The sequence below is a fragment of the Pipistrellus kuhlii genome, unplaced genomic scaffold (genome assembly GCF_014108245.1).
Source record: "Pipistrellus kuhlii isolate mPipKuh1 unplaced genomic scaffold, mPipKuh1.p scaffold_m20_p_6, whole genome shotgun sequence".
Lineage (NCBI taxonomy): Eukaryota > Metazoa > Chordata > Mammalia > Chiroptera > Vespertilionidae > Pipistrellus > Pipistrellus kuhlii.
The window spans coordinates 22,277,987-22,331,649 of NW_023425562.1; the positions used below are offsets into that span (position 1 = coordinate 22,277,987).

The 53,663-nt window shown below is 43.8% G+C and overlaps 2 protein-coding genes across 5 annotated transcripts in view; one reads left to right on the forward strand and one right to left on the reverse strand.

The window, feature by feature from the left end:
* Positions 1-202: 202 nt before the first annotated feature.
* Positions 203-30,400, reverse strand: NCOA5 (nuclear receptor coactivator 5). 3 transcript variants are annotated; one of them, XM_036418543.2, is made up of 8 exons: positions 30,236-30,400; positions 19,735-19,801; positions 10,303-10,624; positions 7,976-8,117; positions 6,344-6,470; positions 4,357-4,556; positions 2,544-2,864; positions 203-2,082 (listed from the first exon to the last, which is right to left on the reverse strand). In XM_036418543.2, the coding sequence occupies exons 2-8, from the start codon at positions 19,770-19,772 to the stop codon at positions 1,496-1,498; spliced, it is 1,737 nt and encodes a 578-aa protein (XP_036274436.1). In that variant the 5' UTR covers positions 19,773-19,801; positions 30,236-30,400; the 3' UTR covers positions 203-1,495. The 3 variants fall into 3 exon arrangements, with proteins under 3 accessions (XP_036274436.1, XP_036274437.1, XP_036274438.1); XM_036418545.2 differs by having other exon boundaries at positions 1,899-2,082; positions 2,521-2,864; positions 7,976-8,112; positions 10,304-10,624; positions 30,236-30,397; XM_036418544.2 differs by lacking the exon at positions 19,735-19,801.
* Positions 30,401-47,639: 17,239 nt separating this feature from the next.
* CD40 (CD40 molecule) overlaps positions 47,640-53,663 on the forward strand; it is a 10,885-nt gene continuing 4,861 nt past the window's right edge. Inside the window, exons 1-5 of one of the 2 annotated variants that reach the window (XM_045574514.1) lie at positions 47,640-47,789; positions 50,894-50,972; positions 51,303-51,428; positions 51,944-52,084; positions 52,416-52,509. In XM_045574514.1, the coding sequence (XP_045430470.1) occupies positions 47,739-47,789; positions 50,894-50,972; positions 51,303-51,428; positions 51,944-52,084; positions 52,416-52,509 (491 nt within the window). In that variant the 5' untranslated portion in view covers positions 47,640-47,738. Of the gene's footprint in view, positions 47,790-50,893; positions 50,973-51,302; positions 51,429-51,937; positions 52,085-52,415; positions 52,510-53,663 lie in introns of both variants that reach the window. The other variant, XM_045574513.1, reaches the window with a different exon arrangement.

The window sequence follows — 53,663 nt, forward strand, 5'->3', positions numbered from 1 at the left end:
AAAGCTGCTAGCTAGGTGGGCTGAAGAGAAGCAAGGGTTAAAGAGGTTTCGAGGCCTAAGCATAGGTTGAGGACAAGAGGGGGCAGGCCTCACAGCAGACTGAAACTAGTCAGTGCTTCCAGGGACCCTCCGTTCCAACCCTCAGAGGGAATACCCCCAAAAAGAGGTCCTGCAGATAGTCACACTTCAAGGAGACGACACATTTCCTTTTTCATTTTAATTAAAAAGTAATCATCTTATCGACAACACAAGTTCCAAAGAGGGAAAAACACTATAGAACACAAACAGATCAGAACATAAAATGCTGCCATCTGGGGACCTTGAGTCTTTTAAACCATTGTTTGCTTAGCCACTGGCAGGGACTCAGCTGAAGTCACGTTCTCCCTCGTCCCTGCCAGAGGCCCCTTGAGACTAAGATCCACGGGGCTCTAACGAGCTCCAACCCAAGGGAGAGGGCAGCCTCCTGTGGCTCCTTCCAGAGCAGCGGCCAGAAGTCCTCCCTCTAATAATTTCATTCTGGCTCAAAAGTTAGGAACAGCCACCTGTATCAAGAACATGTCCAGCTACCCAAAGTCTGACATCAAAATGATCCCTCCCTCCTGCTACTCAGAAAACAAGAGGTTGATTTTTAAGCCCAAAACTCAAACAGTCACTGAAAAAATGGGTGTTCAATGCCAGAGTCTAGAGTTGCCTTCTCAGAATGGATTCCATCAAACTACCACTGGAGAAGGAGAGGCTGATGGAAATGTTAAGGGGGTAAAAATGGTTGGGGCCCAGATTCACAGTTTATGTTAAAACTGCTGGTGACTGGAATTGTTCAGTCTACTGGAGATCCTCCAATGAAATGAGAGCAAAAGAAGAGAAAAACAAGAAAACCCCAAACCAACAATACTGTGTCAGGCAGAAGAGTATCTTGTCTGTGTGGCTGCCATGGACACTCCTAAACTCCAGAGTAGCCAAATTATACATCCTTGAGCAGACCCAACACAGGGGTGGGCACAATGACACCTGCTGAGCCTAGTCTGCTATGCAACTCTGGGCAGGAGCTGCAGATAGGAACTGGAGCTCTGACTGGCCTCTGAGGCTGGAAAACAAAGGCTATTGACATGAAAATGCTATTCCAAACTCAACCAGTTGGGGCTTGGCTTTTTCTTCTCCACCCCCCAAATCCAGGTGACAGAGACCAGAGAAACCCATAAAATATCAACTGAGCCCAGACACCCATACTGCCACCCAAGTGACCCCAGAAATATTTATTTTCTACAAAAAAAACAAAAACAACAAAAAAATACACAACCCCAAATGCAATATAAACTCTGACTCTGGAAGGAATAAGCAACACAGCCTTGGGCAGAAGAGAGAGCAGGTGGTAGAAACTTAGGACATTTGATGTGACCTGGATAGGCGCAAAGAACATCCTCCAAATAACTACTTAGAACACAATAGATGGGAGGCGGCCAGGGATGAGGGAGCCGGGAACAGTTGAGATTGAGCCTCAGTAATGCCTCTGGTAAGATCCCATGGGCGCCTGGGGCTGCCCCACCTGTGCTGTGGTTTGGCTAACCAGGTGGGAGAGAGCGGAGCCACTCTGGATCAGGGTGTCCAGAGCCTTCTGTACACTCGGATTGTCAAAGTTGATACCTGTGGAAGACACCGGCCTCTGGCTAGCTATGTTGCTGGCAGGTGCCAGGCGACTGGAAGGCTGGCCAAAGAGCCCCTGGGAAGGAGCCCCAGGCCTGGGGCCCATGTTCCGAGCAGATGGTGGCTGTCCCAAAATGTTTGGAGGCGGATTGCCAGAGGCCTGTGATCTTTGCTGAGGCTGGCTGTTTACAGGTGTGGAAAAATTCTGGTTCTGGGTGTTTCCGGCAGCGACTGAGGGAGATGCAGAGCTATTGGCCACAACCGTGCCACTATTGAAGAGGCTGAGGATTTTGGCCTGAAGCTCTTGCTGGGAGGTGGAGGGCACAGCTGGAGTGGGTGTAGCAGAGGGGAGCACTTGGCTGCTCTGGAGCGGTTGGGAGCTTGGCTGTGTCTTCAGCGAGGCACCCGAGGTCGCCCCGAGTGGTTGGCGGGAAATCGGGCCTACAAGACAGGAGGAGGAGGTATCTGGTTGAAAGTACCCTCCATGGGCAGGAGGCTTGGCAGCCCAGGGAAGAACAACAATCACTGATCACATCAATCACACAGTACACAGACTATAACATCAATTTCCCACAGGGGCCACTCCTTGGTATGAGCTGTCTACAGAAGACAGCCTAGCTCCCCCAGAGAATTAATTAAAGGAAAAAGGGCATCCACCCTGGTTACCAGGGAGTCAGTAACACTAGTCTATCCATCACCAGATTAACTACAGGGATCAGAATTCTGGGCCCAAGTATTAAGTTATCATTTTATCAGTATAAAGGCCCACGAGGCACACACAGGGGTGGGCTCATTCCCTTACCCACCCCAAAGAGCCATGGGCCTCCCACCCTCCCAACAGAGCCTGGGAATTAGAGAAATGCAGAGTCAGAACTTCACCTCGGCCCTGCCACGTAGCTCACCAGGCAGAGAGTCGGTGCTGCTCCTCATCAGCCGCTCCTTCCTCTCTCGCAGGTAGTTGATGATCTTGTCAGTCTCTTCGGCAGTGAGGTACCTGTTGTCTGCCAGCAGGTTGATGAGGCTTTGGATGGCTGGAGGATGGCCCCCGCGTACTCCTTCATCGGGGCCTCCTCTCTCTCTTTCCTGCAGAATGGCTTCATTGGCCATCTTGGCCGCCTGTCTGGCAATCTCCTCGCGTTCCTTTTCCCGGCACTCACTCTTGTAGCGCTCATAATTTCTGGCCACCAGCACCATGGCGTCTGCCTGGGGCATGTTGCGGTGCTCTGCAGGAGGGAGTGACATGAGTTATTTTCTCCCAAGAGAGATTTCAGTGCCCACCTCCTGAACTCTATCTACCACGCCTTTCTTAGTCTCAAGCCAGCAAGAAACAGTAACAAAAAGCTTGGGATGGGGAAGGGAGGGGAAGGAGATGAACTGGGAAGACACGTAAATGCATTTCTTTGGTGGGGAATGCACATCTTTGTACAGAGCTGGTTCTTTTCGGAATTCCTAGACTTGTAGTAAAAATCAAAGCAACATGATAGCCTCTCCCAGCTTCAGAGAGACTTCGTGGGGGTGACCATGGAGGGGTGGCTGCAGGGGGTCAAAAGCCCGTCGGTAAAGCCTGGCTCTCCACGGTGCTTCTCGGGATAGAGCTGGCCTACTGTTTTTGAATTCCTTAGTTCAAAGGTAACGAATTAAGACTAAATGGTGACCCTAAGGAACCTCCTCTCCTTGGGCAATACGATTTACAGGGTGGTGAGAAGACTTCTCAAAACTTTATATAAATGAACTCACGTATCTTGAGGACTATTCCTCAGAGAGACAAATGACACACAGGAGAGCCTTACGTATTTTATGGTTTGGGTATAACCTGTCAGACAAATAGAGATCTGGTGTGTGGTGGGAAGAGGGAAAAGTCTGCGTTGAAAGAGCAGGGCATCAATTGGCTGACTCTCCACATCTGGGCACAAAGTACTAAAAGTCACTTCCGGGAAGGACTTCAAAGAACCTCCTCCCCTGGACCTCTAGGAGGTCAAGGCCCTCTCCCTGTTCTCACAGTCCCTCTGCTTAGCACACTTTCAAATAGCATCCTACAAGCTCTCTTTCCATTGTATTTCTGTCTGCCACTAGAAAGTTTGGTGAAAGCTTTCTATCACACTCATGACCACTGGCAAGAGCTGACTGCGCATCTCTTCCCAACTCTTCCTGAAGTGACTTCACATGGATGGTTTGAAGTAGGACACAGTCAGAGCATTTGCACCACAAAAATCAGCAAATGCTACAAACCACACTGCCCTCATTTCCTCACCCAGAACTGGTTGTTGAACATTTGCCAGCACACCCCTGTACATACCTAAGGGGAAAACATATGTCTTATGTAGAATTGTATCCACTAAAACAGTTTTTCCCAAAGTGTGGTATGCGTACCCTCAGGGGTACGGGAAAAGTTTGGTGGGGGTACGCGTTGCACAGGAGTTTGGTGGGGATATGCACTGCACCGTGCTTAGCTGCACCTAATTCTACGTTCTCATGAGTACGAGGGGTACTCAGCGTTACGAAAATTATAGAAAGGGTACACATATGTCAAAAGTTTGGGAAACACTGCAATGACCATAAAATCTCCACCAGTGTGCACTTATCAAAGGATCCTACCATATCTGAGCTGAAATATATGAGTCATTTGCCCCAACCTTGGTTCTTCTGATTTCGGCATGAAAGAATTAATGGACTAAGTGACTACCCCTGGAATTCTGACCCACTTGGGCCCCATACCTTGTGGGGTTCCAAACATGATGTTGACTGTACATGAGCGGTGAATCTGGTGTTGCTGGGTGATGATAATAGCAAAAGGAGACCCTCCCCTGCTAACATCCTCCAGGGCTTGTGACAGCGAAACCTCTGTGTTGAGGAAGATCAAATCCACTACCATGCCTAGGTCTCGTACCTTCCGCCCCACAGATTCAGCATAATCTCTGTAGAAACAAACAGAATCCAGGTGAGCACTCCCAATCTGCACACTGCTGCATCCCAGCCAGCTGTGTACTACTTAGGAGAGTTCAACCCAAGGTCTCCCCAGTGCCCTCTTCAGACTCCAAGGATCTAGATTTCCTTCTCTTTATCCTCGCTCCGAATGGTTCTATATGAAGTTGCTGGCAGCGCAGTAGTTAGTAGCCAGGTCCTTCTCCTGATTCTCTAGTACAGCAGCCCTTTCTTTCACCATCTCACTGCCTAAATAGACTTGTCTTTGGGGAGGCTGCATAATCATGGGAAAAGCATAGGTTTTCACCTAGAAAGACAGTTTGGATCCCAGCTCTAACACTGACTTGAAAAGCTGTGAAGCTTTGAGCAGATCCCTTTACCTCTTACAAATCTCACTTTCTTTACCAATAAAACAGGAGTAATATGCTCAGCTGCCATTTCATCTCCTTGACCTTCTCTCCAATCTAAATTAGGACCTTGATGTATTTCTCCTCATAGTCTATCGCCAATACATCTGCTCAACTAGGGAGTAAGCTCCATAAGAAGGGGCTGCTGTGTGTGTTTACCATTATAGCTCCAGTACCTAGCATCTGCCATTCGCACAAAAAAATTGAATGAGTACACATGTGCCATGCTTACTATGAAGATTAAAAATATTTTGCATAAAGTGTCTGCATGGGGGATAGTACAGAATAGGTGTTTAGAAAATGATAGCAAACAAACAAATTTAACAAACAAATAAAACCCCCATTTCTACAGTTAAAGCAGCATCTATTTCTAAACAAGACAGCCCAGAGCCTGTGAACTCTGTCTGCTGCTTAGTGTAGCTTCTGCCTTGAAATTGGCTCTTTAACCCCAAACTGCTAGAAATACATGAAGTTATTTAGTAATCACCAAGGGAAAGAATACATAGCTACTGCCAAGCCCGCAAGCCGCTATACTCCCTTCTGCTTCTCTGCTCTGCCTCTTGAAGGAAAGAACGTAAAACAGGTGGAGTAAAACAGCATTGTGAACTCTGGACCGACTAGCAGGATCACCTAACGTTTCTGCAAGGCCATGGCACTTCACAAAAAAGACTTCATACTTGGCTGACAAATACAGAGACGTGCCTCCTACGGTACTGGGGAGTAGGGGTTGTCCCTTGAAGGGAGGCCTCTACTGCTTGGATGACCAGCATATATTTTTGCTTCGATTTTCCTTTGGGAAGGCATCTCTCTCTAACTCAGTTCACATGGCTCCACAGGACTAAGTCACCTTAAGCTCTAGGGATAGGATGGGCATACGACCTAGCCCTGGCCAATCAGGGCATCCCAGCACTGTTGGCTAAAGTGACTAGTCCAGCAATGGGAAAATGAGCCAGTTTAGTCCAATGAAAGACAATTCCAGGATGTTAGATGGAAGCGCTAGAAGGAGAAACTCTCTTTCCATTGTATTTGCTAAGCCAGGAAGATACATGTCTAGGGCCAGTGCCATTCTGCCTTTTCAAGGAGAATGCCTGTCTAATAATGAGGCAACAGAGACCCAAAATTGGTAACATGGTTTGACCCTGGATGTGACCATCCCTGAACTTCCAAGCCAAGCAAACTAAACATTTCCCTTTGAGGCCCAACCCAGTTTGTAATGCTTTTTCTGTCTTACAATTGAAAAAACTCTGGCTAAGACAGCACAGCAATGCCAGAATACACAGACCACATTCAGTGGGTAGAGCTGCCAAGAGGGAGCCTGAGTTTCAATTCTGATCCTTCCCCTTACTCAGGAGAAATATCCAAAGGGTTCTTACTTAGTCTGCTTGTTGACCACAATTACAGAACAATCAACAGGCCTTTCAGCATCAAAGCGTCTCTGGATTTCTTCAAAATATTGACGATAAAGCTCTTCTCTACGCCGTTCTTCACGTTTCAAACGCTCTGGAAGATACCACCAGGGAAAACTAAAATATGAATTGTGCTTATTTTCTCTATAAAAATAAATCACAGGCTTTACTTTGAATTCTGAACTACCTGCAGGCAAAGATCATAACACACACACACACACACACTCACTCTCTCTCTCTCAATCCTCTAGACCAGTGTTCCTCAAAGTGTGGTACGCCTACCCCCAGGGGTACGGGAAGAGTTTGGTGGGGGTACGTGTTGCACTGGAGTTTGGTGGGGATATGCACTGCACGGTGCTTAGCTGCGCCTAATTCTATGTTCTCATGAGTACGAGGGGTACTCAGCGTTACAAAAATTATAGAAGGGACACACATATGTCAAAGGTTTGGGAAACACTGCTCTAGATTATCTCCTAAAAATAGCCATTAGGAGTGATGAAGAGAGTGTGAGGGAGTAAAAGGAGAGTGTGTAGACGTGTAGTGTGTGTGTAAAAAGACTTATTAAGAAAGGCTCTTATTAATTTATTAGAGGCCCTGTGCATGAAAATTCATGCATTGGAGAGGGGGGGAAACCTCAGCCCAGCCTGCCCCCTCTCGGTCCAGGAGCCCTCAGGGGTGGGGTGGGAGGCGACCTGGCAATCAGGGGAAGGCGACACCCCATCACCCCTCTGCTGCTACCACTGCTGTCAGTGCAAGCCTCAGCCAGCCTGGCTACCTGAGCCTGGGTGCTCCTTGGCGGCTGGGCAGCTGCCACCTGAGGCTTGCCTGCACCTTGGGCTGTCCTGGGCAGCTGGGGGGCTGAGGGGACTGGGGGACTCTGGAGGCAGAAACAGGGAGCAGCTGGGCCCACCTGGGGGCAGGCCTGGCCTTGCCACACACCTGTCACTCTGGCGGGGCTGGGGAGACTGGGCACCGCCATCTTGTGGCTGTGGGAGCCACCATCTTTGAGGATGGGACAGTCAATTAGCATATTCCCTCCTTACTGGCTGTGGATGCTGCCATCTTTGCAATGGTATGAGGGCCAATTAGCATATTCCCTCTTTAATAGATAGGTTTTACCCAGAGGGGTGAATCACCTACTGCTATTACTCAACTGGATATGAAGCAATTTAAAAACCTTTAAAGATGTATTGAGAAAACCATACTTTTAAAAAGCATGTTTGTCTTTTTAAAGAGATGCTGTTAGGTAAAAATTATAAAGCAAACAAATAAACAAGCCCACAAACCCCATGCTTCACAGATAACGCAGACTAGTTATTTGTATAATGGGCAAAACGCAAGCAACCTCTTTAGCTCCAATCTTTAGTTTATTTCTTATTGATGAAATTTCATATTTATTTCTTCTTCTTATATGACTAAACCAGATAATACTAACTTGCATTGAAAATGCTCTCTACATATCAATAGGCTATTTGTATTTTTTCCTTTTGTAAATTGTTAGCCACATCATTTGCCCCCTTTCAGTTGGTTATTAGTTTCCTCTATTTTTGGTCAAGTATTCTATCAGTAATAGAAGGTAAAGTGTCTCCGCTACTTTACCTTTTGCACGAGACTGACTTTCTGGGCCTGGAGGGCCTCTTCCATCAAAGCTATCCCTATAACGGTCAAAGTAAGAGTCATCCTTTCTCCTGCCATAGTCATCCATTCGCAGGTATCGGTCATAAGAGCTTTCTCTCCTGTAAAGTTAAAGAAATTATCACAAAATGAAAACTGTCGTCCTATCCTGAAAAAATCAGATACAAAGAATTCTTCAAGACCCAGTCCCCTGCGAGGAAACAAGCATTGTAAGGCATATGACTTTGGGATTGGACCAATGAGGTTAGTACAAGTATACCTGGAAAATATTGTAGGTTTGGTTCAAGACCATTGCAATAAAGCAAGTATTGCAATAAAGCGAGTTGTAATCTTTTTTGCTGGTGGAGGGTCTTGCCTTCAATTTGTAAAGCATAATAAATGAGGTATGCCGGTATCTGGGACTCACTGCTTATTACCTCTGTGACTGCAAATGAGCCCCTGGCATAAAGCAAACACAAAGTAACTGGTAGTAATTATTATTATTTTTTGTTAATCTTTACCTTAGGATATTTTCCCATTGGTTTTTAGAAAGTGGAAGGCAGGGAGGGAGGGGAGAAAAAAGAAGGAAGGGAGGGAGGGGGAGAGAAAATAGAAAGGGGGGGGGTAGGGAGAGAGGGAGGCATCAACTGTCTCTTGCACTGGCCTGATTAGAACTGGGGATTGAACCTGCAACCCAGGTAATGCCATCTTGACTGGAATCAACTTGGGTGCGCAGGCCAACACTAACCACTGGGCTATACCACACTGGCCAGGGCCTGGTTATAATTATTGATATTAGTTTTGAGGAACTGTTCCATGTATATGTATGCGTATGCATATATACAGTGTGTGTATATATGCATGCATATATATATACATACACACACACACATACACACACACACACTGTATATATATTATATATGCACACACACACACACACACACACAATAATTTTTTATCACTCAAAACAGAACACTCTGAACTGAAACTCTACCCATTAAAGAAGGGAATAGGGCATAAAAAGATACTTCTGCCTATGAATTTGCCCTTTTTAGACATTTCATATAAATGGGATTATATGACATTTGTCTTTTGTGTCTGTTTGGCTTATTTCACTTAGCATAATGTATTTTTTAAAATCCTCACACAACGATATTTTTTCCACTAATTTTCAGAGAGAAAGGGAGGGAAAGAGGCGGCTGGGGAAAGAGAAACATTGATTGGCTGCCTTCTACAAGTGCCCAGTCCAGGGTTAGGTATCAAACCCACAACCAAGGTACCTGCCCTTGATTGGGAATTGACTCAGAGACCCGTAGGTGCTTGGGCTGATGTTCTAACCATTGAGAAAACCAGCCAGGGCCATTTAGCATGTTTCCAAGGTCCATCCATGTGGCAGCAGGTATCAGCATTACCTTCCTTTTTATGGTTGAATACTATTCTATTGCATGAATACATCACATTTTTTATCCATCTACTGATGGACTTTGGGTTGTATCTACCTTTCAGTTACTGTGAATAATGCTGCTGTGCACATTCATGTAAAAGTGTCTGTTTGCCTCTTTCTAATTCTTTTGGGTATAGTCAGGAGTGGAATTGATCATAGTAATTCTACTACATTTATAACTTTTTGAGAAATTTCCAAACTGTTTTCCACAGTTGCCACATTATTTTACATTCCTACCAACAAGGTAAATTATTGTTCCAATTTTTCCACACCTCACCAGCAATTGCTAGTGTGGTGTGTGTGTGTGTTTTAACACATTTATTTTTATTTCAGAGAGGGAGGGAAAGGAAAAGAGAGAGAGAGATAGAAACATCAATGATGAAAGAGAATCATTGATTGGCTGTCTCCTACATGCCCCATACTGAGATTGCGTCTACAAGCAACCTGGGCATGTGCCCTTGACTGGAATTGAACCCAGGAGACCCTTTAGTCTGCAGGATGACACTCTATCCACTGAGCCAAACTAGCTAGAGCTCTGTGTTCTTAAAAAATAAATTATAGCCACCCTAGTGGGTATAAAGTGCATTTTCCTGACAAAGTGTATCTTCCCTGTGCTTTTGCACTGCCAAAACAATTTGCACTTCATCTTTTTTCCATTTGCACAATGTTATCTTTCATAGGTCATGGGGAGAGACCAAAATTCATTTGCTAAAATATTTACTGAGCAGCATACCTGCCATTTGATAGACAATGGAGATATAAAATCATGCCCTTCAGAGCTTTCAATTAGTTTAGCAGAAAACAAATAAGTAATACTCTTACCAAAAAAAAAAAATGCCAAGCAGAATAGCTGTACATGTACCTACCTGTACATGGGATCTCGGGAGTCTCTCATGTCTCTGTATCTATCATACATGGGGTCTCGATGATCTCGAAAATCCCTAGAGTCTCTTAGATCACGGAAGTCTCTAAAATCCCTCATGTCCCGAGCATCACGCATACTTCTGTCTCTGTGATCCCGAACGTCTCTATCTCTGTGGTCCCGTAAGTCTCGGGGGTCTCGCATGTCTCTGCTATCGCGGGTGTCACGGCCATTTCTCCCATCCCTGGGCTCTCTTCTTGGACTTCCTCGAATTGGGGATCGATCACGTCTTGAATCTCGACTGTCTCCAAAGCCATATGGATCTCTGTGGGAGGTAGCGAGAAGATGTTAAGACAAAGAAATCGAAGGTAGCTAACCCTTCAGCTCTTTATTAGAGAAAGGCCCCTCCCCTTCCAACCACTCCCCCCAAAAAACATAGTAGCAAAACAGTGAGAACAAGACTAAAATTTGAACAACAGTCACCATCTGTTCAGCAAATAAAGACTAGTAGGTTCTAACAATCTCAAAAGATCAGGACAAAGAATGTATGACCCAAAATCAAAGGTTTTGACTGAGGTCATAGTACTTATCAGGCTTCAGGGAGTAAGTAGTAATTCGGCATAATTTATGCATGCCAATCTAGCATCTCAATCTCAATAGGTTTTCAAGGAAAAACTGTCTTTCTCCAAGAACCTATTTTCTCCTACCAGACCTGTTTGAAAGAGACTTTAAAAGGGGGACAAAGTTGGGGAGACACAGTAAGGAGCAAGACTCAAGAAGAAAAAAAACAAATGCACAATTTCATACAAAGTAATGGTGATAAAAGAGTTGTCCTGGAAGTGCAGAAAACTTCACTTACAATATCTAGCAGGATAATCCAAGTTATGAGAAAGAAAGAAAAATTACAATATGATACACATAGTAAAGTGTAAGAACACACTGTCTTCTCAACATAGTTAATGAGTAGTGGTCTTTCTCAATTTGAGGTTTATGAAGAATCTAGTTCCTTTTTGTCAATGTTTGCTTTTTAAAACATTTGAAGTCACAGATTTGTTGGTCTGCTCTGATTCAATAGTCTTCAGGAGACAGTCTACTCTACTGGAAACTTAACCTCAACATATCTAATAAACTTCTTATTCAACCCACACATTCCTGACATTTTCACTTTTGACAAAAATAATCTTCCCAGCCCTAACTGGCGTGGCTCGGTGGATAGAGCGTCGACCTGTGGACTGAAAGGTACCAGGTTCGATTCCGGTCAAGGGCATGTACCTTGGTTGTGGGCACATCCCCAGTAGGAGTTGTGCAGGAGGCAGCTGATCGATGTTTCTCTCAATGATTCTAACTAGAGATCTCTATCACTCTACTATCCTCTGTAAAAAAAAAAATCAATAAAATGTATTAAAAAAATAGTCTTCCCAGTTATCAAGGTCTAAGTTCTTGAAAGTTAATTTTGATTCTTCCTTTCCTATCTCCATTAAGAAACTTCAATCCTGTTTATTTTCCCTCTTCACTGGATTTATGAATTCAATCCAAACCCATATGCTGGCACCAATAAATTTCCAAAAACAAAATGAAAACCAACCTTCCACACTTCAATTCACTCAACACATAAAAAACAGATTAACTACCCAAATTACAACCTGTTCCAATTGCAGCTTCACCATTGCACTTCTGGGTACCCTCCCCAACAAATCTGGCCCCTTCCAACTGCTACACTTCCTCTATTTCCCAATCCAACTTCCTCAGTTTTATTTAATAAGCTGTTCTTCTTCTTTTTTTTTTAATTTATTTTATTGATTTTGTACAGAGAGGAAGGGAGAGATATAGTTAGAAACATAGATGAGAGAGAGTCATTGACCAGCTGCCTCTTGCACACCCCCTACTGGGGATATGCCCGCAACCAAGGTACATGCCCTTGACCGGAATCGAACCCGGGTCCCTTCAGTCCCCAAGCCAACGCTCTATCCATTGAGCCAAACCGATTTCGGCAATAAGCTGTTCTTAAGACTTAACTTACATGACATCTACCACAGTATTTGTTCTTTTGGCTTTTCAATCTGGAATATTTTTCCTGCACTAATCCAAGTATCACCCAATCCTCAGGCAAATTCATGTCTCATGTCTTCGAAGAAATCTTCTCAGATTAATCTCCCTAGAAATTGATGATCATTTCCTGATCAACTCTTAGAGCACTTACTATTTCTATTACCCATCTTGATTTGGTATTTACCATTTTTTTTCATATATATATATTTTATTGATTTGAGAGAAGAAGAGAGGGAGAGAGGAAGAGAGAGGGAGAGAGAGATAGAAACATCAGTGATGAGAGAGAATCATTGATTGGCTGCCTCCTGCATACTCCCTACTGGGGATCGAGCTGCAACCTGGGCATGTGCCCTTGACCTGGAGCTCTTCAGTCCAAAGGCTGATGCTCTAACCACTGAGCAAAACCAGCTAGGGCTAGTATTTACCTTTTTACAACAATGTCTTTTTGTTTGTCCCACATTAAGTACTACCTCCTCCATAAAACCTGCCATGAACTCGATCTTCCCTAACAAATATGCTTCTCTAGTCCTATCTCAATAAATGCTACACCCACCTACTCAGTTACTCAAGCCAGGAAACTGGCTGTCATCCACTCTTTCAATCACATTTCCAAAGTTCATTCATCCTTTCTCTGAAATTCTGTCCACATTTCTCTATTCCTAATGGCATCACTGAAAGTCAACCCATAATCATCTCCCTAAAACCACAGCAAAGGCCTTCTAAAGTAGTTTCCCCACGTCTACTCTTGCCTCTCTATTCTAGTCATTCTCCACATTACTCTAGTGATCTTTCAAATAAGTAAAATCCTTTATTGGTTTCCCACAGTATTTAGAATTTAATCCAAAATCTCTAATGCTAATAAGATACTTAGTGTCTTGGCTCCCATCTTCCTCAACTCCATCTCATCCTCTCCCATTTACCACTTTCTTGCCATGCTGGCCTTTAAGCTATGACTAGCCAATGTTTTTCCTGATGTCTTTACTAGAGCAGCAGATACGAATGCATATTCATTTTCTAGGTCTCAGCATAAATACATTATTCCCTCATTTTGTTAGTTTAAAAGTTTATCTTCTTCCCCTAAATCCTGGCCACATCTTCTCATAGCACTTTACTTGTCTGTCCACTCTCCTAGACTGCAAGTCCACGAGGGCAAGGGCTATCAGAAACTCTCCACTATAAATGTCACTATATCTGCAATGAGATGATCCACAAACGCGTTGAATGAATCTTGCTCTAGGACATATTTCTTTCTTTCTTAAAAAAAAAATAAAAATAAAAAATAATAAATATATATATATATATATATATAAAAAATTGATTTTTCACAGAGAGGAAGAGGGATAGAGAGTTAGAAACATCGATGAGAGAGAATCATCAATCAGCTGCCTCTTGCACACCCCCTACTGGGGATGTGCCCGCAACCAAGGTACATGCCTCTAGGACATATTTCTATTATTGCATTTATCACAACGTTCTGTAATTATTTGTTTACAGGGCGCCTCCCTACTGAACAGTAGAAGGCTTTGTATCCCTAGGACACAGCACCAAGTTTAGGAAATGTTTAATTAATTGTTCAACTAAACTATAAGCCTCTCAAGAGCAGGAGCCATGTTTTGTTGATACCTTTGCATCTATCGTGGTTACACATATTAAGCATTCATCATGATGCCAGCAGCTTGATAGAAAACTCCAATTTCATTCATCTACAGGACATAGCAAAAACAATTTAAATGACAACTTTGCTTCTATGAAAAATCCTTGTCATATGTTTTAAGGCTCACAAGAACCCCTAACTTGTGGAAACATATGGGAGACCAGGGAATTTAAATGACAGCTAAACATTTTTCTCCTTTTAGAATAGAGACTAACCAAAATTCTTACTTCAATTTTCCTTATGTCATATAATCCTCCTAATATGTGTAACATCTGAAGTAGTGTATAATGTGGGCAAACTCCCAGAATCCCAATGGGAAGGGACAACTGTAAAGTATTTTTGGATTAATGATCGCTAGATAAAGCTGCCTTGGGGAGCAGTTAGAAGTAGTCATTAGAGGTGGTATCAGATTTCAAGTGTTCTTGGCAATCAGGACTGAGAGAGATCATGAGCTTGACAGACCACAGACCACACACAAAGCTTTGGGCTGGTGGAACAGCATGTTATTCGTGGCCTCAGGATAATTATAAATGCCCTATTTGATTCTCATTCTTTTGAACGCACTGAAATACTTACTTACCTGTCAAGAGTCCATCCCTGGAGGTTGATTATAATCCTAAATTCCTAAAGCCTGGATTCACGTTTCCAGTTTGAAAAGGCAAACACTCCCCCTCCCTTCAATGAATGTGAACTTCATGTGCAACACAACTACTAATTCCTCCTCAATTGCTTTCTGTTTAAAAATGTAAAAAGGATGATATTCATTCACAAGGGGGAAAGGAACAAAAGTGGTGGAAGAAGGGAGAAGATAGTAATTCTCTAAAATGAAAAGGCCAGGCACTTTTCCTTTCTCAAAAGTTGAGCAGTATGGCAGACTGCTGTTCCTCTGAAGACAAAGACAAAACCCCTTTAGGGTCACTTCAGGACCCAAACAAAGAACTTTCCCAGGACAAAGGACTTCAGGACTCCAGTTGCTGGCCCCATCTTTCTCAAAGCAAGACCAGCTATCAAAAGGGTGGTAGTGTGCAGGATTCAGAGTGTCGCAAGGAGAAAGGCTGCAGAATGAGATGCTTGACCTCAGTCAGCCAGTGTGTTAGAAGCAAGTTTCTGGAGCATAATAATATCTTCCCACCATACAAGAGGTGTTTAAATGGAGACCAAATGCAGTGTACCCTCAAGTACCAGGTCAGTAGAGGCTAAAATGAAACCAGAAAGTGGTTACTAAATAAATTTCAGCACTCGAGTCCACAACTGAAGGCAGGTGATAAACACTACTAAAATTCTGTTAAATATCCCTCATCTATTCAGCAGGGGGGAAATATTGGTAGCCAAATGCTTTTTGCCTCAAGAGAAATATAGCCATCATTTGGAAACAGTTGAGAGGTAAGGGAGGAGTGGGTGAAGGGAAAAGCCATGCATGGCTCAGATGTGCTTCTGGAAGAATTGCTTTTCTTCCTGGGCACTGAAGGGGTAGTGTCACCTACCCCTTCATTTGAGAATGTACATTTGAGAGTCTACAGAGTAAGAACTGATAGCTGATCATCTTGAAGACTGTGAGGGACTTTGAACTTGTCTTCAGCCAGAGGCTGAAACCTCAAGCTCAGGACGTTTTTCTTTGGCCTTGGTGAACAGATGAGGGAGGAAGGCCTTTGTCCTTTTCTTTGTCAACATCTTTTTGTTACTGTAATATTTTCCTTGGGAGATCCAGCCTTTTTCTCTCCCTGAAAAAAAATCCTTCACCAGCTCTTCATACTTCTGTTCCATCACAGATAAGTGTCCACAAATAATTATTGAAATGGCTGGCTGTTATGTGATGTTGATCCCCCACGACAATGGTTCCATGCTGTCAGAAATGAAGACAAAGGACTTGAGCAGAATTTTGCCATTAGGTGAACATAGGATATGGCGCACAATGAGATATACCTCCCAGATTCAAATTTTTAAGTGCCCATATGTCTCCCTAGCATGCACTCTGATGATTTTCTCCAGCACAAATATGACTTTTCTGATGGTAGAGATGGCACTTGCTGAGAACTGAAGGTTCTTCTTAAGTGTTAGAACAGGGTTAAACGCAGCCTGAAATCTTTAATCGTGAAGCCCACCTTAAGCTGTATCACATCCAAGGAGCAAGCAGTTATCAAAGGAATTAACACTGTGGATAGGTAGAAACCAACTTAGGCCATATAAGAAACTTGTCTCCGGCTATGTTATTTTGGATTGATGACTTTTACTGAAGAGGAATCAGGCCTAAAAATCCTTAAAAATATGAGGAAAACTCTCTGTAGAACTTTTGATGTAGATGAATTAATTCTATTTGCTTTTCTTCAGGTCATATGGGAAGGATGAGGAACTAGAGTCTTACTTGGAAGCCACATCTGCGTAGGGGTGTTTCAAGACCTGGATTATCAAGGTGGTGAGCTACAGATGAAAATTTAGAACATCTGAGGCACAACTAGAATTATGGTCCAGTTTTTGAAGAAGGCCTAATGCCTAGCACCAATGCCAGGCACCTTGCATGGTAACTATGTAATATACTCATAAAGAAGTCAAATGAAGTGGTCCAAGGATTAAATGATGAGAATTCAGGCTGAAATTTGATCCAGAGCAGGGATTTCCGATGCAAAGTACTGTGCTTGACTGGACAAATATTGTCAGAATTACATACTGACTGTTGGAATCATTAGGGAAACACATTACTGAACCGAGAGCAATGCCAGCAGAACTGTGCCTTGCAGAGACATTTGAAGAGGTGATAATCCTGTGAAAATTCCCAAAGATACCTAGGCGTTTTGACACTCAAGGTTAAAGTCCAGCAAAACAAGGTGTTACAAAGGTCTTGCCAGCATGCTTAAACAATTTAATAGTAGCAGCACTTAACACATGAACTTAAGGGAAATATTTGTCACAATGCATTCCTCATGGCTAGAGACCATAAAAAAATCAGGGTTGTCAAATGGAGGCAGCATGGTTGTTGTAATCATACTGGTACATTTGTAATTCAAGGTTTTGACTAGAGGCATGCACCTAAAGGGTGATGTGATATCAAGTGTTCACCCTCAAAGAAATGATCAGCCCCTTTTAGGCTAACCACTCACCCATCTTGCCTACTTATTGTATTTTATTTCTGCCCTATTGATATATCTTAAGAGATAATGCATGACATTATCAAAGCAATGATTAAAGTGGGACTATTTGCTCAGTTTTTAGATGGGGCTCAGAATAGGTTTTACTAAATGTGAACATCCCTCTTCCCTGAACCTTATTAAACATGATTGTATGAAACATTAGCATGTTAAATAACATGCCAAGAAACCCAGTTAGGGGCATATCACCAAGGGGAAGACTGAGTGTCTTACTGAAATTTAAAAGCCTAGCTGTCCCTTCTATTTACTGTGTTTCCCCGAAAATAAGACATCCTCCGAAAATAAGACCTAGCGCATGGAAAGATAAGACATCCCCTGAAAATAAGACCTAGTGCAACTTTGGGAGAAAAAATTAATATAAGACACTGTCTTATTTTCGGGGAAACAGGGTATTATAAACAAAGGAGGAAGCCACAGCCCAACCATATCTAAACAACCTAATTTTAAAATTTATTTCTGAGGAAGGTGATATTTTAAAAGGTATATAAAAGTGATATATATTTATATATCCGGTAAGAAGAACATTTTAAAAGGCCCCTTGCAATGTTGCCTGTATGCTGTTATTTGTGTGTGTGTGTGTGTGTGTGTGTGTGTGTGTGAATGTTTAGGGGAGAATAGTTTTAAAAAGGCATAAAGCTATTTCTCCCAATAAAGATGAAATTACGGAATTATATTTTAGCTTGGTATAAAACTAATTTTTTAAATTTAATGTACTGACAATGGCTATATAGGATTCTAAACAGTGGAGATGGTTATTTCCCCAACAATGACAATGTTTGTTGAAAGCTACAATCAACTGATAATGTTTAAAGCATTTGACCAAGTATCATTAATATGACATAAAATATTTTTAATTCATAGACAAATAGAAGCTACAGTTTGCCTCCCTCCCACCCTTTTTGTCTGCAGAAACACAGATATTATCCAGAAATCATAAACATGGGAACACCTTCCTGTAAGCTACCTATTTCAGCAACACACACATTAGAGCTCCTTGAAAACAGATACTTCTTTCAAGCCATTTGGCAACCACAGCTTCCAATGGAAGTCCCATGGTTTTAACCATTAGACAGATGCAATTTCTTAGCCATCAGTATTTCATGTTTATTGGGGCAATGAGATGTAACACAGATGGAACTGCCCCAAATCTGAAGCACGGTTAGATGCAGCATAATGGAAGCAATTATATGGAACTGTTGAAGTTCTGCAGGATTCATTTATGTTTTTTCAGAATACTCACAAAATCAATCAACGAAGTATTTACCTATAAGCTGCAGGTACTTCTTCTAGTGTTAGAGAGAACAGATAGAATACCAATGTATATTAACACTTCTGCAGTGGGACCAGGGTATCCACCCGACAGCGGTAGTTGTGGTATCAGATTCAACTCCTTGGCCTGGCAAAGTGCTCAAAGAATCCAACTGAAATTGGCAGCATTAACCTTGGTTCTGTTAAACCCTGTAGCAGACATGTGCAATCTATTCCTGGTAGCTTAGAAAATACCCACCCTTCATATCCAGTGGGGGCATATACACCAAACATACAGCAGCCATTCTCTCCTATAAGTAGGCAAGATGTTTTGTCCCAAAACAGGATAGCTGTATGTTACATGTAAATGCTCAGTTGGGTATATCCCCAGGTGACCTGTGGAGCTACCAGTACAGACTAGGATTCATTGTACTCAGCAGTGTTCAATTCATTGTAGGAAATATATTATAGTTTACTGTGGCATGTATTGATAGTTTTGATATGTAGTTTACAGTAGAAAGTTGGCATTTTTACTTAGGGACAAAGGCAAAATCCACACTAAGTATCCACTTGAGCCATGAAGAGACACCAGATATCATCCACTTGCAGAGTGACACTTTTGGACACAATATACTCATCTTGGTGTAAATGGTAACATTAATAAGGCTCTTCTTTGCCAGAAGAGGCCAATTTAATGCCTATCTCCAGGGTACACACCAGGACTATCTCTTTTGTATATGCTGGAAGAACGACTAGTTTAGGGAAGATGCCTTTTATTTCCAGGAAGGCTAAGAAAAAGGGAGACTTTTTGAGAGGAGGCGTGTTTATATGCTTTTTTATTTCTCCTCGGTGGGTAACCCAAGCATGTGAGCACACGGGTGATCTGCAGCACAGGTATAGCAGCAATCTCTCAAGCAGCACTTTCCGTAAACCTGGTTTAACATCTGGACTGGCAGCCATTTGGAATGAAGTGTCGAATCTCTGCTGCCCGCGGAGGCAGCATGGCACACACCAACGACCCTGGGGCACTCCTGCTGTGGAGGCTCCCACTGACACGTGAGCTGGGGACAAACAGAGGTTTATCCTCTTCCAATCGCCTGCAACTCATGTTGCAAGCTGAACTTGCTGGGTTTGCCACCGAAAATACAAAGCTTCCTCGGTATCTCCTGATGCATGTTTAAAAAAAGCAGAAGGCCCTTCACACATGGTTCATGTTCTTATTATTTGCTTGAGTGTTTCTGATTTGTTGGGGGGAAGAAAAGACCCTTGAGGTACGAAGTTGGGCTTAACTCCCCAGAGCCCAACTCTCCCAACGTAACTCACTGCTTCAGGGTACTTTACCTTCGTGTGGGGCTGGGTCTTGATGGAGCCGTATTCATTTTTCTTCTTTCCGCTGCCTTATTAATATCTGAAAAGAATAATCAACCCATCTGTTCAATGCTACGGAATAAAAACAAGATCATCAGCATATTTCAAATGAAAGTAGTAACAAAAGAACAACAATGACAACCAGATGGTGTAAGAAAATCCATTCAGAAGACACACTGTCACTTGGGCAGTTTTTATTAAGATATGGCAGTACATTGTCATGGTTTGGTAAGGAATGTCCTCAGTTTTCTAGCTAACCCACAATTTGTGTAAAGCTGATTATGTCCACGTCTTAACACTTTGCAAGTCCTAAACCTAACTCTCTCCCACCCCCCACCTCCAAAGGGAAGATTGTTTTTTGAGGGGAAAAGGGTGGGAGAAAAATAAGGAGTGTTAACAAAACAAAACAAAAGGAGTAAAGGTAAATAATCCCATTTTATGTTACAAAGAAGTATGAGCTGAACTCCATTGTCTTGAAACTTCCAATATTCCATGAAGTAGGGCCTCCTTTTAGTGTGCTTTGTGCTGTATTCCATTGGGCAGACTCTTCGAGAATGAGATGTGGGAAAAAAACGGATTAATTTTTTTCTAAACAAAGTATCTGACATGTTCATATATATATATGACCCTCATAGATAAGTACCTGAGAGTAAGAACTGGCATTTGGTATAGAAGCATTAGGTAACAAAACACTCCTTATAAGAAGTTTTCATTAGAGGAACCTCACATATATAATACATCTAGGTTGGGGAGAGAATGATACAAACTTATAGAAAAGCCAATTTGTGCAGTTAAAGCCTGGTTGCTAAAAACAAAACAAACTAGTTTTGTAAAAATTGAAGTAAAACACCACGTACAAATAAAAACTCATGAAATTTCTAAAGAAACGTACCAACCTACCATATACCCAAAAGATAACCTGACAACTTTATATAACAAATATATATAAATGCATTAAAAACTTCATGCTTTAATTGAGAGAGAAATAAAACTGCTTCCTGCTGCAGTGTAGGTTTATTGCCCTTGTTTCATATTAAGCAATTGATATTATATTTAATGACATTAAATGCTATTAAGCACTCAGAGTGCTTAAAAATAGCAATTATGTATTTTCGAAATTCCAACTAGAGTCCTATCACATGAAGACCACAATAAAGTAGCACAACAAACAAACTTAAGAGGGCTGGTGTAGACTTTATCCTGCTATATTGACTTCTGAGTCCTATTCTAGTGAGAACAATCTTTAATTCCATTTTGAATCAGAATTCTCTTTCCACTATGCCTACAAGAAAATGGCTATGAACAAAACTGAAGGTAACATAAATCTAAATAGCCAGAGAAGCATATTCTAAATTGCCTCTTATGATTTCAACTATGCAGACACAAGCTATAATCCTTCTATTTTTAAAAAATCAGAGAATATTTTCTATGTAGGACATGCCAGCAAAATCTAACCATGCTTTGGTACTGTACGTGGCACTTTCACAATTTACAGGTTCACTAATATAGTCCTTATAGGAAATACATAATTCTTTTATATATATAGTGAAGAATAGCAATTCAGGTTTAGAAGGGCCTACTGACCTAGGGCACTCATTTACTTTGTACTGCTTTCTAATATAGGGTGAGTGTGATTCAGAGAAATGTAATGTCTTTGATTATTTAAGTAGTTTTCAAAGTATCTCTGGAAGACACTGGGGGTAGTGCTAGTGTAAAAATCTCTTTTAAATAAGTACTGTATTTTCTAGCAGTGTTCCAAACATTATTAAATAGTCTTGTGAATAAAGAATACTCATCTAAACTCTGACTTGACCTAACATTTAGGTGAGAATATAGAACATGTGGTATTAGTTTAGTTGGTAAGTTTCTATTAATGCTGTGTTATAATTTGCCCTCATCTATGAAAAGGATTTTTACACTGTATAATTATATCTAGTTCTGTGAGTTCCTACACAGAAGACTGGGGAGATAAAAGTAGTCATGCATCATATATACCTTTGGGGCAAAACTGATTCCAGTTAGAATGAAGGAGGTAAGTATTTTACTTTGAAGTTGGGGAAATTATTTGCAATATTATTTTAAAATTCAAGATTATATCTTTAAACCATTTTATTTTATTGATTTTTTACAGAAAGGAAGGTAGAGGGAGAGTCAGAAACATCGATGAGAGAGAAACATCGACCAGGTGCCCCCCCAACCCCTGCCCTGCACACCCCCAATTGGGGATTGTGCCCGCAACCAAGGCACATGCCCCTGACAGGAATTGAACCTGGGACCCTTCAGTCCGCAGGCCAACGCTCTATCCACTGAGCCAATCCGGTCCCGGCTAAACCATTTTAATTGTAATGTGCCTCCTATAACTATTTTCATTGAGTAGTCCAGAGCAATTCTACTTGAGTGGTGTAGCTTATGTTTCTTCTGCCAAAAGAAGACTATTTTTTAAAGTTTAGCAGTAAAATTTTAGTATAGTGTGCCAAGTGTTTGTTTATTCACCCCTATTTAAGAGTTCCTTAAAGTTCCATCTTGGGTGAGATACGGATAAAATGAGACCTGGAAATTTTTTATATTATCTTTTAAAATATATATATTTTATTGATTTTTTAGAGAGAGGGATAGTTAGAAACATCGATGAGAGAAAACCATCGATCAGCTGCCTCTTGCATCGATCAAGCTGCCCTTGACCGGAATCGAACCCAGGACCTTTCAGTCCGCAGGCTGACGGTCTATCCACTGAGCCAAACTGGTTTCGGCAATTTTTTTTTATAATCTTATTGCCATACAAGAGGATTACTCAGGTTCTGATAGGGTTTTGGAAATTTTCAGTGAGAGTTAGGAAAGCAAAACTGTCAACAACCACCAATCCCCACACGTAAAAAATCCTTACATATGTGCACACAGAACTTTTGGAAAACCTGTTAGTTAAGGATTAATAGAGAATCAATCAAAAATATAAATAACTTCAGGGAGCTGATCACAGAATAGTAAAAATTTAGAGTCAAGAAAAAATACCTTGCCCATCCTAATTAAAAAAAATACACACACACACACACACACACACACATATTTATTGATTTCAGACAGGAAGGGAGAGGGAGAGAAACATCAACAATGAGAGAAAATCATCGATCCTACTGGGGATTGAGCCTGCAACCCAGGCATGTGCCAGACCAGGAATCAAACCAAGACCTCCTGATTCATTAGGTCTATGCTCAACCACTGAGCCATGCTGGTCAGGTGCTCCATCCTAATTTTTTGTCACACAATTTGAAAACCCATCCATTGCAGGTTGAGGTTCATTTCAACAAGTTTTCTCTTTGGAAATGCAAATATTGGAACTGGTAAAGAGAGCTTTTGTGTTAATTCTTGAATAAGATTATTTTCCCCCTAAATTCTTACAGATATATACTAATATATCCTATATAATAAAAGGCTATTATGCAAATCAACCAAACAGTAAAATGACCAGTCGCTACGCTGTGAACTGACCACTGGGGGCAGACGCTCAATGCAGGAGCTGCCCCCTGATGGTCAGTGCACTCCCACAGGGGGAGTGCCGCTCAGCCAGAAGCCCTGAGCTGGGCTCATATCTGGTGAGTGCCATGGCAATACTAAGGATTTCTGATTGCTGAGAGCTCCTGGACTGCAATAGGGTGCAGGCCAGGCTAAGGGACTCCCCCCAACCCCCGCAAAAGTGCATGAATTTCGTGCACCAGGCTTCTGTGTATATATGCTACACACACACACACACACACACACACACACACACACACAAATAATAATAATAATAATAATAATAATAATGTAAACGAGAAGAGACATTTCTTTCTGAACATTAGAAGGAGAGCCATCATTGGAGAGAATTTAATCAAGAAGTTAGTGGCAATGTGGGAAGTTCCAAGGATAGAATGATCCTTCTTCTCACAAAAAAGAGAATAGTGCTTTTTTTCTCTCCTCCTGCCACATACTCTTAAGACGAAAAGTCAGACACAGTGTCCCTTCCACCTCAGCTTAGTTGCTAATTCAACCAAGTTAGTTATATCAGCAATGTGGATGCCATTCAAATTCACCAGCACCACAAGGTGCTTAACCTTGACCAGAATATCTATAATTTCCAAGTGGTCTTCTGAAAACAGTTAAAAACACTTTTCAAATAAGGACTTTTAAGTAAGAAAAACAGTACCAACTAAAGGGATTTACATAAAAGAAAAAAAAAATCCCAGAAAATAATTTAGAAAACATGGTGTTATACAGAAATGGCAGAGTTGTTTTAAGGCACAAAAGACTTGGGTAAAGAACTCCCAAAGGAAGACACAATGCCTGATCTACAATTTTATTTTAGACTAATATGCCAGACAAAGTTCACACAATGGTCCTTGGATGTTATAAATAAATACACATTTCATTCACAGCATCAAGAATTGCTTTGCTCTGTTTTTTAATTGTGCCATAATAAAATACATTTTTTTTTTTACCTTAAAACCCATTGTTATACTCCACACCAATGCAAACTATTCTGAACAAGTGCAGTATGAATCACAATCACAGCACTTAGTGACAGTACCACTACTGGAGTTGAATTAATCCAGAAACATATACAATTTCAATAAGGAACTACAAATTAAATAAAACTCCCTAAAAAGCTTAGTTGAAAACCAGATACTACTAAATGAAAAATGCCACTTGAAAAACCATACTGACTTCTCTAACTATATTTATGAATATGACTTTGATGATATATTGTAACATCAGGGATAACATAATGAGCTATATTATAACTATCAAGGGATAAGAGAATGCTCTGCTTTATTAATAGGTTTTATTGATTTCAGAGAGATAGAAAATCCATGATAAGAGAGAATCATCAACTGGCTGCCTCTGCACATCCACTAGTGGGGATCAAGCCCACAACTTTATGCACAGGCCCTTCCCAGGAATAGAACCGGAATCAAATCGAACCAGAATAAAACTGAACTGGAATCGAACCGCGACCTCTTGGTTCATGGACTGATGCACAACCACTGAACCACATTCGCCCAACAACTGTTTTTAAACATACAGTTCAATAGGGTTAAGTATATTCAAACTGTTGTACAACAGATCTCCAGTACTTTTCATCTTGCAAAACTAAAACACTCTATACTCACTCGACAACCCCCTCCGAGGCCAGGTGCACAAAATTTGTGCACAGGTAGAGTCCCTAGTCCTGTCCAGCAATCAGGGCCAATTGGGGCCTTCCAGCTGCCAGCTGGGGCCTTCCTTCATTCTATGCTGCCTCTGGTGGTCAGCACACATTATAGCCTTCGATCAAACTGGTCTCTCCATTAAACTCCCGAGGGAACACTTTGCATATTAGTCTTTTATTTATAGAGAGATTCTCTTCATTCTCCATATTTCTTTAATGAAGATGTATCAGCACTACCTGGTAAGATGATTAAAAACCAGATTCTCAGACCTCATCTCAAACTTTTAGAATTTGACAATGAAGCCTAAAAATCTGTATTCTAACAAGTTTCTCAGATGATTCTTGGCAGTTATTTGGGAACCACTATTCTATTATCTATTTATCCCTTTAGTGCACTTTAATATACAAATAACAATACTCATAGGTCCTCCATTCACAAATCTCTCCTGTGTTCAAGGAGGAATAACTCATACTCTGTCACAAAAAATATCAAGACAATGGCTTACATCTGTAAAAGTTTAATCCCTGCAAACAACACAGAAGGCTTAATCACACAGCTCCTTCCAAAGTTTCCATAGTGCTAAAGGTAACAATAATGTCCAATTCTAAGGTCAGTTGTCTCCCCCTGCAACTTCTCTTCAATTATATTTGACCATTTAAAAGGTAGCCCAAAAATTTAAGCTTCTTTTTTCAATTACCTAGCTATAAAATGGCAGAAAAAATATTAGACACCGACCTTGCCACTTTAGCAGGTTATACACTTCTTTGGCTAATAATGGGCAAATTAGAGCAGTCAGTATTGTTTTGCTGGGAGGGGCTACAACATCTACTTCTGAGGCATTTTGCTGTATCTAAATGCGACTCTCTGCAGAAAGAGAAAAATGACCACATATATAATTTTACATCCATAAGCAGACCATGAACTCTTGGTAGGTCAGCTTTCTTTGTTCTCAAGAAGGTGAAAGCATCCTACTAAATGGAAAGAATTAAAAGTATTGAAGACCAACAGAAATCATAACTATTCTTATTACCTCTTGTTCAAATTATGAAGCCAAAACAGTTTTATAGTTAAGGTCTTGTTTAAAACAAATCTATTAATGTAAATCCAACCACAAACCAGTGAAAACTAATCTTTTAAAGTCCTAAATCAGGGGTTCTCAAACTTTAATGTACATTAAAAAAAAAAAAATCACAGCACTGAGTTTTGAAAGACAGATTCCTTAGCCTCACCTCCAGATACCAGTAAGGGGTTGGGAGCTGTATCTAAGGATCTGTATTTCCATTGAGCTGTTCAAGTGACTGATGATGTTCTAATGTAAGTTTCCCAAAGACTGCAAAAGGTTCAGTTACACATCTATAATCCTTAATTTTAAAACTGACCAAAAATCACATTCCCCCCCCCTATTTTTTTCTATTGTATGTCAAAAAGAACTTTAAACAGTTTAAAAATAAACTTCTTGTATAATTTCTGATCCAATTACAAAATTAAGTATACTCACTTAAAACTAAATTTCTCATTATTTTTAATAGATCTCGAGAGAGGGAGAAACATCAATGGCCTGCCTCTGCACGCCTACTAGTGGGATCAAGCCCACAGCCCAGGCATGTACCTTGACCATGAATCAAACCGGGGACCATTTGGTGCATGGAATAATCCTCATCCAAATGGGCCACACTGGTTAGGGCAAAATCAAATTAATTATAATTTAAAGTTCTCCAAAGCTCATCCATTTGCTGCAGGATCAATCAAATCTCCCGTAACTCAGTCATTCCAGATGACAACCAGATCACTCAAGATATTTTATAAAGTTAGTGTGACACTCTGCTCTCCAATGCAACTTCAGTTGCCCTGATCCTTGCCTAAAGCTGTTGTTCTTTGGTCAACAATAATATTGTTTTGAACATGAAATAAAAGAAAAAAGAGTCTTAGGAACAGAAAAAGTTCTAATTCTTTGAGGGGAATTACTTTCTTATCATAAAGTAATTGGTCCAGTTGACTATTACGTTTATTTTTTTTAGTGATAGGATGAAAATGACCATCCTTATAAATATTCATTATCTGGTGGTAATAAAACCACCATTTAAAAAGCAGCAGGCATGCTGGTATTATATATTTAGTTGTCAGTATACTTCATATTTCCCTAATGTGCTGCTGCTTCAGACAGTGGCCTTACCCTGATCCTTTTAAAGTCTCTCATTAGTGAAACTAACACAAAGGTAACTTTCTATTGGTACTCCTCTCCTAATTTCTTGACTTTCTTTAACTCTGCATAAACTGAATAGTCTAGACCAGTGTTTCCCAAACTTTTGATATATGTGTCCCCTTTCTATAATTTTCGTAACGCTGAGTACCCCTCGTACTCATGAGAACGTAGAATTAGGCGCAGCTAAGCACGGTGCAGTGCATATCCCCACCAAATCCGGTGCAATGCGTATCCCCACCAAACTCTTCTCGTACCCCTGGGGGTACGCGTACCACACTTTGGGAAACACTGGTCTAGACAAAACATATATTCTATTCACAAGGCAAATCTTTTGGCACAAAAAAGCTAATTGAACTTATTTTTTTCCTAACTGAATTTTAAAAACACTTGTCTCAAAGACACACAGTAATCACTAGTAAACCAAAGGTATATAGAGAAAATAAAGTGTAGCAGAAAGAGTAAGTTTTGGGATATAGTGGTACTTCAAGATGTTCCTGGGGGTATAGAGAGAAAGGCATCATGGTATTTTTCTCTCTTGGACATCTACATTGCATATGTTTAACATGTTAAAAGCCCCTGAGAAGTTCTGGAGTAAGGACACCACTTTACCTCAACATGTCCCAATTTTGCTTGATCATGAAATCTTTTATCTTCAATATGTGATCTGAGCAAGAAATCTAACCTCTCTGAGACATTATTTCCTCATATGCAAAAAAGACATACTACCAGTTACCTATCTCACAAGATGATTGATAGGAGCAAATGAGTTGGTATTTGTAAACCTGCTTCATAAACCATATGCATTGCTCGTTATATGTTATTACCATTAAGAGTAATATGAGTTTAGAAACAGACATTTCATTTTTCCTGGAAGTCAAAAACAAAAATTGTTGAAGCAATTAAAATACTAAATATACTTACTCCAAAGGTTTTCCATTCTTAGAAGCACAACTAAATTTTAGTAATTCTCACAGTAGTAACAAGCCGTAAAAAGGTACTGCCATCTGCAGGCCACAGAGATGGAATGCTTGCAATGGTTAATTAAAATGAAACCATAGGCACTTTCTCATCAGCCTTCTAAAGCCTTTCCATAAGATGTTTATTCTTAGCTTTTGAGCACAGGTAGATGAGGCTCCATTTGCTGAAGTTCTGAAACTGACTCATGTAAAAAAATTATCATTTCTTCTCTAAGAATTGCTGCTTAGAAATGTGAAGAAAATGACCCTAGCCTTATGTAATTTCTACATTATGCTCATACCAAAATTATCCCAAGAAATATGGAGGGGTTTTTTTACACAGCCCGAGGAAAAAAATCTTTTGAGTAGCCTGAGCTGACTTTTCAGAGTAACCTTTTAATAAATTAAAGTGAATATGCTTGCTCACACACAACAGAGGTTATGAACAGATTACAAATAGAACAGACTGTTAGCTTGTTAATTTGTCAACGCCTCCTTTAAATGTGTGTTGACAGGCATGGGACATTGGGTAACCTGCACCCAGAAAAATTCCTTCCAATGGGCCTTGCAGTGTGGTTTCTCCAGCACATTCTATCAGGAATCACTGTTTCTATGTTTTAGGTTAAAAGATTGTTGTCAGAAGTTTCAAAGAATATCTGGAGCTAAAAGAAAGGCAAAGAAACCAGGATGAAGGAAGAATCTGATCTTACACAGTCAAGTCATCTCCAATACCCACAATGCAAGTTTGGGCTTTACTGGTTTGAAAAAGTCACCACTGAAAGTTAGTTTTCACATCCAGACTGATTAATTTAAAAAAAACCATTAAATCCTGAGCTGTCAAAACCCCAAACTGCTCCATTAATGTCTGCAGAAACATCTTTTTATGAACTGTCAGGTGACCACCACACCACAACACAAGAAAACTAAGGCACACTGGATGCCCTTGAGCGCAGAGTTCCTGCATCCCTCCTATCATTTTTAAGACAATAATAAAAACACTTTACAACCAGAACGTTTATGATATTAATTACCAACCCCCAAAATCCTGGGGGCATTTCACAGAATCTGCTATGCCTCGGGGAAAAATTCTGTGCTCAGGGTAAAGGCCAGAATTCACCCCATACTCCTAAGGGCAGCGTTTCCCAAAGCGTGGAGAGCAGAGTAATTTCAGCAAGAACAAGAACGCACTGTTTATTTTAATGGATAGGTATTTATTTTTATTTTTTTGATCATTAGAAAGATAACTGACTTCCATTATACAGTTGTGACATACGTTTCCACCCTAAACAAATATATGTAAGAAAGGGGGTAGGGAGAGAAGGAGAGTCAGTTTAAAGGGGGAAAAATTAACATTTGGTAAAACAAATAGCAGTATAGAAGGTCCCCGGACGTAAAGGTGCAACGCGAGAGCCTGGAATTTGGGGAACGCCGTCCTAACAAAAAGGCCCCGGCGGGTTGTCCCGGTGTCTAAAGTGCTATCGGTCACAAGACAGGAGAGCCAGCAAGTTGGGGTGCTGGCTCTGTCGCTAATTCCGGGGTAACCTCGGCACCGTTTCTTTCCCGGTTCTCCGGGCCCGGGGTCCGCGTTATAAACTAGACTGGGCTGTCATAGGACAAGGAGACGCCTCGAGGATGCTGTCAAGGGGCCGCGGGGATCCCGGACACCGCTGGGTTCGCCGCACCCCACGGAGAAGGCCGGGTGAGGTGGCCAGGCTCCACCCGGGTTCGAATCCCGACTGCGCCACCTCTCTCGCTGATGACCCGCAGGCGAGCGATTTCACCACGTAAGAGAAGCAGGGCGAGATGTGCATCCCTATCCTACAGAGAGGCCTGCGGGCTATGGTCGGCGATTCGCGCGCAGACAGGCGGCTGCAGTGCGGCGCCGCGGGACCCGCGCCAGCCACCGGCCTCCCGGAATGGCCGGGCCTGGGCCGCACGAGCGCCCAGAGGAGGCCGCGCCCCGCACCGGGCATGCGCAGCCCCGCGCGCACCCAGCGGGAGCCGCGGCCGCCGTGGCGCGTCAGGCAGGCAGGCCCTCCAGGCTCAGCCTCCCCATCCGGCCCGGGTCCGCCTCAACCGCCTGCCCGTCAGTCCCACGCCTCGGCGGACGGCCACCGCTCCCCGGCACTCACCGCTACCAGCACGGCGGGCTCCTCGATGCTCCTCGGCCTCAGGCCCGCCGCCGCCGCCGCCGCCGCCTCCGCCTCAGCCCACCTGCCCGCCGTAGGACAAAGGCGCCACCAACCGACGCGGGCACGAGGCAATGGCGGTTGGGGCGGAGAGTGGGGGCAGAGGGCGCGCACGCATCGGCAGGCACGGCAATGTCGCAAAAGCGCGCGGGTTTACGGCAGGGCTGTGTTGGGACACAGATTTCCTCAGCTCTGAGGGCAGTTGAAAGCGCTAGGGGTTGCTTAGTAACAGCGTCCCCAGCCAGGCCTTCCCACCCGAAAGGGCTCCCGCTATTCTAATTTTCAGGGAGTCTTCCTTCTTTGTGAAAATAGATCATATAAACCCTAAAATACTTTGATTTAATTTTGCTTGAAAAGAAATTAATTAGAAGTATTTTAATATTGCTATTCCCCCTTTATAATAGAAGTGCCAACCAAATTCATGATTAGCAATGACATCACTAGCAAGAACTGTATATGTATCATTTATGCACGAGTCAACTTAGCCTTTTCTGTATATAGAATAAACTTGGTTAATTAGACCTGCTTTCTGATTTAGCTAAACTTTTTTCCAACCCAGTGAAGCACCCCAGCTTCTCTTTTAGGTAATTGTTAGCAACACAGCAGTAAATATCAACACAAAGCAGATTATTATTGTAGATCACGCAGGGAGAACAAAGGGTAAAATATATATTTTTTAAATTGTATTGAGCTGAAACCGGTTTGGCTCAGCAGTAGAGCGTCGGTCTGCGGACTGAAAGGTCCCAGGTTCGATTCCTGCCAGAGGTATGTACATTGGTTGCGGGCACATCCCCGGTAGGGGGTGTGCAAGAGGCAGCTGGTCAATGTTTCTCTCTCATCGACGTTTCTAGCTCTCTATCTTTCTCCCTTCCTCTCTGTAAAAAAATCAATAAACTATATTAAAAAAAATTGTATTGACTTTCCATAGAGAGGAAGGGAGAGGGATAGAGAGCTAGAAATGTTGATGAGAGAGAAACATCGACCAGCTGCCTCCTGCACAGCCCCTACTGAGGATGTGCCTGCAACCAAGGTACATGCCCTTGACCGGAATCAAACCTGGGACCTTTCAGTCCACAGACCAATGCTCTATTCACTGAGCCAAACCGGTTTTGGCAAAGGGTAAAATATTTAAAAGTAGCAGTGGTTGACTATATTCTGCGCATTAAGAAAACCTGAAGTCATTTTTAAGACGTGCCATTTCTTACTTCTTTTCAGTCGGGTCAAGTTTCTAAGCTTTCTAAATCTCTGTTTTCCAGCTAATGACAAAGGATTCCACCAAGTCTACCTACCTGCTCCAGGATTTCTGTGAGGATCAAATGAGATGAGGCATGGGGAAATGCTTCACAGACATTTGGTTAAAGTAAAATGTTTCTACCTGGTTATAAGGCTAGTTGTGTTCCTGGGCTAAAGAAACTGCAAGGAGGCTAGTCACTAGGGAGAGGAAGTTGGGTGTTGTTACGTGATATCGTTACCTGATGCCCATAGCCACCATTCCTGGGCTGGGCTGAGCTGGGCTGTGGGCTGCATTTTGCACTATGAGGTCTTGGCAGCATTGTCTGTGATTTGGTGGGGTGTTGCTCCAAGGTGGTGGCAGGACCTGTGTCCCACTTATGGGAAGCTGAGTGTTGTTTTGTGGGTGCCAGGTCTGTGGTGCCATTTTTCTGTAAATGGCTAGTGCGCCTCACAGCAGCTCCTGCATTGAGTGTCTGCCCCCTGGTGATCAGTGCATGTCATAGTGACTGGTCAGATGGTCAGACACTTAGCATATTAGCCTTTTACACTAGTATATGTAGATACTAATTCTTGTAACCTGTAACCTCTGGATCACAAGAAACAGAGCAGAGAGATAGAAAGTAGAAAAAATGTTTTATTTGGATTTACAATTAAGTATGCTATTTATGTACCCTATTCGTTTCACTGACAAGAGGCAAAATAATTTGGTGATAGAGTCACAGGCTCTTCTTGAATTATTTCTTTTTCTTGGAATATTCAATGCCAAAAATAAATTTCCCTTGCCGAAACCGGTTTGGCTCAGTGGATAGAGCGTCTGACTGCGGACTGAAGGGTCCCGGATTCGATTCCGGTCAAGGGCATGTACCTTGGTTGCGGGCACATCCCCGGTGGGGGGTGTGCAAGAGGCAGCTGACCGATGACTCTCTCTCATCGATATTTCTAACTCTCTATCCCTCTCAATTCCTCTCTGTGTAAAATCAATAAAAATATATTTAAAAAAAATTCCCAGAATGTAAATGTTGACTGTGAAGCATGTATAATGATGTATTTTTTACTTAATCTATAGAATACATTTGTCACTGGAAATGAAATTCGTTGTAAATACACTTGACTTAGCGCATCTATCACTATATGAATCAGGGAGACTATTCTATTAATTAGGAAATGCCTTGACCCCATGGGGTCTAGTTTTTCTCTTTGCCAGGTAACAATGGTGGCCCTGGAATTTGAACACTAGGGGAAGTCAGATCTCTTTGACACTAGCTCATATGTTCACTCTTTCACTAATTTACTCACCAAATGGAATGTTTATCATATACCTACTTGCTAGGCACTATTATGAGCAAGTACATCCCTGCTATCTTGGAAATTACTGTCTAGTAGAGAGATGGAATTAGGTAGTCACACTTGAGTTGTAATTGCAAACAAGTAAATACTGAAGGAAAGACAGAGGGGCGCACTTCCTTGTCTAGCTTTCCTTCTTGTGAATAGTGCAGGATGTGTCCAATGCCTATGAGCAGATATGCTTGGTCTTCAGATCCTTACCATAATATATTATGGCACCTGGGAAAGAAGCTAGGTGGTTTTTTTCCACTTCTGCCAAGAGCTCCTAGAAGCAGATAAGGGACTTCTCTCAGGAATTTTTTCTTTCCATTTCCCCAGGTTGTTTTGTGGAGTCCTTGGCCAATAGGACCATCTGAGAGAGGCGAGGAGAGAGGCATTGAGAGTGTGGACAAATGGGCCTGTAGCTTAACCTCAGAGGCTTCACAAAATTCCAACCCCCCATATCCCATTCCCACACCTACCTATGCTGTTCTGGAAATTTATGCAGTGCACCATGTAAACAGACCTTTGATGCTTCAACTTGCTTGGCTCAAGTCTACTAAAGGAATTTACCACTTATGAAGTCTTGGTGGATCAGAACACAGGCAGTTGATCAGACTGGCCTAGTTCACAACTCTACTCTCCACTTGTAGCTGAGAAAGCTTGAGCTTGTTTTTTAACCTCCCCATGCCTCATTTTCTTCATCTGTAAAATGGGGATAAGAATAGTATGTAATAGGTCAATATAAAGTAAGTTAAATGAAATGAGGTAGTGCACATCACGCTTAAAGCTCTTAGTATCAAGTCTGTCTCGTCGTGTGGGCTCATTAACTCACATATCTCATATTCTCTTGGTTTATTTTATGACACCATGGCCTGTCTTTCTGTAAATATACTTGTGCTAACAGACCAACCCTAGAACACAGAGGCTCGTGGCTTTTCACAGAGTACTCTCTTCACAGGTATATGGAATCAGTGTCATTGGAAGATTAATAGTGAGTCCTTGTGTCCCAGGACAATGGGGGTGGGGTTGGAAGGGACTTTGTTGTGATGATATTAAGTTAGTTGTGAGCCCCAACAGCTAATAGCAACTCAAATTAAGATTCTACCAACAAAATGGAACAGAATAGGACTGCCCTGCTTGGCAATTTCTGTTGTATGTTTAAAGAAGTAGCCCAGGGAACTGCAGAATGGTCACTCTGAAGTCCCCCCCAGCCACCAGGGAGCCCAGCCTCTATGACATAAGTAAATATCCATTATGTCAGTATAGCCTTGTACAACTCTGGCAGTCAGAATAATTATCTCTTTGCCCCCCTGCAATCAAAGATGTCCATATCATGTCCTCTGAAACATGTGAATTTAGCACCTTACATGGTGACAGGAACTTTGCAGATGTCATTATGTTAAGGACCTTGAGATGGTGGGAATCCTGGGTTTTCTAGGTAAGCCCAATGTAATCACAAGGGTCCTCATAAGAGGGAGGTAGGAGGGTCTGAGTCAGAGGAGAGGTGATGCTGGAAGCATGTTGGGGGGGGGGTATAGTGGAAAGACAGAAATTATAAGATGTTACTACACCGCTGGCGGATGGGGCCATAAACCAAGGAAGGCAAGAGGCCTATAGAAGTTGAGAAAAGCAAGAAAACAGATTTTCCCCTATTGCCTCCAGAATGAACACAGTCTTGCTGATCCATTTTTTACTTTCCTCCCTCCATGAAAACTTAATAAATATTTATCTTTCTTTTCTAATTTTATCATGATTGATTTTTCAAATATTAAAATAACTAAATGTTTAATCCAATTAAAATTGATTTTGAAATATGGGATCACAGGTAGGTATAATAGATTCCCTCTCTCTCCAAGCTATCTCAACACCAAGTAATACCCTTAAGACATTACATTTGCTTAAAATACTCTCCCAGACTCCTTTCTACATCATCACGCTCTCTCTTTCTTTCTCTGTCACCTGTTTAGTTAACTCCTATTCTTCCCAAAGGTTTTCGTTAAGATCTCACTTTCCCTCCACATTCTGGGAAGAGAGATGGTATAGCAAAACTGCTAGGAGCACAGACTATGGATTCAGACTACTTAGGTCCAAATCTTGGCTCTACCATTTACTAAACTGTGTGACCTTGAGTAGGTTACCTAAGTGTTCTGCGCTCCATTTTCCTCCTTTGGAAAACAGAAATAGCAATGGGACCTATCAAGGATCACTGTGAATAGTGCTGAGTTAACATACGTAAACCACTGCCTTCCATGTACTGCTCAATAAGCAGTCATTTGTCAAACCATTACACACTTTTGTAAGACTGTGTTTTGAAATTACTTTCCCAATGGAAGTCCATGTAATGGATGTGAAAAGAATTTCTGGGTTACCTCTTAATTTGTGACAGCTGAGGATAAAGGAGTGCTAAATATGTTATAGACCTGGGGTTCATGAACTTGGATGGGAAAAATCTACTTCCTTATTTTCATTGACCTCTAACTGAAATGAAGCCTTTCTTTTAATTATGAACGTAGGCAGCAAACAATAGCATTACTGGAGCCTGGTACATTGACTCCCATAGAAAGCACAGATATTTCATATCACATTACAGTCATTGGATGTCTTAAATTATTGTTTGCACTCATCATTACTTAGGAATTATGGAAATTTTAGACTTGCCACTAGATCTTATTATTTAATCCATTAGCAAAGAAGCACACAGAGTGCTACATCACACATTTGTCTTTTTAATAATTTGATGACTGTATTTCATTATAATTGGTTTTCTTTGTAAGTCTACTTATCATATTTTATGCATTTACAAGTATTTTTTTCTGAGCAGGGTCGTAGGCTTCTCCAGATGCTCAGAGGAGTTCATAATGTTAAAAAACAATTCTGCTCTAAATAAACTAGTCAACTTTCTCAACAACTGGGATGAGAAGCGCTCCTCGGGGCACGCTAAAAGGTGAGAGGACTTTATGTAATTTCCCAACACCCTAAGAGGTAGGTATTATTATATATTCACTTTATAGATGAGAAAAGTGAGACTCAGAGTGGTGGGCAGGTCACCCAAGGTCACAGAGCAGTACGAGTATACTAGTGGTGGAATCCATGCTTTTTAATGACTTCAATATCCTGCTTCCCATATAAATCCTCTTGGTCCCTCCACTATTGCACAAAGTAAATATCGATATCCCATTTCTCCATTTCACAGATGAGGAAACCGAGATTCAAAGAAGATACTATTTATTTTTCACTGTTAAACAACATAGTCAGGATTTAAACCCATGAATGTCAGGCTCCAAAGCCCCTGAATCCTATTGTTCCCTGTGAAGTTAATTAAAGGTGCCTTTGGAATATAGCCTGGGAGAGCTGATGATGGATCAAATATGTGACTCAGGCAGACCTTTCCATGCCACCCATCAGGATTAGATGGTTTGGAGAGAAATGACTACTTTTACTGCTTTTGCTGTGGGGTTACAGAGCAATACAGGGAGCATCTTCATGGCTGTGAAATACACACCAGCATTTGGAAAACTCCATCCCCACTATTTCTAGCAGAGAGTTAGAAGTAGGAAGCAGGAAATAAAAGAATACAGAAGTAGGAAATTCTGTATGGGGCTCATGCTGAAAGGGGAAGAACCATTATTGGAAACCCTTAATGATGAACTTGGTGAGGATCAAAGTAGTCTTGTGACCTGTAAATCTAATGAAATGAAAATGAGGTAATGTTATGTTTTATAACTACTGAGGATCTGAGCGGCTGGAAATTATCTCAGCATGAATACCATAAAGGAACAGGGAACAATGGGAGCCATTAAGAAAATAATCTTTATTCAGCTTTATTTATAGCAGATATTCATCTTATGTTTCAACACAGGAATCACAAAGGAGTTTGTTTTACCTTGCTGAGTGTGTAAAAATACAAGGGTTGTCAAAATCCCCATGCTTTCTTCCACAGAGCCAAGGACGGAAGAGAGAGTGCTATGCAGTGGAGGCTGAATATCTGGGGCTGAAAGAGGTGACAGGAGGAAAGAGAGAATAGGGGGAGAAGAGAAGAACTAAGAGATTCTTCCCACCCTTGTTCAACTTCCATTCTCTAGACCTGAGTTGTCTAATGTGGCAGTCGCTAGCTCTACGTGACTATTTACATTTGTTATGAGCAAATAAAGTAAAAAAATAAAATAAAAAAAAATATATGTATATATATATGTGTGTATGTGTATATATATATATATATATATATATATATATATATATATATATATATCTCCTATTGCACTAACCACATTTCAAGTCACAGAAAGTTCTATTGGACAGCACTGAGAACCATCTGATTCCAATTATAAGTCTCAGGGTATTCAGAGTGCAGAACAAATGGGGGACTATAATATCCTATGACTATATCCTTGGCCCCTGAAAAGACAGAAGAATATTCTGAGATGGGACATACAAGTCCGCGGTTCTCATATGACCTTATATGAGCTACTTGTGCTCTCTAGGACTCAGTCTATTATGAATGCTTGATACCACCTCTTACTGAATATTAGAAATTTGCATGATTTATTTTATCTCTATGTAATAACAATGTGAGTTAGTAGGCCCATGTTACAGAGGAGGAACTAAAGATTAAAGAACATAGGTGCTGCCCTAGCTGGTTTTGCTCAGTGGATAGAGCATTGGTCTATGGACTGAAGATGTCGGGGTTTGATTCTGGTCAAGGGCATATGCCCGGGTTGTGAGCTCAATCCCCAATAGGGGGCATGCAGGAGGCAGCTGATCAATGATTCTCTCTTATCATTGATGTCTCTATCTCTCTCTCTCTCCCTTCCTCTCTGAAACACACACACACACACACACACACACATGGCCACCCAGGAGCAGAACCAAACTTTAGACCTAGACCTCTGAGTGCAGATGACATACTCCTACACTACTTCCTGCTGCTAGTTCCTCATTTCAAAATCAAAGTGTCTTAGTTGGAGTCTCCCAGAAACAGAAACTGAGACAGGATTTGAGTGCAATTTATTTGGGAGGTGACCCCAGGAAGCACTGAAAAGGAAGTGTGGAAGTGAAACAGAGAGGAAGGAAGCCATTACAGGATGGGTTAACAAGCAGGTTACACTGTGGGCAACCACTGCTTAACCTAACTCAGGAGACAGTATAGAACACACACCTCTGAGTTAGTTCATCTCAGGGATGAGGGAACTGGGGTTTCCAACAACTCCTCGTCTATCACTGGTAGAAGGCTGCTCCCAGGGGCATTAACTCTGCACTTTCATTCTGCCTCCCTCATCAGCTAAATATGTTCTTGTGGCCATAAAAACGCCCCCCAAGGTCACAGGTACTTGAAGTAGGGTCAGGCATGAGAGTGGGGTCCCAACAAGGTGCTACACAAGAGATTGGACTAAGTGCTCCTTCTACTCTAAGAAACTAATGGCTAGAGACACTTAGTATTAGGTCTTTTTACATCATAAAATACAAAACAATAAATATTAACTGTCCACCAGAAAATGTGGATGGGAGAGCCTCGAGGTAAAATTAAACATCTGAGCTGATTTAAAAAAAAAATAAAAAATATATATATATATATATATATATATATATATATATATATATATATATATTTACAGAGAAGAAGGGAGAGGGATAGAGAGTTAGAAATATCAATGAGAGAGAATCATTGATCAGCTGCCTCCTGCACACCTCCTATGGGGATGTGCCTGCAACCAAGGTATATATGCCCCTGACCAAAATCGAACCTGGGACCTTTCAGTTCTCAGGCCAAGGCTCTAGCCACTGAGCCGAACCAGTTAGGGCCTGAGCTGATTTTCAACATGGATGACAAAGAAAGGGTTAATATTATCTACATATAAAAGCCTAAGCAACTGCTACAATGGAACAACTGGAACGACTGGTCGACCAGTTGCTAAGATGCACACTGACCACCAAGGGCAGACGCTTAATACAAGAGCTTCCCCCTGGTGGTCAGTGCACTCCCACAGGGGAGTGCCGCTCAGCCAGAAGCCAGGCTAACAGTCAATTTCACGAATAGCTGGCGAGTGCAGCTGCGGTGGCGGGAGCCTCTCCAAACTCTGTGGCAGCACTACTAAGCAGTGGCAGCAGGTGCAGTGGGCTGGGATAAGCACTAGTGGCGTGGCACCGGGCCCGTTTCTGGCTCCTCCCTGGCCACCTGCCACTTGGTGCACTGCTACATCCCTTGGGGGAATGTCCAACGGCCAGGTTAGGCCCAATCCCTGCAGACCAGGCTGGGATCCCTCTCACAATCGGACATCCCTCTCATAATCCAGGACCTCTCAGAGGCCTAAGTCAGCAGTTAGATGTCCCCAAGGGTTCCTGGATTGCAAGAGGGATGTCGAACTGCTGGTGTAGGCCTGATCCTCTGCACCGAGGACCCCTCCCCTGCTAGTGCATGAATGTGGTGCACCAGGCCTCTAGTTATTATATAAAGAGCTCTTCATTAGGGCTACAACTTTGTCTAGTCAATGTTAAAATGCCAACATGTGTCACATAGTAAGTGTTTAATGAATGCTTGTTGAATAAATAAAATTGATAAGAAAAAGATAGCTCAGTGGAAAAAAAAAAAAAGGGCAATGTTTCTTAATGGAAGAGGAAATCCTAATGGATAATAAACATTTGATAGGACATTCAATTTCATGAATAATTGGGAAAATGTAAATTAAAGCAACAATAAGCTATGCCTCTTCATCAATTGTCAAATATTAAAATGAATGATAGCATCTACAGATGGAGAGAATGCAAAGTAAAGTTCTTTTATATATGAGTATTTTCCAAGATTTTTTGTAAAGTATTTTGAAAATACCTGTTAGCATATGCAATATATATACTCACCAACTTCCACTTTTAGAAATCTCCAGAATAAAAGCACAAATGTCTAAGGATGTGTGTTGTTACAGCATGCTTCATAGTGGTTAAAACTTGGTTGTAGGCTGAGTATAGAGCAACAGAAGAATGGTTGAACCAAGTGTAACAAGTTTGCATGGTGGAATATTAAACAGTTATTAAAAAAGAATGTCAGCTCAGGGGTTATAGCATCAGCTTGAGCACCGAAGGGTCACAGGTTCAATTCCTGGTCAAAGACAGGTACCTGGATTGCAGGTTCAATTCCCGGCTTTGTGGGGGATGCAGCTGGTCCATATCTCTCTTTCCCATCGATATTACTCTCTTTCTTATCTCCCCCTCTATTTCTTCCTCCCTTCCACTCTTTCTAAAAAAAAAAAAAAAAAAAAAAAAAAAAAAATCAATGGAAAAAATAACCTTGGGTGAGGATTAACAACAATAAAAAAATAAAAAAAAGAATGTGTCAGATCTGTGTTGACTAACCTAGAATGATTTCCATAATATATTGTTAAGTGAGATAAGTGACTACAAAAAAAATGATAGATTTCTTTTTTAATGAAATGAATAATTAAGTAGTTATAAGGATACTTGCCAGGCTGTTATGGGGAGGGAGGTATAGAGATAAAGAAAAAAATAAATATTTACAAAAGTGTAAATAATTCATATATATAAAGAGGTAATATGCAAATTATCCAGGTCACCTTAAGGCATCACAACCGGCTCAGGAGGAGCTGTGCGTGCAGATGGGTGGGAGTGGGCTGCATGCTGCCCCTAGCCCCAGCGGACACACACCAGGAGTGGGGGTGTGTTCTGAGCAGCCATGGTGCACCTCAGAGCATGCCTCGGGTGAGTGGCAGTGGCTGCCGAAGCAAAGTAGCCTGGGTCCCAGATGCCTGGCACTGGCTGGAGCAAAGCAGCCTAGGTCCCGGTGGGTGGCAGCAGTAGCTGGAGCGAAGCAGCCTGGGTCCTGGGTGCTGGCAGCCAGGGGAAGGAAGGCCTATTCTTGCACGGATTTCTGTGCATCAGGCCTCTAGTTCATATAATAAAACCCTAATATGCAAATCAACTGAACAGCAGAACAACCAGTCATGGAACAACTGGTCACTATGATGCATATTGACCACCAGGGGGCAAATGCTTAATGTAGAAGCTGCCCCCAGCCTGCAGGCCTGGGGTGGCACTGGCGAGCAGGCCATGCCAGGATAGCCAAGGCGGGTGTGAGCAGGGGCCCTGACCACCCCACTGGTCACCCCACAGATCAGCCCTGATTACCAGCCAGGCCTAGGGACCCTGTCTGTACACGAATTTCGTGCACCAGGCCTCTAGTATGGTATAATGTTATAGGAGAATGTAAAACAGAAAATATATCTATGGTATCTTGGGAAGAAAAATCTGAAAGTACATACAAACAAGGACAAAAAGGTGACATGTATAAATAAAAATATTGACTTAATTTGGGAATGGGACCATGGATAATTTTTTGGTGTGCAATAAAGTATCTGTTCATACATATATCTTGAGTAGAAAAGGTTTGATTATTCACTGTGCTTTGACTGTAGGAAAAGATGCAGAATTATGTCTCTTGATCTCAATTCCCAAACTTTATATATTTTTTCCGTTAATTCACTGAGAAAAAGTCACTTTCTCATATTCTTATGTCTTTCCTCAGAGTTTGGGATTTTAAAAGAAATTAGACTTGACTTTTGAGGATATTTTTCTCATATTATTGGGCTGGGAGAATATCTGCTTCCTAATTTTAGACTTTGGTGTATGCCCAAACTTAGGAAGAGGATGAGGGATGAGGTAAGGAGAAAAATACCATCCTGCATAGAGAATTGCCACTCATGGCAAGTGTTCTGAGGGATATAGCAGGGCAAGTGGATTGTTTGGGTTGCTGGGCCTTTGCACATCCTTCTTACTGGACAGGGGGTGGACAGGACTCACCAAGGGGGACAAGAGGGTGCAGATAGTTCTTCCTACCTCCTGGCTGGCAGAATATGGGGTGTGACCCTTCTGATGTTTCTTCCCAAGACTCTGAACCTTGAGGGAACGATGCTCAAGTTTCTGTATAAGAAATTAGCTTAAAATTTAGTGACTTGAAATGATGAGCATTTATCTCCCAGTTTCTGTGGGTCAGGAATCCAGGAGCAGCTCAGCGGGTGGCTTTGATTAGGGGCCTTTCACCTGACTGCGATCAAGAGCCTCATAGTGAGGCAAGGCAGGTGGGTCTGCAGTCATCTGAGGCTTCCTGGGGCTGAAGGATCCACTTCTAATAGCCAGAGGCCTTGGTTTCTCACCATGTGGGCTTCTCTAAAGACTGATTAGGATCTTCATAACAAGGCAGCTGGCTTCTCCAGAGAGCTTGATGAGGAGCAGGGTGGTGGGGGGAGAGGAGAAGAGAGGGAGAGAGAGAGAAGGAGGGAAGAAGAAGAGGGAAGGTAGGAGAAGGGAAAGAGTGGGAGACAGAGAACATGCGACAGAGCACATAAGAATGAAGCCTCAGTAGTATACAACCTAATCTTGGAGGTGACATACTATTACTGCTCTGGGTTTCCATTGGTCACATAGTAGTAGACCAACCCTGGTATAATGGCGGAGGGGACTACACAAAGCTGTGAAGACCAGGAGGCTGGCTCACCGGGTGGACCCTCTTGGAGGCTGGCTAGCATAGAGTTGGATTGTAAGACTTGTTCTGTAGCAGGGCCTTGTCTATGTCCCACATCCTGTGGTTCCTGCCTGAACTTGATTCTTCAGCCTTCCTTTCAATTCCTGCTTGAACTTGATCCTTCAGCCTTCCTTTCAATTCTATGAGCCACCGGATCCTTTTCAATAATGTTCTCTTCTACATATTTAAATTCACCAGCTCTGTCTTTTCTTGCTTGCAAATGACAACCCCGACCAGAACAGGAGCTATGAGAGAAGACAGCAGTGGGGAAGGTGGGTTGGTAGTGGAGGAATTTCACCTTAGATAAGGTGATCCAGGAGGGCCAGGAGGTACCATTTGCCAGGAGTCCTGAATGGTGAGAGGCAGAGTCAGTGGATGAAGAGTGGGGGGAGGGGCGTTTCAGGTAGAGGGAGCAGTATGGGCAAAGGCTTTGAGGTGAGCACTGAGATGTCTGAATGGGTAAGGTATAGCAAGCAAGTGGGCAAGTGAAGGGGGTGGTCAGTAGAAACCAGAGATCACCCAGGATCTTGAGGCCACGGTGAAGAATTTGAGTTACCTTCTCCCAACCAAAGCCATTTCTTATTCCAGACATCAGAGCCCTTGAAGGCTGAGGACCAGACCCAGGGTTTCCTTCTCTAGGAATCAGGATCAATCAAATCATGATTAGGCCATGATCAAGATGAAGATTTATACTTTGTAAACTCGCCCATCTGTTGTTTTTCCCACCTATCTGATTTGCTGGCTCTTGGGTTTTCCTAATTTCTGGTTGGGTTATTTCCTGAGTTTTTCCGTTTCCTCTGACGAATCCCAACCCTACTCTGCTGAGCTGAAGGAAAATATGTTTTTTTGTCCACAGTTGGACCCGGGAATGCCAGTTGGAGAGGCTAGTCATCTGGGGAAGACTGGCAGCTACCCAGAACAGCATGGAATGAGCAGGTGGATCCCTTCAGTCTCATAGTCCCACCTTCACTCAACAAACACGTGTTCAGCATCCATCATGTTCATGGGCTATTTGTGGGCATCAGGCTATAAAGATCTTCCTTTTTAGGAATCAAGTTAGGTAGGATCGATGGCCCAGTCCAAAGGATATTCAATGGGAGCTCCTGCTACTTAGGAGTTGGCACTTTAGCCCATGGCCAAGCAAACATGTCCTATATACTCTGCATTCCAACTGGGAGCTCGATACTTTCCCTCGAATGTTTGCTAACGGGGGCAGAGTTGACCCTCCATCTTAGTCAAAACATCACATTCTTTTTCCTCGTCCATTTAATAATACTGATGAGGGAGGAGTTCTCTGGTTTTATTGAGGAATATATCGTATGTTATAGTGAAAGACAATCTTTCCCACTTTAATTGGGAGTCTCTCATGGAGATTGAGGGATGACTGCAGGAAAGGATGCTAGGATGCTGTTCCCCAGTGGGATCTACTTGGTTGTTGACTTGCTGATGTCCCCCGTGCAGATGTGAGCAGGGGAGAAGAGAGGTGGAGAGAGGAGTCACTATGGAGCAGTTGGCCAGAATGCGTGAACTTCTCTGGGTCAAGTGGAACCTGCAGTAGTTAGCTGGGCTTTCTGATATCCCACCAAGCAGTCTGACTTCTGTGGACCAGGGTCTCCCCAGTGGCAGGAGCCTAGGTAGTGAGGCAAGGCAGGAGAGCTCAAACCTGAGCTGGATGTCCTCTGTCAGAGAATTGGGCAGTGGGGAAGCCTCCAAGAAACTTAACGTGCCTCAGGAGGAACCATATTTGGACACTTGCCACTCTGAGTTGGCTAGGGAAGCAGTGTTGACAGGAGGGAGAGGGCTGTGGCAGAGGGCTATTCCCACTCCCTCCTCTCAATGTCAGTCAATAAGGGGGAGGGTGCTGGGGCATATCTCTCAACCAGACCATGCTTTTCCCCAAAACAAGACAAAACAAAACAAAACAAAACAAAACAAAACAAAACCTTTTATCCAAACAGGCAGGGACCTGGCTCCAGTCAACCTTTGGGTAAGTAAGGGAGAAGATAAAATGAGATTTAAATTGAGTTTGAGAATAAAGCTCTCAAAGATGAAGGTTTAACAACAGAAAGTGATCCAAAAATAATGCAATCTGCTGGAGATGTCATTAAGGGATGGAACAGGGAGATTCAACACAACAGGACTAAGGCTGAGATTAAGGAGGAAAGCTTCATTATTATGCCCCACCGAGTTGAGTCGCTGCGGTACACTGGTTTCATGAGTAAACAGAATAATTGAAATGTAGCGTCTTGCATAGGTAAGCAGCCGCAGAAAGCTGAAAGGGCCCAGGGAGGTTGGCTGGTGGAGAGGACTTTCCAAAGAAGGGGCACCTTGAAGCCTTGAAGGATGAGAAGGAGTTGGTCCAGTAAAAGGAGAGTGGAGAAGAGCTTTACAGGCAGAAGGGAAACCACAGTCCGGAGCGGCAAGTTGAAGGCAGAAAGGACGATTAGACATGCAGTCCATGGCCTCGGGCCCTGTGAGGGCTCTGGGGGAGTTGTTTCAAATCTGGGAGCAGCACGATGGGGTTTGCATAGTAGAACCTTCTGGTCGCCAGATTGTGGTAGTGCTATGGACTTAACCCTCACACACACTTCTTACCCGTTCCCCCAGCCCATGACCCCCAACTTCCCCATGAAGGCCATTTTCTCTGAGATTCCAAAATCCTGGGTTCCCACTCTGTTACTGCCCTTTACTCTTCTCCCCTCACTGAACCCTTCATAGTTCTCTTTGATAGATTCTGAAATATTGCCGTCCCCCATAAATCGTCTTCTCTCTTTTTTTCTCCGACACACTCTTCCCAGCCCAAGTAGATTCTATGCCTACTTTGAGTCTGTGGCTGCCAGCACATGTTTTCTCGGGATATACATATACTAAAATATCTTCCTTTTATTCTATCTGGTCTTCGCCCCACGGGGTAACCGAAGATTACTATTTATTCTTTCACACATTAATTTAAGCTGCTTTAATTGCCGCTCTGATATGTTTTATATAATATAATTCATGTTCTTAATTCTGTGTGCTTGCTTTCCAAGGCTGTCTTGTGAAGGGCCCAATTTTGAAATCAAGCAAATAAAGAATAAATAATGACTAAAGTTATTATAGTGATGCCCCCGCACCCGAAGGGAATGAAAAGTGTGCTTTTTTTTTTTTTTTTTTTTGAAGCGGAAAATATATTTTAATATTCGCTTCATTCTGGGCCAGCTTGGATGGCTTCATGAAATCCCCTGGACACTGATTTCAAGTGTTCCTCCACTGCTGGCATCTGACCACCAGCTTGAGGTCTGTGCTACCACCATCAGCTCTGCAGCACCTGCCTCCATGTCCTTCCTGATGGAGGCTGTGATTAGAATAAGTTACTGAGCCCACTCACCCACTCACTCACCCACTCACTCACTCACTCAGTGATCGTGTATTGGTATTCTATCATGTGCCCAGGACTGGGATAGGTTTAGTCCTGTCTTCAAGGAATCCGCAATCCAATGTAGGCAGGCAGGTGGAGATCTAGCCCAGTACGATAATGCTGTGGGGACATGGGAGAGGGGGGAAGGTGGGGCAGAGTATCTAGCCATGTCTCAGGTGGTTAAGAGGAGATTTTAGAGGAGGCGATATTTAAATTGGCTTTAGGAAGGACAAGGGAAAGAAGAAAACAGCAAGACACAGTAAGAAAAGACAATTGTGTGTTTGGAAAATTGGGAGGTGAGCATGCTGAAGCCAGTATGCATGGGAGGACATGACTGGGAGTGAGTGTGGAGTGGGGACAGAGGTTGGGGCGCAGTGGAGAAGGGCTGGCTCTGCAAGAAGGAGTTAGGACTATCCTGAGGGTATAGGGGAGCCCAAAGAGGTTGTTTTTGTTTTTGTTTTAAACGAATATGTCGTTATTGATCTTAGAGAGAGAGGGGAGAGACAGAAACATCTATAGGCTGCCTCCTGAAGCTGGGAATCCAGCCCCCTAGTGGGGATGTGTCCTGATTGGAATTGAACCAGGGAACTCCTGGCGCACAGGTCGATGCTCAACCACTGAGCAACACCAGCTGGGAAAGCCCAAAATGGTTTTTAAGCAGTGCAGTGTCCTGGTCAGATTAGATCTGGAGTTTATAAAAGGAATTGCAGTATAAATGGAGTGGGGGTGGGGGGAGGGGGAAGACGGAGAGAGGAAAGCTGTTAGAATTGCCTAGCACATAGCAGGGGCTCAATAATATTTATTGACTGAGTGAGGCTGTTGGGACAGTCCAGGTGAAAGATGACGAGCCTCTGAATGAGGGTGGTGGCAGAGGTGATGGAAAAGAAGATGGCTTCCAGAAGTAAAATCCACAGGGCGCTTTGCATCAGAAGCCAGAAGAGGTTAGCAGCCCTCTCCCCCCTCCCCCCCCCCCCCCCCAGCTCTGCACACCCTGGTCTTTTGGCCTGGTCCAGAAATTCAGAGCTTGGAGAATTATAACCTCAACCACTGTCTAGTTCTAGTTCCTCAGGTTTCATTGGGGACCCATCAGAGGCAGAGCCTAGAGTAGAACCCAGGAAACCAGGTGAGCTGCAGAGCAGAGACTGTTCACACTGATTCAGGAAAGGCTTGGAGGGCCAGACTGGAGAAAGGTGAGCACAAAGGTGTGTGTGAGGTTTTGCAGAACAAGAGGGTCGGAGTCTCCTAAGATTCTCAAGGGGTCCTAGTGCTTAGGGACAGAAACTGGGATGGAACAGAATCTGGTGATGGTGGTGGTGGTGGTGGGGTGGCGCATGGATGCATGCATGGATGGATGGATGGGAGGCAGGGACGCTAGGCATATACGAGGGAATTTCCTTTGAAAGAGCGAAACTCTCAGAGGGAAACTCTTTTCCTTGAAACGCCTCCCCAGTCCTCCTCCCCACACGCCAGCTGTGGCCTTCCCGTTCTGTTTTTGGAGATGAGGAGGGGGAACTTCCTTAGGCCTCTCCGCCTGCGGTGGGGACGCTTTCAGTTCTGCTGGGACTCCCGGAGGCGGCAGCCGGGTGAGAGCGGTGGGGGTCCCTGGGGTGTCTTCCCAGCACCTGTGGGGCTCCCCTCCCCTCGGCCCCTTGGAAAGCCTGATGGCTCCTTCCTCTCTCCAGCGCGGCCTTCGTAGTCCCAGGGGCTCAGGAGGAAGGGCGGTCCCTGGGGCCCTCCGTGCCCCTTTCCCAGCGCGTCCTAAACTCCCGGGGAAAATTGAACCCGGGAAGATCCTGGGGAAATCCCAGACCTGCGGGGCGCCGGGACCCCGCCCTCCCCAGCGAGGCCGGCCGCGATTGGCTCTTGGAGACCACGCCCATCAGTGGGCGGGGCCACCGCTGCGGCCCGGGAGCTACTAGACGTCCGTCCCGCGCTGCCCCTTGCCGCCCGCTCCTGACCTCGCCATGGTCCGCCTGCCTCTGCAGAGTCTCCTCCTGGGCTGCTGGCTAGCCGCCGTGAGTTGGATGTCTGTTCCGACCCTACGGGCCGTGGGCGGAGCGGGGGGAAGTTTGGGGTTTGTGAGGGGAATGGGAAGAGCAGCAATACTTCGGGGGAGGGATCTTCCCACCTGATGTTGTTGAGGACAGAAGGGTGGGCGGAAGCTGGTTTGGCTTCTCAGGAGAAGACCCCCAATTTTGGCTCCCTGGAGTCCTGGCTGCATTAGGCCGGCAGCCTCGCTCTCCTCCCAGGTTGGGGTTCCAGGGAGCCCACAGGGGGTGCGGCGTAGGCGCGCTGCAGGAAGCGTGCCTGGACAGCGTGGATGGGGTTGCGGGTTTGGGGAGCCTCCAGCCTGCATCAGGAAAGGCGGGCGTCTGGTCTGCCTCCAGGGCCGGCCAGCAGCGGGAAGGAAGACGGGCCAAGGGAAGGGGAGGGTCCGGCTGGTTTCCTGTCTCTTCGCGTGTGGACAGATGCCAGCTCTTAGAGTGGTTATCATCTCCTTGCCAGCCGGGTTGCCTTCTTCCAGGGCATCTTGTGGGCACAGGGGGTGATTTAACCTAGGAGGAACGCTCAAGGCCATGTCTCCGCATCCGAGTTCAAGACGACCTAGGGGGCCTGTAGGGGAGATGAACAGTTCAGGGGATCCAAGAAAGGGCTTCTCTGGGCTCAGCTATGCCCAGTCAAGCATATCTCCGGGATTTTCAGAAGCCTGCATTTGTCTCACTTTTTGTTTAAGTGTATTTTTGTAGTTCCTCATTCTGGAGGCCGGAATCCCCCAAGTACCTCACCCTCTCATCCCAACCCCTCTGGTCTCCCCCTGCTCTCAGGGGCTGTAGTTTCTGGTGAAGTCTGAGCAGGAATGAGCCACAGAGTGGCTGGTAAGGGAAGAGCTAACGGGGAAGCTACTTTGGTCCCAAAACTCCCAGGGAGAAAGGAGCAGGGGGCAGGGCGGGCGAGGCTGGAAAGAAGAGAGGCTGTGCAGGAGGGAGAGGAGCCAGGGGAGGGAGTGAAGCTGGTTTGGCTTCTCAGGAGAAGACTCCCAATTTTGGCTCCAGGTTGAGACTGGACTGTGACAACTCCAATGGCAGCGGCTACTTATTGAGAGCTTCCTGTGTGCCAGGCTCTGAGGAAAATGCTTTCCGTGTGCTCTCTGTCTGGTTTCTTTTAACTCCCCATTTCTTTTAACGAGGACCCAGGCTCAGAGAGAAGCAATGTCCTGGCAAACTTCTCAGAGCTAGGCTATAAACCTGCATATAAATCTACCTCTGCCTGGACCTGAGCCTGCCTCTCAGATGGTGAGAGTGTCCCGGCCTTGGTCCTGAGCGCCTTTGTATCAGAAGGACTGGAGCTATGTGGTGGGAGCTGGGGCCTGAGCACCTTTCAGAGGAGGAACCGTATTTCTCATGTGTCTGAGAATGGCACGACGGACTCTCATGGCTCTGGGGCGTGGGGGAAGGTCCTCGGTGTTGCAGGGAGACCGTCACAGGTGAATGTTGGGGTGTGATGATGGGGGCAGCAGCCTTTTCTGGTTCTGCCCCCGCTTGGGGTAAGACACATTTCTGTAAGCAATGGCTGACCGAGAGCCACCCATTAGGCAGGATCCTGAACAGCCAGCCATTGAATCAGGACACTGGACAGTCAAGCAGATCCTCACAAATGTACAATAGTGAAAACTGAAATTTAATGAGCACCTACTATGTTCTAGACCCGGTGCCAGGCCACACACAAATGCTCGTTCTAATCTTTACAATCTGAACTGTGGGGCACGTGTTATCACCCCCATCTTAGGGAGGAAGAGAAGCAAATAGCTCGTAAGTGTGGCAAAGACCAAGAGCCTTAAGCTGTTTGTCTCTTGAACCTGTGCCCTTTTCACCACCGTTCCCAAAGCGTGGGGTGATTGCGGGGAGCACACGCACACAGAACTCAACAGCAGAGATGCGCGTTACGGTTGTTTTAAATCCTTTGATTTTTTTTCCTTGAAGGAGGAAGTCTCTGGAACCAGCATATAATTAGTTAATACTTCCCCAGTGCTTGCGAATCCTCCTTTTAAAACAAAAATGAAGAGCAGGCCTGGGGTGGAGGGCATCGGCAAGCAAAGCAACCAGCTGGTGGTTCATAACGTTGTTTAGTGCTGTTGAATTTTATTTTTAGGGTTACCGTTACCTTTTATTTATGAAGCATGAGACTGGTTCTCTCTCATGGCAATAAAAGGAGGTTTACATAGAAAAAAATGTATTTGATTTAGTGAGAAGTAATTCATAGCATGGGTCGTACCTGGAAGTAGTAAAAGTGCGGGTGAGAGCCAAGCTGATGGAGAGAGGGAGATTACTGAGATCTGCTTTCTCACTCAGATGCTATCAATGTGAAACCTTGTGATTTCAGAGAAAAAGGAAGAGAGAGACAGAAACAGCAATAATGAGAACCATCCATCGGCTGCCTCCTGCATGCCCCCTATCAGGGATCAACCCTGAAACCTGGGCATGTTCCCTGAACAAGAATCAAACCCATGACCCCCCTGGTTCATAGGTCAATGCCCACTCACTGAGTCACACCAGCCGGGCTAGTCTGCCCATTTGTAAAGTGAGAGTGTTGGATTTTTATCTTCCCAGCTTCACAATTTTCTGGCATTTCATGCGGGAGGGCTTCGAGGGGGAAAACACGATGAGGCTTGGAGAGGGAAAGGGGTGGGGAGAGAAGAATAATAGAAGGAAGCAGGCCAGGTGCTAAATATAGCCCCACCTGAGGCCTAGGACTGGCTGAAGCCGCTGGTCTCTGGGCTCCAGGGGAGGTCCTGGGGCCCTCACGTGCTTTTGAATCTTTGTGAAGAGGAAAGTGCCAGGAGTCCAGACAAAAGGAAGATCTGTGTAGTTCCGAAACGGTTGTGAGGTTCAAGCACTGCCGCTTTGTAAAAGACCAGCATGATTCTTTGGGCGCTTTTACCGTCGCATCCTTTGGCAGTTTAGTTAAAAATAAGCATGCCGACGAGGAGGCAGGCCCCACTGTTCTGCTTTGGATTTCCACCTCCGCTCTAACCCCTCTCCCGGCTGATTGTCACCTTCCTGCCAAGGCGGCTGCAGCAGAGAGTTCCAGATCCCTTCACATGGCCCAATTCTGCTTTTAGGTCCACCCAGAACCACCTACTGCATGCAGTGGAAAGCAATACCTCGTAAAAGACCAGTGCTGTAATTTGTGCCCGCCAGGTGAGACGCCTACCTCCAGCCTCCTCGTGGGAACCCTCGTGGTTTGCTGGCAGATGCAGCTTCCATAAACCATCTGGGAACTCGAGTCTCAAATGGCCCCTGGGATTTCCCATCCCTGCCCTGCTTGTCAGAATGTCCCTATTTGGGATTCAGGTTCCTGTATTTTCCTTGGCCCTCACCCCCGACCCCTGACCTGACTCTGAAGGCTGGAAGGGCCTGAGATGGTCACCTTTGAATCCTCTGCCCTAAAGCCCAGCCTGATCCGTGTTTGGTGAGTGTCTGACTCCCAGAGTTGGTCAGAGCTGCCTCATTTCCTGATGCTTTTTCCAGAACATAAACTGGTGAGTGACTGCACGGAGCTGACCGACACGGAATGTGTCCTTTGCAGTGAAGGCGAATTCATGGCGACCTGGAACAGCGAGAGGCACTGCCACCCGCACAGATACTGTGAACCAAGTGTGTGGGCTGTGGGGGACCGGTGCTTGGGAAGGGGGCTGATCTTCCAACTCACTCTTTATTTAAAAAAATTAATATATTTTTATTGATTTCAGTGAGGAAGGGTGAGGGAGAGAGAGAGAGAAACAGCAGGGGTGAGAGAGAAAATCATTGATCAGCTGCCTCCAGCACTCACCCTACTGGGAATTGAGCCTGCAACCCAGGCATGTGCCCTTGACCGGAATCGAACCTGGGACTCTTCAGTCTGCAGGCCAATGCTCTGTCCACTGAGCCAAACCAGCTAGGACTTCCAGCTCATTCTTGACAATGCAGCCATTCCTTTTCCCCCCCAAATAGACAGCCAGGGTCTGTTTGGATTGATTGGAGTCCAGGCTGTACTAAATAATTTGATTGCTACCCCTACTTGGAAGAGAGTCTAAGACGAAAAACAAAAGAGCAGGAAGTGTGAGGAGTGGGGCTCAGAGAGTCCCCAGCAAGGGTCCCCATCCTTCCCACCCATCTTTGCGCAGATGCAGGACTCCTGGTCCAGAGTGAAGGCACTTTGGAAACAGACACGAGTTGCGTGTGCGATAAAGGCCTACACTGTGTCAACGAGGCCTGTGACTACTGCACCCCACACAGCTCTTGCCCCCCTGGCTCTGGGGTCAAGGAGATGGGTGAGTGGCTTGTCGGAGAATCAGCTCTGGAGACAGGCGGGAAGAGTTGAGGGCCTAAGGGAAGGTGCTGGGCAATGGGCACTCAGCCCAGAGGTGGAGGGAATGGAGACTACAACCTGCATGTCTCCTAGAGAGAGCAGGAAACGAACCCTCTCCTTCCGGCTCCTGCCAGGGTATCTGCCTTTGGGGTGGGGGACAGTGTGAGAAGCCTTCCTAGGGACTGCAGTGACGGTGGTGGAGGCTCTACACTGGGGAAGAGGCTTAAAGCAGGGAGACCGAGAACCAGACAGGTAGTCCATTGTGATGATGAATGGCCCCTCCTCCCTCCCAGCTACAGGGGTTTCTGATACCATCTGTGAGCCCTGCCCCGTTGGCTTCTTCTCCAATGTGTCATCCGCCGAGGAAAAGTGCCATCCTTGGACGAGGTATGAGAACTCATCCCTGGTGTTTTCTGTCCCAAGAGGGACAAGGGATCTGCTTCCATCCTATCCTGCCATCTACCCTTCAGCCCCAGCTCCCACGTCCACACACGCTACATATGTGTGAAACATCAGAGTGACCTTATGGACAACTGGCCAAGTGGGCACTTTTTAGCATTTTCTTGTCGGTTGGTGGTAATAGACACTGTTGATCTCTCCAACTTTGTGAAACTCTCTTTTCTTACCCAAGAAAAGAGAGGTGCATGGTGACACCTCTCCTCCTTTCCTTCTCCCTCCTCTGGTCCTCCTTAACTGGCTTCTTAGGCCTTCGTTCTGCTCTGCTTTTTAATCACTTTGCCTGCCTCCCCTGGAACACCCCATCCATATTCATGGCTTTGAGCTACCATCTCTCTCGGGTGGTTTTCCATCAACTTCTCTTGTCTAGATTTGTCTCCAGACTGTCACATCCAATGGCTGAGGGTACACCTCCATGCAGGGGACCCACAGGCACCAAATGGGCTCACCTTCCTGCTCACCCTCGGTGAAAGCCACCACCGTGCCTCTGGGCACTTGTCCCATTGTGCCCCCCCCCCCCCCAAATCAGTCACCTCCTTGCCTTCCAGATGTTTTGGAAGACTCCTCCTGCTCACTATCTCCATGTTGCCATTTTAGCCTGGGCCTCATCACCGTGGGCTGAATGGTGCCTTAGCCTCCTCATTGACCTCCCCACCTCTAGATTCCCCCTTTCATCTGCTTCTCCCTTCACTTGCCAACGTGTGCTTTTCTGCAGTTCATTTGAGATCAATAGTACTCCTTATTTACAATGTTTCACGGCTCTCTGGGCCTTTAGGTCAAAACCCAGACTCTTTGGCATGGCTTCTGACCTTCCAGCTCCATATCTTGACCTCTTCCCACATCCTGCTACTTGTAATCTCCTCAACATACCGTTCATGCTCTCACATCAGACTCTTCTAGCTGGAATACGCTTTAATACATGCCCCATTAACTTTTTACATTTAATTTTAAAAAATGGGTAAGATAGGCACCTCAGATAGAAGGTGCAGAAGGGCCTACAGTGATGTCTCCCTTTTTTTTTTTTTTTTTTTTAAATATATTTTATTGGTTTTGTACAGAGAGGAAGGGAGAGAGATAGAGAGCTA

Coding starts and splice junctions, on each gene's coding strand:
- NCOA5 (XM_036418543.2), bottom strand. CDS start 19,772: ATGAATACGGCTCCATCAAGACCCAGCCCCACACGAAG. Junction 10,625..19,734: donor AGACCCAGCCCCACACGAAG/GTAAAGTACCCT, acceptor TACCTCCCACAG/AGATCCATATGGCTTTGGAG. Junction 6,471..7,975: donor AAGTCAGTCTCGTGCAAAAG/GTAAAGTAGCGG, acceptor GGTATCTTCCAG/AGCGTTTGAAACGTGAAGAA.